Source organism: Paramisgurnus dabryanus, chromosome 6 (assembly GCF_030506205.2).
Source record: "Paramisgurnus dabryanus chromosome 6, PD_genome_1.1, whole genome shotgun sequence".
Classification (NCBI taxonomy): domain Eukaryota; kingdom Metazoa; phylum Chordata; class Actinopteri; order Cypriniformes; family Cobitidae; genus Paramisgurnus; species Paramisgurnus dabryanus.
The window spans coordinates 17605954-17678042 of record NC_133342.1 but is presented as its reverse complement, the minus strand read 5'-3'; the positions used below and the strand labels follow the sequence as shown (position 1 = coordinate 17678042).

General features: G+C 36.1%; 2 protein-coding genes across 2 annotated transcripts; both read right to left on the bottom strand.

Moving 5' to 3' along the window:
- Positions 1-287: 287 nt before the first annotated feature.
- On the bottom strand, positions 288-1777 carry rgs5b (regulator of G protein signaling 5b). The gene is made up of 4 exons (XM_065269093.1): positions 1642-1777; positions 1305-1447; positions 1031-1197; positions 288-917 (listed from the first exon to the last, which is right to left on the bottom strand). Exons 1-4 carry the CDS (start codon positions 1683-1685, stop codon positions 744-746), a joined length of 528 nt encoding a protein of 175 aa, XP_065125165.1. The 5' UTR covers positions 1686-1777; the 3' UTR covers positions 288-743.
- A 38288-nt stretch (positions 1778-40065) lies between these two features.
- On the bottom strand, positions 40066-68238 carry brinp3b (bone morphogenetic protein/retinoic acid inducible neural-specific 3b). The gene is made up of 8 exons (XM_065269086.1): positions 67858-68238; positions 67505-67781; positions 62531-62721; positions 57419-57612; positions 50191-50296; positions 49658-49894; positions 44928-45150; positions 40066-41672 (listed from the first exon to the last, which is right to left on the bottom strand). The coding sequence occupies exons 2-8, from the start codon at positions 67735-67737 to the stop codon at positions 40556-40558; spliced, it is 2301 nt and encodes a 766-aa protein (XP_065125158.1). The 5' UTR covers positions 67738-67781; positions 67858-68238; the 3' UTR covers positions 40066-40555.
- Between the last annotated feature and the right edge of the window lie 3851 nt (positions 68239-72089).

Sequence of the window (72089 nt, the reverse complement as noted above, 5' to 3'; positions counted from 1 at the left end):
TCTGCAAGTGTGTATGCATATAATGTGGTTTAAAAGGTTTCTAAGGTGGTAGGCATTGTGATTTTGAGGTGACTAAGAGCCTCCATTAACCTCGTAAGTGGGGTGTGTGTGGGCAGAGGATCCGCAGGGGGGGGGGGGGGGGGGGTCACCGCTTGCGTATTTCAAAAGGACTATGAAACAAGCGTTTACCTTTAGCCACAATAAAATAATCTTCTGCAACATCAGCCGGTACAGTAAGTGACTCACTAATATACAATATATTATATACAAAAAGATAGAGGCAAATGTTTGTATGTAAAAAATGTAATTTATTCAAACAGTTTTCGTTTCACAGGAATGTTCAATAAATAACCCAGATTCATTCATTCAATATAAATACAATTATTCGCAATGTAACTCTTCGAAATAAATACTCATCAGGCAATACAAAACACACACATAAAAGACAAAAAAAAAAAACATAAAAGTGCAAAAGTCATAACACATTCACAGTGCTACAGTACAAACTTGACCTTCTTGTGCGTTTCACTACTGTATTCATAGAAACAATATTTTCAGATTTCCAAAGCCTGAGCATGAAGCTACTTTCCAGTCTGCTTTTTGAGTTCTGGTTTTCCTCTGAACCTCATGAAACAGGTTCAGATATTTCACCAGCCCGTAACGTCACACAAACGCTGTGTTTGTCCGTGACACATTCCAATGCCGTTGTGTCAAGATCCGGCTGCGCTTCAGCCAGGAGTTGTTTAGCCCACATGTTGTGTGGTGAGTTCCTGGTAGACTGTTGACTTGAGGAAACGAGGGTAGCAATCTTTCTCCATCAGGGTGTAAATTTTACTCTGGGCTAGATTAAAGCAGGCAAAGGTGGGGTCCTCCATATTCTTCTTGGTGATTGATTTGGTTTCGTGGTCAAGATTAACCTGAGAATAAAGGGGAGAGAATATTTACTTAGCAACTATTTCACTTTTTCAATAATCTAAACATGTACTGTCTTGCATTCAACGCATGCGGCATTTTTCATCATTGATTTTACCTCTTTCGGTGCGTCACTGCAGATGAACTCCTCATAGATTTTTCTGGCCTTGGCGCACAGCTTGGACGAGGGCTTTGTGTTCTTGTAGTCCTCACAGGCCAAATAAAATGCAATATTTTCCTCGCTGTACTCAGATGAAAGGAACGCTCTGAATGCACACAGTCCATCTGTACACAAACATGAAGAAACCATTAGGTGACCCTGATGTCTTTCATCCAACAGTCTAGGCAAGAACGGGTGATTTTATGTTTATGTTCATCTGGCATTAACTCACCTTTGTGAGCCAGGAGGTCGTGGAAAGACTGACTCCATTTGTGTCTGTCCTCCTGAGATAGTTTGTCGGTTTTATGAGAATGGCCCATGTACAGTTCTTGCTTCAGGAGGAAACTTCCAAACCGAGCTTTTAGCTCCTTTGCCCTGTAAAGAAAATCAACAATCATTTTAGTTGGTGTAAAAAACTCTTTAACTTTCCAACATCAACATTTTTAATGTTACAGTATACAGTTTTTATCCTTTAAAAGAAGGCTCAATCTGCTTAAACTGCCACTTTAGTGAAACCATTCCCACTATTCTTGTATTAAGTAAATTTTTTTACAAATATAAAAACGTACCTTTCCAGACAGGTGATTGGCAGATGTTCGAGTGATCGACACATGCTAACAGGTCTAATGATGTCCCACTATTCTCCAGATGTGGTTGTCGAACAGCTAGTCTCGTCTGAGAGTTTTGAATCTGTCTTAATGTCAGCAGTGCAAGGCTATTTATGCAGTTTCCCCTCAACAACGTCACCTTCCTCAGCCAATAGGATGCGAGCTGTGGAGGGAGGGGGTTTTCTGCCTCTCAAGCTGCCTTCAGTCTCCGGTGATTCATTTCCACTAGCACTATTTTAAAGATTCACTTTTTCCTTTTGCTTTATTGTCTCTAGTTTTTACAAAAAAAAAAATTTATTTAAATATTTTAAAATGCATTTATTGCGTTTCAATAGCCAGCCTTTAGTAAACAATGTACTGTAGTGGGAGCACGCACAAAAAAAACAGTTATGGTAAATATTTACTATACCCACCATGTATAACCCAGTGGGAGGATGAACTGAAGAGTGGCCAGATATATCATATGATGATGTGATCAATTATTTTGTGTTGTTGCTTGGCGTTGACATATATTTGCGCAACTATAAAAGCACAGAGGCATACAGTACCTGTACTGTGGGAAAGTCAGTTGAGTGTTTGTACATAAAATAGACCAAGAATTTGGGTTTTTACCTTTTCGTGCCTGTGTGTAAAATGTCCCAACTGTTGCCCTGGGGTGAGTTTTATAAACGGCAATTTTTAAGTTGTAAAACAGTTAAGTTGTAATGTTTTAGTTTTTTTTGCTACACATCAAGCTTTTCATGTGCATGTGGCACTTTCTCCTAACAGTCAACAGGAGTATATTTCTCATTCAACACATTATGAGTTATTTGGAAAGCCCATAATAAGCATATAAACCAATTACATTTATTCAGTATTATTTTCGTGGGCAGTTCATTTAGGAAATTTGTAGCTTTTTCATTTAAAACATAACAAAAGTATGTGCAAACACTTTAAGAAACATAATAAACATGAACTAATAAGCAGTTTTGGGGTGGTTCACATTTCGCGTCTAAAACCACACGGAAAACTTAACCATTGGATGGTTCTTGCCACATGGCCTGCGGTGCGCTTGCGGCATTCTGAAAAGTTGAAATGTTTTTAACTCTAATATTAATAATAATGCATAATATAAGTTATATTATTATATTTATTGTTTACTGGCAGTTTCTATGAAAGGTTTTACTGGATGGATGTGTGGATACAGATCATGGGTGCACGTGAGCCACATCCACATTCAGCTCTGATGCGTAGATTATAGTCAAAACAAATTTTTTGTAGAGATTTACAGCTATTATGGCAACCCCTAACTGCACAAATTATGCCGGCCTTTCTGGATTTCATAATAAACATTAACTAGCCAGTCAAAACAGCACACCCGTGTCACTCGCAATATGACTACTAGTGGTTTACCGTGCAGCACCGGATGTTTTATACATACTGTAATAGCTCAGAGATGGTGGCACCCACATTTACATTAAAAATAAGGTGGATACAGTTATTTTATGATGCTATTTTGCATGCGTGATCAGTTAGCTACATTTGAAGAATATGTTACAATATGAATTTGCTGACTGTAATGTTTTGCCAGATAATCTAATAATGTACTCCATCTAAATAAAATTTCAAGCAGCAATAGACATTGTATTATGACTGATCAAATGGAAATACCACCCTGCACGTAAAAGCCCAGTTTAATATTTTTTTGTGAGATTTTCTGCATAAAATCATCCTATATATAATCTAAAGAACATTTTGTGAAAATACAAGCTTGATATCTTTATTACAGTCAGGGTCACATATGCTAATATAACTACAATGCAAATGTAATTATTTGATATTAATGAATATTAAGGGTAAGTACAGCATATATTGTTTTTAACTCAGATAATAACAAATTCTAGAAGATATAATTTATACTTTTTATATTACTTTACAATTGGTACATTGTACTTAAAGTCACACTTCATTATTTAATGTCAACCTTTAGCATCAGTTTTGATACACAATCCGATTTAAGAGGTGTAGGGGGTTTCTTCTAGTCTGATGTTTCACAAGTAAATGTATTCAACCGCATATCTGGGTAAACAGGGTCGTCTGTAGCATGTAGGAAGTGAGGGGCGATCTTTCTGTAGAGCGCATGAGGTCCGCCTACGCTTTTTTACCCCCTGCCGATGTCACAGCAGTCTTGCGGTTTGAACTCGTCTGACATTCAAGAGGAGGGATCTTAAAAGCATTGTCAGGAAACAGGGAAATGGACACAAAGAATTAGTTGGAAATTAATGACAATGCCATTAGAATTCAGCGGAAAATATAAAATGAAGAGATACATCTGTGCATATTATTAATGATTTGCATTTGCTGTTAGGCCAAATGCCTTTTAGGGCAAAGCAATGCAAATAATGATTTTTGATGGCCTTGATGTATGAAATGGCTCAGATAGTTGACCTGGAGAGATGAGATGCTTTCATATTCTGTTTGATAAGCGCTGAGAGGGATTTTATTGCTCAGAGTTTGGCTTATAATAAAAAATAAATTCTTAATATTTCATCTTACTATGAGCTTTGTCTGGTGATGTGTCTAGTATAAATCTATTGAGGATAAGTTGGCTAATCTGTATAAATTCGAAGATAATTGTGCAAAAATGGCATTCTCAAAGATCTCCGCATTTTTCCATGGCCCTGCCACGGACTTTCTTTTCCGTGACATTCTCACGGATTGGTTAGGCTACTCAACTGTTTTGTCCTATTTTCTTACAATTGTCGCTTCGGTTTAGGGTTAGATTTACATTAAATGACATCCCTACCCAAATCCCAACGTCAGGCGACAATTGTTTAAAGTTTAGAAAATATAAAAGAATACATCAGAAAAAATAGTATAAACCAATACATACCAACCCAAACACCAAATCTAACCCTAAACCGAAACGACAATGGTTTGAAAATAGGAAAAAGCAGTTGAGTAACCAATTCGTGAGAATGCCACAGAAAAGAAAGTCCGTGGTAGGGCCACAGAAAAATGCGGAGATCCGTGAAAATGCCACGGAAAAATGAGCAAAAAATTCTGTGACTATGCCACGGAACTTTGTGAAATCATGTTGGTAATAAAAAACGCATGAATGTGGCTGTAAGAATTAATATGACTTAGCCACTTCGTTAAATACAAATTGCCATAAATTAACGTTGAAATATCTGACTTTTAATTTCATCTTCGGTCTATTTAATTTAAAACATCAAAATTTGTGCACATTGTTTGATATTACTGAGATCTCTTCTGACACTCCAGAGAAGATACTTTACTGCTGTCCAAAACTCATTACTTCCACACTACATAGTAGGTGAAAATATGTCGGCGAGGTGAGTAGTGTCTCTGTATTCGAAAAACAGTAGGCGAAAATGACCTAAACTACTGACCTATACTACTTTTGGCAAGATTTTATAGTATGAATTCGATGGACACATTACGGTAACACTTTATTTTACGACCCGCAAAGTACCGCGTAATTAAACCGAATTTACAGCGTACCTATTTGTAACAACAGGGTAGGTAACCTGTAGGTATAAGGGAATAATATTTTAAGTTTGGGGTAATAAGGGGGTAAGAATATGAAGAATTATAAATTATTTATACTCTAAGTATTTTATAACAACAGGGTACCTATTGTAATATTACGTGGTATGTATGACTTAGTCAAGTCTATGGGGAAATTATGTTTTATTTATTTTTTATTGTGAATTTTTCATATTGACTACTGAATGTTGTATACAGTCAATGTCTACGAGCCACATCGGCAAATAAATATAACAGCATATCACTTTTATTTTAGTAGCCTATATTACTTGCTTTTAATAACAAAAGTCAAGCTGATTTAATGTGGTTATCTTTTTTTTAAGGTAAGTACAATAAAAATAGCAACTTATTCCCTATTTACCAGGAAACTCCTACATTTGCGGACATATTTGAAGTGGTGCTTTGCAATTTATTTACTGTAAAGTATTTTAGCCAAATATAATTTATGCAATGGCAAACCAGAATGAAACAACAGCAGATATCAGCTCCCGCTAAAGCAAAAGACGACTACATGCGTAGACTACTGCGCAGGTGTAGAGCGCGCGGTCGTCTGCAGGAGGTTTGCTGGAACGCGATCCTGAGGTGAAATTTCTTTAAGAGGTTTTAAAAACGTTCTACACTGTGGAGTACAGCTGCGAGTGATGTTAGCAGGTTCCGCATGCTGGATAAGGTGACTGGTTTTGTTAATACATGACTCACGCATTTCAAACAATGTTTTTCAAGAAAGTTGCTAGCTAACGGTAGCAGGTTAGCTAGCACATAAGTAAGCCTAAAATGTATAAACGTAACTGGCTTAGAAAACTCTGTTTCTGTCAAGGCACAGTGAAAAAACATTTACTGAAGGCTTTCATTTATGTTTTTTATATGTAATGCAGAACAGCATTTGTGAGACGACATCAACTCATCATCCGAGTGGACAAGAACACCAACAGAGGAAGCCAAGCCGCAAAAACAATGAAAAATTGTCATGACTTTTTATTTTAAATAAAAGTTATGTGATAATAAACATTAAGTGTTGGCTTAATTATAGTGTTATTGTTTTAAAGATGTTTTGAAATAAGTTGTTTTAAAATAAAAATAACAATATTCTGTATGTTTATGGTATTTACCCTATAACATTTATTAACAAGAGGTGAACAAAGCACCACTTTAGTTTACAGCCCGCAAATATGAGAGTTACCTGGTACATACACAGAACAAGCGGGGAATAAGCCCCACTTCAATTTACAGCCCGCAAATATAAGAGTTACCTGGTACATACACAGAACAATCGGGGAATAAGCCCCACTTCAATTTACAGCCCGCAAATATAAGAGTTACGTGGTACATACACAGAACAATCGGGGAATAAGCCCCACTTCAATTTACAGCCCGCAAATATAAGAGTTACCTGGTAACTCCTGTATACATATACAGATCAAAGAGGTACAAGTTGCTATTATCTTTATTGTGTGTTATATTTTATTTGCCGACGTGGCTTGTAGACATCAACTGTAGGCTATACAAAACACTTCATCAGGTAAGTAGCAAATATGAAAAAAAAAACATATTACACATAGACCATATTACCCATAGACGTAAGTCATACATACCACGTAATATTACAATAGGTACCCTGTAGTTATGAAATACTTAGAGAATAATTTTCCATATATTCTTACCCCCTTATTACCCCAAACTTAAAATATTATTCCCTTATAACTACAAGTACGTACTTTAGAGGTACTCTGTTGTTACAAATAGGTACGCTGTAAATTCGGTTTAATTACGCGGTACTTTGCGGGTCGTAAAATAAAGTGTTACCCACATTACTTTCCTGTGAGCCCCCGTGGGAAGAGTCACCCCATGAAGAACAAGAAGGAGAGGCGTAATTATATTCAAAAATGTCAGAAAGCTGTAACACAGCTCTATTCAAATGCAAATACATATAGAAAACAGTTGTCCCATAATTGGGGTTAAATTCTGTCTGTTTAACAACATTCAAGCTAACAACTCACTTGTTGTTATGACAACATATATGTCACGTGATGCACAGTGTCAACATGGCAGATGTAATACGTTGCATATGCGATTTCGGACGGCGCAGGGTATGTGTTTTGGAATCGGACAAATTACCTTTGCGCTGTTAACCCAATGCTCTACCAATTATGCTACAAGAACAAATTTGAGATTTTCAAAAGCGTTCAATCTGTCAATAAAGCACTGTGTTTTCCTAGCCTTGGTACTCGACCTGTAAAAAGAGAGACATTTAACGGTGAACTTTATTACATTAATTTAGAAGACCAAATTGTTGTGCTCTGTTTATGTGTTCAGAGGACACAGTGTTACAGCATGTGTCTCAGGCCAGCTGTAGTACATCATACAGGGGTCTCCTGCTATCTGTCCACTGTCAGTTCAGTCAATATGTAAACATGTTATGTTTGTGAGTGCTCATGCAGATAATAATATATGCCCTGCAAAATCACAAACTGGAAAATATTGTGAGAAAGACATTGGATTTTGAAAAACAAGACTTGTTTGTATGATACACATAGTCCCAATGTAGATGTAAAAAACAAATCACATGTGAAGGTCGGTGCCTTTCAGTAGTATATCATCTCCATCACTATGCTGAGGCATAAACATTCATTTCTCTTAGGTCCTTCATGTACCTACCATCCTCAACCTTATACATTGAGTTTGAGCAGACAGCTGTGGATGGCGACAGGGTGCTGGCGCCTGTTTGTGGGCGCCAGCCATCCACAAAGCCTTAGCTTTTGTGATTGAATTCCTCTTGCAAGAAAAAAATGCACTTCCCTGAAGTCTGACTTCCTGTTTTATTAAACAATGGGAATAGTTAACAAGGAATTGCAGAGCCACAATGCGGTTTCTATTTAAAGCATTAGTTAAATTTATTATGTTTCTCTGGAAGTGGGTTTGTTTGACTAAATAGATATTGCCGTAAAGGACATTATATTATTTCTTTTTCTAGGTTACCGTAATGCAGTTTATGATCCTACCTTTAGAATAGCTTATCAATTTTTTAATGAAACATCTGTTATGGGAGCTAGAAGGATGTGGCACGATGCCAAATCAATAAGCGTGAACAAAGGTTTACATCATATTTAAACAAATAGCCCCATTTCCAGGTCTATAATTGGGTCACAGTTAGATCACTAGAATAAGGAATGTTTGTGTCATCTTTATTTTTATAGAGCAACCTGTATTATGTCTGAACACGAGGACTGTACCGTAAATAGAGTTATTCCAAACCCTGTTCAATTTGAATCATACCTCATTATTTTCAATGAAAAGTTTGCGTGCGTAGTATAATGGAGAGTTGGGTCAGGTGTACAGTATCCTTAAAGAGAAAATCTAATTGAAATCACTTTTGGAAGAAATTGGGTCAAAGATATAAAGCGCTTATTTTTCTACCCCATATTTCATAAATTATTCAACTAGTCTGTTATGCTGTTACGTGATATTTTATTTGTGACTTAAATATGCCAGCCTTTCACTGCACATTTTCTTTTAAAATGTCCAACATTCTGAATAGAAAATATTTTCGTAAAGGCACTGGTTGTTTCTGTATAATATGCATACTATTTTAAAATTACACCAAAAACAGAGTTGATGATGAAAACACATTCAGTCATTGTGGTAAGAATCAGTTGACAAAACAAATGATAAACCTTTACCAACCCGTATCAGTTTGATGACACAAGCAACAAAAACTTCCACTGGAAAATCGTTCATCTTCGAAAATATGTTTTTAAATCTTTCCCAAATTTGCATGAAACTTTCCTTAGTTTTTAATAAAACAACCAATAAAGAAATATTATCATTAATAAACAATAGAAGCAGTATGAAAATCTATAAATGGTTAACCAAATTAAAATACAAAAAATTGAAAAGATAGCTACAGTATAGAAGAGCGACGGTGAGTGGAGATAGATTTTCCTTTCTAATGAATTTGTAATGATTTAAAAGGGTCATAGAGTGAAAATCTGACTTTTTCCATGTTAAGTGCTAAAATTAGATCCCCAGTGTTTCTATCAATCTAGAAAACGTGAAAAATAACAGCCCACTAACTTTGTTTTGATAAGCCATTCTGTGCAAGCATGTGAAAAATTAGGTTGTTCAGATTTCGCCTGTTTTGTGATGTAGGTAGCAAGGCCAGTTACAATAATACCGACCCTTAATTTGCACTATCCAACCACAGCACTGCCATTTAATGCAGAGAGAAAGACAGAGACAAAAAATAATTGACAGCACAACTAAGTTTTAATTTTAACAAACCACCATCATTGTGATCAGTGTTTGCATTTCATTTGCTCATTTGCATTTTTAAAGGAACATTATGTAAGAAATGTATATCAATTAATCATAAAATGGCCCTGAAATTTCACTAAACATTAAGAAATCATTTTCATTTCAAATACTTATATCACTCACAACAGTGGTCTGGCCAGGATATTGTCATTTAAAAAGTGCAGTTGCAGCCCTCAACTGATGTTTATGTTGTCATTTTGTGTATTGGCCATCAGTTGTATGATTGCAGTACCAGTTTTAGCCACAAGTTTTGTGATTGCAATACAAGTTTTGGCCACAATCCTACATGCTGTTCCTTTAAGAACACACCCAAAAACGGCATATTTTACTCAGGCCTAAAGGTGGCAATTTTAACATCCTATAATAAAATGATCTGTGGGGTATTTTGAGATAAAACTTCACATAGGCACTCTGGGAACACCAAAGACTTATTTTACATCTTCACAAAAATCTCATAGTATGACCCCTTTAAGATTAACTGATGCTGTATATGGTGCTTATCATATAATCTTATGTATATATTAGCATGGAAAACACTGACCTTTCAGTTATTTTTTGACCAAGTCAGCAACAAATTTAGCATCTAAATTCTTGTTCCTTAAGCGTGCCAGATAAACCCTTGTGACTTGGGGTCTTTTATCCTGCTCCACAAAAACCGTCTCTCTGGGAATACACACAAGTTTAACATCACGTTTACACTGGACATCACCCAAAAATCCCTTTATGGTTCTTGAGTGAGTAGCTCGTTTAAAAAAATCTACCAAACCCATGACAGATTATGACGAACAGGAAGTACGTGAGATATCACGCGCTATTGATGAGATTTTACTGGACCTCATGTCGTGGGGAATGCCCATTTTAATCTTTCAGCTAATGTTGGATTTGCCCAAGCTCTGGATAACTGGAAGAAAAGCCGGACTTTTGGGAACACTGCATCACGAGCTGGCAATCGTCCAATGAAACCAAGGGCCACAACAAATCACTCAAGCCAGTCCGAAGCAGTTTGAAATATGAGAGTTTGAAAGGTCATGCTGCTAAGAATAAGCAAATGAGTATCAGTCATTTGAGTAGCAGAAAATGATCAGTTTAGCAAATACAACGCACGTAAATTAAGATTATTTAATGGATAAATGGCATCTCAGCAGATTTGAATCTAATATGATATTATCTGTCATGTGAGTTTTCATGATTTTTCAACATTTTGATCATTTCTAAATTGTGGTTGACTTAGGTGTTTAATTAACTTGAAACTGTTTCTTATTATGTGCAATATATGCGGGTACTGGGTACTGTACACATGATAAAATCAAGCAATGACTTGCAACAGAGGTGTGAAATTTGACAGGAAAATGAATATGCCTTTACAGTTGCATTTTTGCACCTTTTCTTCACTGGATGTTGTCATAGAATCAAACTTTATTTCTTTTCATTTAAAAATATAACTCGTTTTAACAAACATGCCTTACTAAAAACATTACTTCTGTGCATTCTGAGGCAAAACAAAGGGTACTGATGTATTTTAAGATATGTCAGTGCAAGTTGTTTTCAGTTTGGACAGCTCTTACTTTTTTTAATCCAGGACTAGTCTAATCCCTGTCTGGGAAACCACCCCTAAATGTCTTAAAAATAGGCACAAGAGCAATGTTTGTGGTAACCGTGGTATAAGGGGAATAATTGAGAAATAGTTGATGACAGGCCATTGAATTATTTAAAAACAATGCGCATCCTGCAAAGTAACGGCACTCCGCTTCGTGTCATGCCGCATAACCACCTTGGGCGTGCATTATAATTGTCTTATAATTCAATGGCCTGTCGTCAATTATTCTTTACATAATTAAAAAGACTGAAGTCAATTTTCACACACGCTATAACACCACCCAGTCTCAAGGCAAGTCGTGTTATAATGACAATTTTTTTAATTAATTTATTTGTGTTTGATGACACAAATGTCTCTGGAGACGAATGTCTTTTTCGTCCTTCCCAGCACGAATTTCTATCAATGGCTGTTCGTGTCTGAGGCACGACCTTCTTTATCGTGTTATTTTATATTTTGTTTTCTCAAACAATCTCAAATTGTTTTCTATTTTTTTTTACCATTTTTCGCTTGGGGTTTGTGTTAGAATCACTTTTTGCGACTTCCAAACCCCAACTCTAACCCCAAATATAGGCGAGAATAAAAACGGACGGAAAAACATGTAGAAACCAATGCATAAAATTACATCCTAACGCAAACCCCAAATCTAACCCTTACCCCAAGTGACAATGATTTAAAAATTGGAAAGAACAATGAGAAAACAAAATATAAAATGACACGATAGTCTTGATTGATAGAAATTCATGCTGGTAAGGACGAAAAAGACATTCGTCTCTTCAGAGACACGAAAACCAACGGAAATTCGTGTCATCAAACACCAATAAATTTATCAAAATTTTCATTACTATAACATGACTTGCCTTGAGACTGTGTTGCCAGACATTGCTCTTGTGACAGGTCAGGTGTGCATTTAACAAAAAAATTATGGAACATTTCTCAACCTGTCAGAATAAACAGTCCTATGGTATTCAATTTCAAAACGCATATGGTAGCCACCACAGGACAAACATGTCGTTAGGGACGAAACACGCTTTGTAGAACAGTTTGTCCATTTAGGGCAGGGGTCAGCAATCCTGCTCCTGGAGGGCCGGTGTCTCTGCAGAGTTTAGCTCCAACCCCTATCAAACACACCGGCCCTCAGGAGCAGGATTGGTGACCCCTGATTTAGGGCTACTGTAGAAACATGACGGCAACTTCCATGTAAGGAGACCCTTGGTGTTGGCTCATTCTAAGGTAATAAAAACAATACAGTTCATTTTGTAAGGTTTTTACACACCACTTATAATAAAGTCATGTATATTATCTTACATTTCTGTCAAGAGATCCTTCTGAAAGTTACACAATGCACCTTTAAGTTAAAGAGTTTACAGTTGAATGATTTAAGTCTGAACAGTGTTTGTCTTATACTGTACCTGAAGCATGCCGTTCTATGACTAAAAATGTAACCTTTCTTCAAAATCATTTCATGGGATTCAGTGAATAACAGTATGGGTCCTGAACACTGTTCTGCATTGAACAGTACAATTTTCCTTTAGTTTCTGCAGAATCAAGCTCTCCCTGTGCTACCTGGAAAGATAACAAGTCACCAAATGAAAATGACCTCGCCACAGGATGTTTACAAGCACTTAATTGAGAACATTGTAAAAGCTGAGCAGCTTGAGCGCCGACATTTCATTAAATGGTGAGATTGGACTGCAATACACAGCTTAACATTGAGCCAGTTGATTTGATTATAAGAAGAACCACGTGTCACATATGTTCACATGTACCTTAGACTCTATAATAATATAGCCGACATGTGATGTGACCCTCTGGTCACTGAGGGCAAGCGGTGACATTGGTTTATATCTGATTCATTTTTGCGAGATTTTTATTATTAAGACCACATCACAACAGTATAAGTAGAATTGATCACAAATATATTAAAATGTAAGCAATAATATAAATACTAATATAATTGTTCACGGCATAAAAATCTAAAGAATACTCTGTAGATAATCATTCAAGATTCAAGGTCTTGTGCGTTTTTTCAACATAGAAGGGTAACACAATGCCTTAATAAAGAAATGTTTATTACAATGTACTCCCTAGTTCATTATAACATAAAATTCATTTCTTGTAGTAGTTTAACATTTCAAGAAATCATAGTGCATGACAAAGGTATAAGATGAAATGAGTGAACCCCTCATGTGTAGGTCAGTGGTGACAGCAGTGGGCATGAGTGTGCCTCGCCTACGCACTGCTGGACAAAATGAACTATTGGAGGTAAAACAATCCATAAATCAGACTTAATAGCACTCAGTTAGAAAGACCACACAAAGACGAATGCGAAATATATGCCCACATATCTCCTAGAGATCCCTCACTTTCTGTCAGCATACATAATTGCAGAACTGAATAGAGACATTAATTACTTTAGTCAAAATGCATAATGATTCAGAGCTCAACTTTTGTGGTTATTTAACAATTTTTTAAGCCTGTAATAATAAAGTGAGAATTTTGTATGAACTAGAAGGTAGCACTGTGCAAAGTCTTAGGCCACCATGTTACATATATATATATATATATATATATATATATCTTGTATAGGTATCTCACTATCGTTGAGCCAATCTGAGCTTGCAAAAAGAAGTTTTATACACTTCTGAAAAGATGTTATCAAAAGTAATATTAAATATCGATTAATGTACTTAAATGAACAAAATTTAAACCATTCGTTGTCCTTGCTAAAGTTTTTAAGATTTGTACATAGGTTCAAGTCAGTCCCGGCGCCATGGGCGGGCTTTAGGGGGCCGGGCCCGCCCTGTGAGTCACCAGTGCCCGCCCTGGACGAACCTGCGGTCTCCCTTCACCTGTTCACCAGCTCCATGTTTTTATCAATAGGCCACTGTTATTAATTAAAAGTTATTGTTTTGTACATATATAACTCCTGAATAAAAATAAAAACGTGTTTGGTCTGATTAAAAAAAATATATATTTTAAACGTATTTGATTGGTTTGTCAATAGCAAGCGCGGAAATGTTTGGTTAATTGCTAAGCACGCCACCGCTTACGTTAAGACACGATTGAGTGCTGCCTGCAGTGAGACTGACACGTTATGGTTCTGCTGTTATCTTTCACTATTTTCGCTGCTGAAACAACAAAAACAGTCAACATTGCGTCTAAAATGTAAGTGGCTTAATATTAATTACTTTTTTAGTGAACTGTCATTAATTCTGTCACATTTTCAACCGTGATGTGATGCTGCTTAACTGTATCATGTTATTAAAAAATCCACATTTTTACCGCAGTATGTTAAACCCACTTTGTTAACACACTTTGTGTTTGCTGTGCTTATTTGTTTAACTTTGCGTTATTACATTATGCACTTTCGGTCGCCATTGATTAAAGGATGCAGAATCATTATCCTGTTTTGGTGATTGTTATTGGTACTAGGCAACTTGTTCGGTCGAGCAAGTAAAATTCTCTTTCACTTGGCCTTTTAAAAAATCCACTTGTCTCTGATATTAAGCGGACAAGCGTTGATGTCGAGCCCTGCGACATGTTTTATTTGCATTTAGATTGCTTCAGTAAGCTAGGTCCAATCTTTACGACTTCTCCGTTGTATTGCGTTAATGGAGATGTTAGTTCTTCCTCTCTTTTTTGTCCATTTAATTCATAATTAATGATATTATGCATTGCAGTGAGGTTGCTCTCATTTGTGCCCCCCCCCCCTGAAAAATGAAATGCCCGTCCGTGAATTTGTGTCTGGCGCCGGGTCTGGTTCAAGTAATTTGCAGGAGTGACCAAAGCCCAACTGTCAGAATCCTGCCAGATCCTTGTTTGTACTTAGATCTAGTTTAGCATGGCAGGGTTCTGACAGTACATATGTTCTATGTGTGGTTTTAGTATTGGTTTATTCTGACCACGCATTTCCCGGGTCTCGTCACTTTTTCCCCGATCCCTTACATGTGATTATTTTCCAGGTGTATGTGATTTACTTTGTCCATATTTATTGTCCTTGTGTTTGCTGTTCTGTGCACGTTCGTCTTGTCACTTATCCTGTTGGTTTGCTTGTAAGTTATGCTGCGTTCCAGAGCCCATCCAAACCAGTGGGACGTGGGACTTATCCTTCCTGAAATGTCCTAGCTCCTACTTTTAAGCGTTCCAGGCATTTTAAGTGGAATGTAAACAGAAAACATGGACGACCGACCGGTCTTCTTAAGGCTCGTCCAGACTACATGACTTTTAAACATCGGTCCGAACTGTGCCGTTCACAATACAGTAAAACATCAAGTTAAACATCTTTACAAAGTGTTCTGGAGCCATTATATAAAAGAGCTGCATGTCGCTAAGTAACTTAGTATACTTTTACCATATCTTCATGCTAACAGATGATAACGACATAATTTCACGCCATAATATAAAAAAACAAGCTGTGTTAAAATTACAGTGTCTAAAACACCCCTACAAGCCGAGAAGTACAATTTATAGTATTCCTTGAAGTTTTCCACTCACGACGCGAGAATCTATGGGCGCCGCCATTGTCCTCCGACTTATTTTGTTGAAGTCGGGGTAGGTCCCGGTGGTTGCCTAGCAATTTAAAAAGCTGTGCCGCACTGCTCTTTTTTTAAAGTGACCAAAACATTTCCAAGCGTTTAAAACACGTTTGATTGGCCCCTTAATGCATTCAATGTATTTTCAATGTATATGTATATTTTTCATAGAATATAAAATAAAATCATTGCTCCCATTGATATTTATTTATCGACTAAGAGTATATTTTTGCAGCTTGAGTTCTCTGTGAATTAGTAACTAAATATGTTTTTGCGTTATCTCATAAAATTGTTTGTTCAATCGACTTAATTTAATTCAGGAAAACTTTTCCCAGTTTAGGTTTGTACAAAAAAAATCATCTTTTGTTACACCAACTTAATAAATGAAACATTTTTTTGGTCATAAAAAGATCTTGTTCAATAAACAAAACAAGTTAATTCAAACAAAAAAATGTCTTGTTAAACCAACTGCCAGTTTCTATATCATACTAATTAGCATAAGCAGAAGTTAGAAGTACCACACATCCACAACTTAACCACAAACGCCACTCATCTGCACGATGCTAAAAAATTTTTTGAAAATTATAACACAGACTCTTCTATATAAATAAGATAAAAAACATTAAACTTTAAAAAAGTTTTTCTCTTTACCAAAAAAAGCATAAAATAACACTTAATTTTACTCCAAAGGCAGTTGCATGCTAAGCATGGTGGGAAACACAGATCCACAGCCCAGTTCATCAATCATTCATGTGGTCCCAACATAATTTTTTTTAAGTTTATGTAATTTTTAAACATTTTAGTGGAATGAACATGATAAAATAAATTGACAGAAAAAAAGTTAAAATGGTATAAATAGTATAGTATAGCTAGTATTCAGACAAGTATTTTACAAGGTGGCTAATTTTAAATGTGTTAATCACAACAACAAGAAAATGTAAAAACTAGTACCAGTTGATTGTTTTTGGCACCATCTACAGTAGGTACATTTTTAACTTCAATTTTCACTTTACTTACCGTAACAAATTCATATAGGTGATTTAATAACATTGACAGTACAAACCTGATATAGGCAACATATAAACCTTATCATTTTGTGATTACAGAAGGAGTCATGTGGTGTAATAGTTATAGATCTACACTGATATTCAAAAGGTCGCAGTCTCAACCTCCACAAAATGCCAATAACAAAACTAACCTCATTTGATTCTAGAGAAAGACACTGTAACCTCAGCATACAGAAGGACTGTCCCTGTATCAAATAAACTGTGTTTCACACTAGATGAAATACAACTGATTACAGAAGCTACACTTTTTAAAAAACAACTGAATTTAAAAACTCAAATTAAGAACTCTAATCCTTTTTGTCTTTTATTCATGACAACAGTTTCTCATATAATTTTACATTTACACTTAATGCAAGATGCTTTTACAGTAAAGTGACTCTGTAGTGCATTCAAGGTATATATACTGTACAGTACTGTGCAAAAGTCTTAGGCCACCACCACCAGACTTGTTGTTTTAGAAGTTTTAATGTCCATCCATATTTATTTTTCAATCTATTTTATTAAGATACAAACAGAAAATACAGGAAATATGTAAAAAAAAAATAAAATAAAAAAATCTTCAGGACTTAATGTCGTCTTTAGGCATCGTCTGTGTTTAGTGTGACCTCTCTTGGCACTAAACACATCTTGAGCTTTTTTGAGCAAAATTAAGTAAAAAATTAGGATTTCATTTTATTTAGGTTTAAGAGATCCTGCAGTTTCCTGCTATTGCTCAAGTTTTCTTTTTCAGAAAAGAACCAAACAGGAAGTTTTGACTCTTCTTAACGACACCCTCTGCTCATATTCTGCCCCCAAAGGGAAGACAGTGACCACACCCCCTCTGTAAATTTTCCTATTGCAAAAGACAGTATGAATTTGCAGCTCTGTCTTGTGAACAAAAAAAAGCAACATTTCAAATTAACGTTACAAACCCTTGTGAAAGGAAACCACAGTGTTTTGACCCTGTCTGATGAGTAATGCATGAGAACGGGAGACAAACGTTTACAGACAGCATGCAGCCCACACTCTGTGTTATGTGTAGCTCAGATCTCAAGGGTTTTCTTTACACTCAGCTGTATTTAACCAACAACTGTTGGCAAACTAACAAGCAGCAATGGGATGATTAATTCAGTTGACACAAAACTAAATGGCTCACTGATAAGAACCTCGACTGATGCCTTTCCCCTACATAAGTGGGACATTACAAATGTCTTGTTTCTCTGTGACATCACATCCTCTGTGTGGCTGGTAAATCTCCTATATATAGATGGGGGGGCACTTGTTATTATAATTATATTTAAGAAAAAATATTATAAATAAAAATATATCCAGATGTCAATATTGTCATTAATATAACTAATCCATATGGCTTCAAGTGTCAAGGCCTATAGTATAATTATTACACAATGCAAACCCCATCATATGATGCAAACTTGTCAAAAATGTTAAACTATGTCATTTTATATATGTTAAAACCCATGTTAAAACCGATTATGAGCCCCATTCACTTCCATAACATTGACCGGAAGTCAATGGGGCCTATGATTGGTTTGGTTTCACACATTCCGCAAAATATCTTCCTTTGTGGTCATCAGAACAAAAACATTTTTGCAGGTTTATAACAACATGAGAGTCAGTAAATGACGACAGAATTTTATTTTTTGGGTGAACTATTCCTGTAACATAAGTGTCATATGGTGAATGTGAAAAATAGCTTTTTCAACCACATGAATAAAACTTACTATATTGCTATTAAATTTATTATTACTATAGTAAACTGTAATAAGACTCCTATATAGTAGTTTTAAACCTAAGTAAATATGGAAATATATTACAGCATTTACTACAGTTTACGAGCTTACTATTAATACAGTGTCTTATAGAAATTATATTACATAATAAATATAACATACTACAATATTATACCAATATTAATATAGTAATAGTATAGCAATAACTGAGGTTTTGTGTCAAAAGTCCATTACGTAAATGCTTGTATTGTCTGAAATTGGTTTTGTATATTGACGTAAAACCAAACTTAGCCTACCCCCCCAAAATGAAAGCAACAAAGCCAACTACTGATAAGAACCATTGATAAAATGTATAGGCCTACTGTATATTCTAAAAATGACTTTCAAAAACATACCTCTACTTTGAGAAATATTTACTGTCCTGGAGGAATGTCTTAACTACCCTCATCTGAGATGACTCATCTCCTTCAACAACAGGGATAAATCGGTAGGTAATATTATCTCCCGCATGGTGGCGTTTATGCTGCTACTGTGTTAACCCAAACATAGAGTTTGCTGACTGACCCTTCAAAGCTATTTTTTTAAGTCATAGCCCTGTTTCAGAGTTTGGTCACAAAAAGATACCACTAGAGAGCAGCAGAGTTCCATACTGTAGTAGAATTTACTGTTTTAAGTAGAAATATCTAAAAATTCTTAAATCAAGATGTATTTTCTTGATGAGCAAAATGACCTAAGAAAATAAGTCTAGTTGTAGACAAAAACTATACAATTTAAGTTAATTTGTGCTTAAAACATAAAAAATGGGGTGAGAACATTTTGCCTCAAATTAAGTGTTTAAGAAAAAAGAAAACTTATTTTTAGATTTTGTTTCTCACCCCATTGGCAAATATTTTTGCTTGTAATAAGCACAAATTCACTTAAATTGTATATTTTTTGTCTAAAAACTAGACTTATTCCTTAGGTCATTTTGCTCATCAAGAAAAAGCATCTTAATTTAATAATTTTTAGATATTTCTACTGAAAACAAGACAAAAATAATAAGTAAGAAAGTCATTTTTGGCAGTGTAGTTTACAGGGGCGTCAGTTTGTGTTGAAAAGTGGTGGGGACAAAAGATCAGATGAAAAAACATGACAGCAGGACTGGAAAAATATTGAATAATGACGCATAAAAAATGGGCAAAAAACACACCATAAGCACACAACGCAACTTATGTGACACTGGAACATAAAACCAGACATACACTGCACAAAATGATTTTCAAGAAAAAAATTCTTAGTATTTTTGTCTTGTTTTCAGGAAAAATATCTAAAAATTCTTAAATTAAGATGCTTTTTCTTAATGAGCAAAACGACCCAAGAAAATAAGTCTAGTTTTTAGACCAAAAATATCAAATTTCAGTGATTTTGTGCATTAAACAAGCAAAAAAAATCTGCCAATGGGGTAAGCAAAATAATCTTAAAATTTTTATTAAACACTAAATTCAGGAAAAATTTGCTTACCCCATTGGCAGATTTTTTTGCTTGTTTTATGCTCAAAATCACTTAAATTTGATATTTTTGGTCTAAAAACTAGACTTATATTTAACTATATTAAATTAATTTAGATATTTTTACTGTAAGCAAGACAAAAATACTAAGAATTTTTTTTTTCTTGAAAATAATTTTTTGCAGTGTGCACTGCAAATAAAATGACTTTCTTAGTATTTTTGTCTTGTTTTCAGTAGAAATATCTAAAAATTCTTAAATCAAGATGTATTTTCTTGATTAGCAAAATGATGTAAGAAAATAAGTCTAGTTTTTAGACCAAAAATATGAAATTTAAGTGATCTTTTGCATGAACAAAAAATCTGCCAAAGGGGTAAGCAAATTTTTGAATTTTTCTTGAATTTAGTGTTTTTCAGAAAAAGGTTCAAGATTTTTTGCTTAACCCACTGGCAGATTTTTTTTTTTGGCTTGTTTTATGCACAAAATCACTTAAATTTGATATTTTTGGTCTAAAAACTAAACTTATTTTCTTTGGTCGTTTTGCTCATCAAGAAAAAGCATCTTAATTTAAGATACTAAGAATACTAAGAATTTTTTCTAAAAAATCCTTTTTTGAAGTGTAAAACAAGCCAAATTATCTGCCAATGGGGTGAGAAAATTTTGCTTAAATTAAGTTTTTAAGAAAAAACTAATCTTATTTTAAGATTTTTTTCCTCACCCCATTGGCAGACATTTTTGCTTGTTTTAATCACAAATTCACTTAAATTGTATGTTTGGTCTAAAAACTAGACTTACTTTCTTAGGTCATTTTGCACATCAAGAGAAAGCATCTTAATTTAAGAATTTTTAGATATTTCTACTGAAAATAATACAAAAGTAGGAAAAGTAGGAAAGTCATTTTTGCAGTGTATTGCTTGATTTTTCAGAACATTTTAACCAAATGCTTTCAAAAAGTGGTGGGGACAAAATCAGCCATTTCAAAAAGTGGTGGGGACATGTCCCCAGCGTCCCCAGTGTAAATGACACCTATGGTAGTTTAATATTTAGGCTACATAAATGGTACTATAGTATACTATGTTATGGTATGCTTTGCTATTATACTATGTTACACTGTTTTTGAACCTTACCATATTAAATATTAAAGTATGGTACAGTTTTACTACAGCTATCCCCAGAAACTACACAGCTGGTCAACACTACAGAATACCATTGCATACAATAACAATGTGTACAAATTACTTTACTATACAAAATGGAGTATGCTTCAGTTTTTTTCAAGTGGGATGTTCAAATTGTGAAATATGTAATATGTTGTCATTACAGTATGCTATACAGTATGAGGAAGAATATGAAAAGACATCAAGAGAAATCCTTGTTAAAACCTAGGAAGCTATTTGTGAGATGCATTCTTTATAAGTGACATATCTTATCTTAATGAAAGAAGACTGTGACGCGCTGTAGTGATATAGCATTACCATTACAGGAAACTGTGGGTTTATGTGCGTTTAAAATCTTCTAATGATATGCCATTACATTCCACTATCCTTTTATCTCATACTCTATGTTTTTTAAAAGACTGGTCATGTCTTATTGTCCTTCATCAAGGGTATTCCTTGGATAATGTAAAATGAATCCAATGCACCACTGGGTTGGATTTCAACTCCACACACACATTGTTTTTATCACAATGTGGACTATCCACTGAACACTTTTAGATTTTAATTAAAACATTATTGGGATAATTATTAAGCCATTTTCCTCACGGGGACCATTAGCTGGCCCCACAAAGCAGTTGTACTACGCTTGTGGGCTCTTTTGGTATCCACAACGTAGGCGAAACCTAAACTACACACATAAAAGTTGGTTTGTAGACATGGGTAATTCTTTAGACCACTACAACCAGTGAGGTCACAGCATCATTTGCATTATTTTCCTGGTTGACAAGGCACATAAAACAGTCAATATAATCCTTTTGTTTTCTTACTGTTAGACAACAATCATAAAATCACTCAAGAACCTATTAACTCATAACACACACACACACAACTGCTGCAATTTCCCCTTCAGAAGTCAGCAGTGCTTATTTGACTTTATATAGAGCATAATTAAAGTAAGTGTTAATTTGGCTCTGAATGCTAATAGCAAACTCATTAAAGTTTTGTCGAAATGACAAAATTTATTTGACTTTCAAAAAGTGTTTGCTACTGAAAAAGTGGTTTATTCTCCATTAAATTGTACACATTAATGGCCATATTATGTTGCATGGTGGGTGGCGCACAAAACAATTTGCCCTGAAGCCCCAGATGCACTTGGTTTGCATCCACAATTTAAAAAAAATGTGTTAACCGCTGTTGGCTGAAATGCAGAGTGTGCAGACATCCATGCAGTGTGAAATACACTTTATGATTATGAAACAATAAGAACACAACAACTAGTTAAATAAAAAACATTGAGGTCTTAAAGAATAAAAAGAATAAAAAATAAAAAATGTAGGATTGCATCTTTACCGAAAATTTTGAGCAGACAAAGAGCAACCGTATCATGATTTCGTATGCCATACCTTCATCTTAGAATCTCTTAATGACAAAAACACTGGTATTACTTGTATTGAGTCTCTGGCTGCAGGATCGTTTTCATTCAAGGATGAATGTTTTAAAAGCTACTTGACCATTAGCATGAAGAGCAACTGCAGTGAGAGTGTCGGTAATGTGACCCTTCTGCGGCTGAGTTTAAAGAGAAAAACTATCAACAGAAATGGAAATGAGGCAGAAATTGCTACTTCATTAATTTGGCTAACATTACTGTCAGTCTAAGTGTCAAAAAAGCATTCAGTAATTGTAACAGCTAAGAGCGCCGATTGTATAAAAATGCTGTATGTGCTTAACTTGCATAGTAAGAAACTTAACCAATAAGCTGTTCATAGAATTGCTCTACAGCATGTAATTTCACCAAAGTGTTATTAAAATTCTTACATGTTAGTCTCTGTTTGACTAATGTGTGTGCAGTGTCTGGGATTGATGGCTATAAGTCAATGTTCAAATGTATCCCATTGTAATACGCATTTGGACAATGTACATTTACAGTGGTGGCTGGTGACTCCTCTTCCGAGGGGCACAAATTATGTGTTCGGAGTGTCACGTGTGTTGCTCATTTTTAAAATATGTGTTTGTTGCGTCATGTGAGCCATGTGCATCACGTATTTGTCAAAATAAGTGCCTGCTGCACACGCGTCAACACGGTTTCTGATAAAAAAAGATGGTCACGTTCACAAAAAAACACGTGTTGGGACCGTCAGCAAATACCGCAAGGCGTTCGGCGCGCATAAATAGCGTGCAAACGCTCACTGCCCAAAGAATATCATTCAAAAAAGGCACCTGCAACTGCCATAAACGCGTTTGGTGTGATTGGCCCCTAATGCAATGCCATAGTTGTATTTCTCCCAAAGCTTTATTGCCCCAGAGAAACACAGGTTGTAAATGCAACTCAAATGAGGCTCCAAAGATTTAACTTGAAGGACAAGGTGTCTGTGCATGGTGTCAGCTGCAGGTTGTTATAGGTTTCCAAATGAGATCACGCACCCTGTGCGAAGCCAACCAGACTTAGTCTTGTAAGTTGTTTTTGCACTTAATAAGTATAATCAGCTTGGTTTTATAAATCATTTCAATTGTGATGAGTTGCTGTAACTTAAAGGGATAGTTCACCCAAAAATTTAAATTGTGTCATTTACCCACTCTCATGGTGTTACAAACCCGCTTAAATTATTTTTTTCTATAAACACAAAGGAAGATATTTTGAGAAATGTTTGTAACCAAACAGTTTGTGGACCCCATTCACTTCCATAGTAGGAAAAAAGAATACTATTAAAGGAAATGGGGTCCATGAACGGTTTGGTTACAAACATTTCTCAAAATATTTTTTTTTGTGTTCATAGTTTGTAACATGAGAGTGAGTAAATGATGATAGAATTTTATTTTTTGGGTGATCTATCCAAATACATTTAAAATAATAGCCTTTGTTAATTCAACTTTATTTCACAAAGTTACAGCAACTTGTCATGTCAATAAAAAATGGAAATGACTTAAAACCAAGTTGATTATACTTAAAATTTGAATTGCAACAATTTTTATAGGTTGTTTAACTTAAAAAAAGTAAGTTACCTGTTTGCCTTACAATTTTGAGTTAAAGGGGACATTTCATAAGAATTTTTTAAGATGTAAATTAAATCTTTTGTGTCCCCAGAGTAAGTATGTGAAGTTTTAGCTCAAAATGCCATATAGATAATTTATTATAACATGCTCAAATTGCCACTTTTTTCAAAATACAAATGAGCTGATGAAATGCAAACACTAATTGCCATAAGGATGGTTTGTTGTAACTGAAACTCAATAATTTTCTCTCCCTCCCTCTTTCTCTTTCTCTCTCTTTTTGCACTAAATGGCAGTGTCGTGGTTGGATAGTGCAGATTAGGGGGCAGAATTATCCCCTTCTGACATCACAAGGGGAGCCAGATTTCAATGACCTATTTTTATCACATGCTTGCAGAGAATGGTTTACCAAAAAAAAGTTACTGGGTTGATCTTTTTCACGTTTTCTAGGTTGATAGAGGCACTGGGGACCCAATTATAGCACTTAAACAAGGAAAAAGATAGATTTTCATGATATGTCCTTTTAATTCAACTCCAACAATTTTTTACACACTTTTCGTTTTGAGTCAACTAATATTTTAAGTCAAATCAACTCAACATTTCAAGGCAACTAACTTAAATTTTTCGAATAATTTTTTATAACAACAAATACTGAGTCAATTTTCAATTCACTAAAAAATATTTAGAAGAATAAAGAAACAAAAGTTCTGCTAATAATTTAAAAATAAATCTTCTTTCTTCAACATATTGGATATCATTTTTACCAAGCTTATAGCAATGCATTATGAAATTGCATTTTTTTGGAAAGTGCAAGGCTGCCTTTAACTGTCCACAACAAAGCATCCCAGTAGGCAGAATAATTAGGCCGTATTAAGTTGTCGAGCATGTGTTTGTGATACCTTAAAATACTGCTTTGGGTGTCAGCTTACTCAATTCTTGGAACAGCATGATAGCTCAGTAAAAAAAAAAAACTTGAATCCCCTAGTGAACAAGCCAAGGGTGATACTGGCAAGGCAACACTCGCTAAAATGGGGTAGTTAGGTAACCATGATATTAAATCAAATTACTGAACTAAAACTCTTATAAGATGTCTCATCTGGCTTATTTAAACAATGCTTTTATCCCCACTAATTACGAAAACAGATCACAGCCAAAGTAAGAGATGCTTTTCAAGTGGGAGTATATGTGAGAAAACTTAAAATTTGTCTCAATTGCTTTTTCAAAGCCTCAAAGCATTTTAACGGTCCTATTAAAAGACCTACCTAACTCCCAAAGAAGAAGAGGATAAGAAAAATGTAGTACACCTGAACTGAGATAACTTTTTATCTCAAATCACCAGTGTCTGTGGCGAGACTACGGTATATCTTAATTTATGGGTATGTTTACTTCTCAAAACTAAATAACAGGAAAACGTTTCACTTAAACAAACTGTTACACCAATGATCTTTAGTATTTAGTGAGATAGATTTATCTTCTGGCAGACACCATGGTTCATTCAACCAGTTTTAAATTAAGTGAATTAACAGTGACAGCTTGGCAGCATCCATGATAGATTTGGTCATTAACCATCAGAGGAGTTTTATTCAGAGCTTCTTTATTCTGAGTTTCATCTGAAGGCGGCAGGGGGGTTTGATTTGACTCCAGAATACTTTGATTGGTTGTTTCAGAAAACAACCAAAACTAATTCATTCATTATTAATAAAAACAAACTCATTTGTCTTTTCCAACTTGGAACATTAGGCCAAAATTAAATATAAATGAAAATCCTGTTATTAATAGAGCAGTTCACTTCAAAAATAAATCCTGTCATTATTTACTCATTTATTCCAAACTCAAATGTTGTCATTTGTTTTGTGATAAACAAACAGCATTTCTGAAAAATGTTCACACTTTTGAGCTCAGAATGGACAAAACTGCATAAAATTGACTCAAAATGTAGTTTGACTTTCACTTAGACACAAATTGAATATATTTATTTAACATCTAAAGGCATTATGGTTAACTATCAATAAAATGTTGGACATGTGCGAAAAATAACAGCATGAGGGAGTACCTGTAAATAATGACAGAATTTTCCCTGAAGCGTTTCTTCAAAGTGATTTCCAGATCACGTACTTTTGAAGAAAAAAAAAAACCTTATATGGCTGGTAAGAGTTTAACTCCCTGAGGATTTGAACTAATGGTTGATTTGATGGAAAGCTCAGTGATATTTTTCATCTTCTGGAGCACAGTGTATCTCATGGCATCAGAACATGAAGCTCTTGACCTGTCTCTGACACCTCAGGCCCTTCAATCAGACACACAGCGTTCCTCAACCAGCACGAGAACAAGACGACCAGTTTCAGTTACCTGGATTTATCTTTAAGACTCTTTTCACGTACATTTTGGTGTTTAATTACTTTTTAAAGTGTTCGAGACAGTATTTTTGGTTGTTTTGGAATGTGAGATAATATGATACCCACGATTGTTGCACTCCTAACACAATTATCAGTTGAGCTATGGAAACACTGTTGTAAAAAATAAATGTATTGATCAGCTCCCAGCTCATATAATATTGAATTTATGGCAAGCCGTTTTGACCTTTACTCGTTGAGTTAAAATTTTTATTGTTGATATCACGAATTACATTTCTACTAGTAAGAATTGTATTTCAGATATCAGAAATTCTAATTTCAGATATCAGAAATATAATTCTTGATATAAAAAACTGAATTTGAATGGTGGTCTATGGTGACATTTTACTAGTAGAAATCCATTTGATGATATCAAGAATTAACATTTTTCATAGTGAAAATGAACAGAAAATCAACAATTGCCATTGTTACTAGTAGAAATGTAATTCAAGAATAAAAATTTTAACTAGTGAAAATTGAATTGTTGATATCAATTACTCAACGAATAAAAGTCAAAACAGCTTGCTATACCTACTGGATGATGATTAACATGTAGGGCCCTATATTAACGATCTAAGCAGATTGTCTAAAGTGCGCAGCGCAACGTCTAAATGGGCGTGTCCGAATAAACTTTTGCTAATTTAAGAACGGGAAAAATGGTTTGTGCGCCGAGCGCATGGTCGAAAAGGGTTGGTCCTTTTTTTAATAAGTAATGGGAGTATTTTGGGCGTAACGTGCAATAAACCAATGAGTCTCAGCTCTCATCCCCTTTAAAAGTCAGTTGCGCTGGCGCTATGTTTAATCCCTATTTAGATGATGGACTTTGTAAACTGAAAAACTAAGCGGAGGAAGAAGATCCCCAGTTTAAGATTAATGTTAAATAATTGTGTTGTTTTTCACTTGTATTGAAATTGTTATTCTTTTAGTCATGGAAGTAAAAAAGCAGGTTTTTAATTGCTTTAAATGTATGGCTATCCAATATCATCAAAAAATTATTTACAAGTATGTAAGAAAAGGTTTGTACTCTAAAAATACTTTATTTGTAACAAACAGGAGATAAAGATTTTACAAACGGCTCTCCGCAAGTTTCAGCACTTGGACAGCGTCAGTTTTTTTAAGCATTACTTAAAAAATTTTCTCATCTCAACATATCCATAGGTACAGAGTCATCATATACAATAAATCCGTGAGGTAGCATTTAAAAAAAAAAACATTTTAAAACAGATGCATTTGTTTAAAGCAAAGCATTTATTTACTTACCAGGCTGCAGATGAAACAGCTCTTTGCGCCTTCTAACGTCTCATAATTAGTCCTCATTTATGTTCAAGAGACTCAATAATAATCTTTTACATTCAATCCTTTAATCTTTCATAATTAAAAGCGTTTTTGTGCTGCTGCGCATTCATGTATGTGATAAGCAAACCTGCGTTGTCGTCCCATTTATATTAAATAAAAAAAACCATAATGCGCCATTGACTTTAGACTTTAGACCAGGCTTTTGTTGGTCAATGGCGTAGTCTATTTTAGTTAACACACCTCGTTTTCAGACCAGAACGCCCATGGGCGCAAAAGGGGGCGCAAATGCATTTGCTTTTTACACAACGTGGTGCTAAACGTGAAAATGATAATTGGGCAGGGTGGAAACTAGCAAAAGACACTTGCTTCACGCATTGCGCTGCATTGTAAGATATGCCGGGTGTAAGATAGAGCCCTTAGGCCTAGTCCACACGGACATGGTTAATTTTATAACCAGAGTTTTTCCACCTGCAGGAAATCTCCGCCTACATGAACAGTCAAAAACACGTGATCATGCGATGTCAAGAGCATGCCACACCAGCAGGCGGTGATATAACCATAATTGTAAAGCCACTTTGGCCAATTAGAAGCTTTAATCAGAAGCAAAAACCCTGGTTGTACTGTCTACACAACAACACTGCTACCGGCGTTTTTGAAAAACCTCACCCTGGCAGGGGTTTTCAAAAATGTTCGGTTTCAGTAACGTGATCCTGCGTTTCCGTGTGGACGAACGTCCGAACCGTGTAAAAAAAGTCATGGTTATAAAAATATCTGTGTCCGTATGTACAAGGCCTTAATGAAGGTTAAATCTTTTGACCATGGACCACAAAACCAGTCATAAGGGTCAATTTTTTTATCAATTATAATTATGCTTTCCATTAATGTATTGTTTGTTAGGGTAGGAAAATATTTCTGAGATTGAAAATCTAAAATCTAAAATATTGAGAAATACATCTCCAAATGAAGTCCTTAACACTGCATCCACTCACAAAAATAAACATTTTGATATATCTTAATAATCCTTATGATTTTTGCATAAAATAAAATCGGTTTTGTGGTCACATTTGTTAAAAAATATGTTGTATTTGCCGGTTTTGTAACCTGTTTGTGCATATGGTGCATAAGTTTACTTTAAACTTGTTTCTTGTCGTCGGTCATATCAGGATGAAACACCCTCGGGTAAACAAAACATAATAAAAATCATTAGATTGTTGCATTGCATGTTTTTTAAGAGTGATTGGCTCTGGTGCAATGGATTGTGTGATTATTTATCACCACGTTTTGAAAGCTACGACTTGGAAAGCAGTGTCTCGGTGGACTGAACACACTGCTGACTTGGACATTTCTTACTTGTCCCTTAATTGCAAAGCTGTCCCCTCTTGTTTCCTTTAGGTGCTGTTCTGCGGATGGCTGATTTATGTAGTGTTTCGGTGTTGTTATTTTTTTAATGAGTTTTTCATAAACTAAGAATTCCCTCAGGCATGGAGCTAGTAATGATTTGAATACCTTAAAGTTTTTCTGTATAAACCAACTAACAGATCACAAGCTATAACACTGTAAAAATGTAAAATATTAAGTTAAACTAATTCAACCTTTGTATAAGGTACGTCAACTTATCACAAGTCGAGTTGTTCTAACTTCATGCTGCATTTTTTACAGTGCTGTCTACGATAACAATAAAGTGCCATTTAAATTATCTTCAGAGAGTTCTCTTCAGATGTAATGCTTGTTTCTAATTCCATTGAACATTTTTCTTTATCGCACATTTCTTTCCAATGTTATTTTTGAATAACTGTTCTAGGCTCAAGCAGCGTAATACAATAATTCCTCATGCAGAGGTCCTAATGGTGAGCTGTTTGACGGAGGACGAGCAGCATTTGCATAATGCTCTGTTGGTGTGAGTAATGCGTAAATAACATCCTTTTGCCTTGTTTTCGTCATTACATTCAGTATTGTATCATTATAAAGAAGATAAATAGAAGCGGAGAATGATTCTGATGTTTCCTGCTGGGCTAAATTCTTGTAGGAGGGCATTTGCATGACAGTTCTGAAATTGTGTAGCGTTGTAAGAAATGCGCCGTTTATTTGTTAGTGTGCAGTGACTGAATTCACAAACTTTTAAGTTAAAGAAATAATTCACCCAAAAGATTTTTGAAGGAATAGCTCGGTTGAACATCATCTGGAAGTGCCATTTACGACAAAAGACCTAAAATGTATGGCTTAAATAAACAGAAATAGACTTAAATCGAAATCATTACTCACTAGTGAGCTGTTAACTACTGCGAACAGAAGATCATTAAGTGATTGCTTTGTAAATTAATCTTTGAAAAAAGCTTTGAGCTATAGAATCTGCAATGTAGCACAAGAATCACTTGGGTAACTTTTATGGTGCTTTTATGTGGCTCTTTTGTCGTTTTGAAGCTTGACAGCGCCAATCTATTTCACTCACGTTAAATGGGTAAGAGTGCCCAGAATGTTATTCACCAAAACTTCACCTTTTGTGTCTTACAGAGTGACTTCAGGTTGAGTAAATAACGACAACGCTTTCGTTTTTGGAAAACTATTAAAAGCCACTCTTGCAATTGATGTATTCGTTCTAAATAATTATTCGAATTGTCTCTATAAACATTACAAAATAATAACTCTCAACACTTCAAGGATACTGCACATTGTTTATGCCTCAATTTTGCAGCGTCCAAAGTGGTTTCCAAGCCAAGTGCCTCCTTCACAAACAATACCACAGGAATGTTCTTTCAAACACAACAATAACACTCCGCCACTGCCTTCAAGGACTCCCGAGTCAATTCAAGCAGTTCGGCCATAAGCTTTTAAATGTGCTGGAGCTCACTGAATGTGTGGATCGCAGCAAGGGAATCGCTAATGCACCACAAGCATGCCCAGCTGTCTGCTGCATACGGTAGGTTTGTGTTTGTGTCTGTTTATTTTAACAATTGCTCTTCCTATTTGTGTGACCATTGCAGAACATTGCTTACAGTCCAGTGCTGTTTCTCAGGTGTTATTAGCAGAATATCTCATAACCCTGCGGTGAAAAGCCAGGCAATTGTTCCTGTTTCTGCACAATGCTGTTCTTGATCGATAAGGCTTTTAACGCCCAACTGTTGATTAACACAAACCAAGGCCTCCTACCCTAAATCACGGCAACGGAGAGAAACCTCCAAGAATTGATGTATTGGAAATATAAAAGAAAGAAAAATAAAGCAATCCATTTTTTTATTTTATTTTTGTGGTCTTCTCTTATATTTTCGTAGATGTCTTCACCTTTAACTGCTCTATTTCTCTGCTAATGAGTTAGTGAAGATATAGCATCATTATGTTAAAGGTACAAATCTCCAGCTATATCAAATCTATAGAGTATTAATATATGCAAAAATAGAACAAATATTCAACTGGATGTGAATATGTAAAGCCATGGATACAGTATAAAGAATGTATACATCACAGATAAAATATAATGTCACAAATGTTGCGGCGTTCTGGTAGCATACTGTAAATTACTGTTATTCTTAACAACATTAAGAAAGGAAATAAATGCTAAACACTCTAAAATGGGTTCTTTTTGGCCCATAATGGTTAAATATTGGACAGAACACACCGCTGGGTTAAAATTGACCCAATGCTGAGTTGTTTAAACCCAACTGCTGGGTTAATTTACCCCATGGTTGCATAACATCAACCCAACATTGGGCCATTTTTAATCCAGCATGTGTTTTGAGAACAAGGGTCATAAAATATTTTACTGCAATTTCCCACTGTTTACGCTATTCCCACAGTGCAAATAACCTTGTTAAGGGTACCACAGATTACTCCATTATTTATGCTTGTTTTATATTTTCATTAAATTAATCTATATTTCTGCATGTTTTTTACATTTCCATTGTTTTATTAGTTCTTTCACAGTTAGATGTTTTATGTTTTTTATGTGGAAATGTTTACCTGTTATTTTTGTAATTTAATGTCTTGCTGTACATCACTTTGGGCTGTCCTAGTGACAAACCTAATGTAAAACCTTAACCTTCATAATGATGCCATATTATACGTCAATTATTTAATTCACATTAATATTTCCTGTACACAACTAACACAACATTACACCTCTGCACTACTGGTATTACAGCAAAAACATTACTTCAATACATCTTCACTCTTAGAAAGGATGTGTTAATTTTTTACACATCTTTGTGCGTTAAGCTTTTAATACATTTCGGGCCCTACAGTATCTTGCACCCAGCGCAATTGAATTTGTCAGTGACGCATGTATCATTCGTATTTTGCACCGTCGCACGTCGGCAAACTAGGGAATGAACTTGCACTCCCTGGGCGGTTCAGCGCAAAAAAGGAGGCGTGTTCCGGCGCAAACCATCCCTGATGCTATTTTGCAGTTTCAAAAAACAATTGCTCCACTGACCAGAAAAACTAGTCTAAAGTCAGTGCCGCGTTGCGCATTGTTTATTATGCTATTTTAAGGGCGCATGCTTGACCATAATGTATAGCGTGCACAACACGCACACACCTTGCTTATCTTATCTACACAGATGCAAGTTATTTTTGCAAATCATAAATTGTTTCAATAAAAAATATTGACACATGAGATAAGGGAAATCATTGTGGTGAGCATTGTGGTGATAGTTTTTATTTATTTTGTGTGGCTGCGTTAAAAAATTCTCATGCAAATAAAAATTAAAATATTTTCATAAGAAACCATGTATGTGAACTTGATTTGTAAGTGTACTTTGGGGTTGGACTGCTTGCGTTTCTTGGCTTTCAGCGATGTGGGTGGACGCAGCGATGTCCTCTGCTGGCGTCAGGTCCTGAGATCCACCTCCCATTACACGGCTTGCCCGATTTATGCTGGCAAGCTTGGGATTCCCCCGTCTCCTGACATCATTGTAGCGCTTGCGGCGCAACGTCCTGGGGATGCCAGCTGATGAGACAATTGTGGCTATTTCCTCCCATGCCTTTTTAACCGACGCTGATTTGGGCGGGTTTCTTCCATCCCCATACAAAACAACTTCTCTGCCTTTGACTGCTCTTACAAGAACGTCGGTCTCCTCGGCTGTGAACCGCTCCTGGCGTGCGCCTGGTAAATCCGTCATAATAATAATAACAACCCGCCATGGAACTTGCGCACTTGCGTTTAAAGGGAATGTTGGATAGCGTTCTGATTGGTTTATTTGACGTTACGCCCAAACCACACCTACTGTATGAATAATGAACCTACTTCAGACCAACCCCTTATTGATTTGCGCCTGGCGCAAGAGTTATTTCTCCTGCCGGGAAAATAGCAACAGCGCCCAAGATCCGCCCACAAGCCACTTGCGCTTTGCGCTTCGCACTTGCGTTTCAGATCGTTAAAATAGGGCCCTACGAGTCATTCTCTGTTGATTTTGTGTTCAAATAAAACACAAATTGTGTTAAAAGTAACACAAAATGTGTTGTTTCAATAATATCACAGAGATGGATGGATTCTGGGACAACGCATTTAGTGTGTTGTCCAAAATCAACACTAATTTGTCATTTTTAACACATTCCTTCTGAGAGTGTTGAGACTAAAAAATGACAGTGATATTTAAAGATATGTCAGTGCAAGCATTATAGTCTGGGACAAGATGTAAACCATCTCTGGAAAACTGCCCCATTATATATTATTTAAGGACAACAAACCCTTTTGATTATCATTGCGACATTGTTTATAGGACAATTAACTAAACTGCAATGCAAATGAACAATGCAATGGACCGCCTTTAATTTATGCTGATATTTTATGACATGGCATTTACAGTAACACAGAAAAAATACTGTATTGACTATCTAATAAAAGTGCAATAGCCCAGCAAGCAATAGCTGTCATTTTAAAAATCTAGCTTAACTACAGTATAGACCCAATATAGTCCTATGAGTAATCCACTTCTAAACAAAATAAACTTAAATGTCGTTTTAGCCCAAATAACTTCAGAGATGTATGATATTTCATCATATAAGGTATTAGTTTCATTTATTTATTTTATTTCGTTTATGATTAAACGTTCATAAAATTTTAACTGACAGCCCAAATATTGCCTTGTTTTAGACATCTGGGCTGTTTTTGGAAGACTTTTAGACGTTTTTTAAACACAGAGAGAATGCTGAGAATTTAGGGTACTGAAGATTCGAAAAAAAAAAAAATGCAGAATACACTTTTAATGTGAAATATTGTAAACAGACATTTCTTATTTCTTTTGGTTTAGAGATTAAATATGACCTGAATGTGTTATTTATGAACAACTGTTTACAGTATACACCACGTTTCAATGCATATTTTAATATGCAACTTTATGCAAATGGGATGTGATGTTTATCTTCTGACTCATGGACAAAGAGTTCAGTGCAGTTTCTCTGTTTAACATTTACTTGTGTGACTTTTAACGACTCAAAAATGAATTAAATTACATAAATTCAAACAGCGACCCATGCTGTCCCTGAATCCGATTATTGTTTTTCTGTTCACAAATTATTGTCTAAGATTTTCTCTCTGATCACTGTACATACAGTATATAATTATAATGCGATTCACTCATTAGCATAATTCTGCTTTTAAGTCTTTCATCTTCAAACCTAATTGGTACTTGCTTGTTAGTCTCTCACTGCATTTTTGTCATAGTTTCCGCAGTCTCCAGCTGCTGTGTGTTTTCTTGGCATTGTTATTTATCAGAACCAAGTCAGATTTTACTGTCAGAAGTGTCAGCTTGCTGGGTCACTTAAAGGAGTAGTCCACTTTAAAGATGGGGCCCATTTACTTAACATAGTATTTTTTTCCTACTATGAAAAGTCAATGGAGCCCATCTTCAAAGTGGACTACCCCTTAAATAGCTTAATCTCAGTGATCGGCCATCTTTTCATTCTGCGTCGTCTTTTCACTGTCAAAAGTGCAGAAAATTCTCCCATACAAAAGACTTATGAGCATTTCTGCATCCCTCATTTGAGTATTTTGTACACTCAATGCAGCATATGACGTCAATAGAGGATTAAAAAGCAGATTTCAGTTTAGGATATAAGAATAACAGAGAGAGAGAGAGGAATTTAGGGAGGTCAATGCCATTATGCAATAATGAAACTCTGTAACTCATTTTTGGTGCTAAAATACTTTCTCATATCCCAGCTTAATATGCAGAGCTTATATTGCACATTTGTTTGAGCATTCCATCAAGCCTGATGAAAAACCTGATGACATAGTGTGAAAAACAAAACAATAATGCAAATCTTTTGTTCAGGGCATATTGGTTAGAAAAACGAATGTAAAAAAATCATTATCCATTTATTCATTAACTAAAAATTAAAACATTTAAATATCTAAGGTATTACACCATGATGGTGTGATGCACTCCATAGCAGCAATGACATGGATCTCTTCCTGTCCATTGAGCCATAGACCATTGCCATTTATCTGTTTTGATGTCTTCTTCCAGCATTGTAGTGTGGCATCAGTTGAATTGTGAACGCCGCCCCATGCCACACCAATGGAAATCTCATCACCTTACGCGGCAGCACCTTGTGAGTCAAACACGTCTGACGGATAGAAACACGGTGAAATTTACTTTAGAATGCTGATGTCAATCACAGCCTGCAGTTGCGGAGCAGCAGATGGTTTCACGGGGGCCTAAAACAAACTCATCTGAACCCCGGCAACTGAGGTAAATAGCCTGCGTGCTTTGAACAGCTCCTGCATCTGTAGAAAAGGGTGGGAGATAATGGGCTCTGTCCAGGGCTCCAGCCTTTCAGGCCCCGCTTGTCTCCATCTCCTCAGCGCTCATCCATCACATCGGGAGTGGAGGATGATGGAGTAGAGGACTGAGCAAGGTCACTCTTCTCTTCCTTATTCGTATGCCGATAAGTGCCAACGCTCATCTCTGGATATGGCGCATTTAGGGCACTAAATCTGCCATAAAGAAAGTGGGAGGGAACCTTATGCTGTCCATCTTTTCTAGTTCGACTTTAACGATTCTTAAGAGCTTCTTTACAGATTGAGGCACGTACAGTATAGGGACAATGAAGGATAAATATTAATATTTTGTTTGAATCGCAAGCAGAAAATTATATTTATTATTAGATGTGTGATGTATGCCTGAGAAAGCTAATCTGTTTTCAATACGTATATTCCCAAAATCTAAATATATGTAGGGCTAGATTTACTAACAGTTTGCACCAGTGCAAACCATCTTTTGGCATTAAAAACTACTGTCAGTATTTACTAAAGACACAAAAAAGGATGTGGATATTTTATTTTTGCAACTGACCTTATTGCATATGCATTTGGGAGTTTCTTGTTCAGATGCAGAATATATGGGAGAAGCATTTTAATGAATCACAAAACAAGATTTACAAAGGTTTGGCTTGTCAGTTTATTGTATTTGTGTCAGTATTTAATGCCTAAAATGTCGTTCGCAGTCATTATGGAAATGAGAAGTCGTGCCTGTGTTTTTTAAAGGGTAACTCCACTTTTTTTGAAAATAAGCTCATTTTCCAGCTCCCCTAAAGTTAAACATTTGATTCTTACCGTTTTGGAATCCATTCAGCTGATCTCCAGGTCTGGTGTTATCATTTTTAGCATAGCTTAGCATAATCCATTGAATCTGATTAGAACATTAGCGTCGCGCTAAAAATAGCCAAAGAGTTTTGATATTTTTCCTATCGTTTAGAGGTTTACAGAACCGCTACACAGAATTAACAAATTAAATAAATGATGCAGAACTGAATCAATAAATTAATTATACAGTAAACATTACATGACAAATAATGAATGAAGAAATGCAAAAATGTATTTTGATGTTTGTTTTCCTTAAGGATCATAGCGTCCTCCAGCCAACAGTCGTCACTTCCGTTTTGCATTAGTATGTCCCAGTGTGTGCATACTCTTTTGCTCTGCACTCAAAAGAATCTACTTTCCCAACACAAAAACAGTAAACACTATTAGGGAATAGTATAAGCAGGTAAATTGGGATGCAGCTAATATCCTACCATCAGACGTGTTGTCAAGTCTGCGATTATCCTGCAAAACTGGTTGCTGCTGGCTGTTTTTCCACGTGTTAAATCAGTCAGCTGTCCTCTGTTTATTGGCTGTCAATTTTAAGCTAAGATGATTTTATTTATGAAAGCAAAGTTTTGGTATTTGGGCTAGGATAATTTACTTTTGTACCAGAAAATACCTGTAAAATAGGCTTCTGTCTTACACATCTCGTAAATGTTCTGGGAACGCTCCCAGAAAGAGGACCTAGTAACATTGCCCTAAGATACCCGGAAAGCCCTCAGATGCAGAAACATGAAGTTATGGTTCAGGTCTTTAAAACAAGGGGTTTACATGCAGATTAACATTCACGACGAGAAATGCCGGCAAACTGGGCTGAATCAGATATCAGGGAGCTTGTCTATCCACGCTGAAGCGGAGATCATTCAGCAGCATAAAAGAATAGCACGTCACGCACTCATATGAGCTAATAATAAACAAAAAAGCATGGGGGTCATCACAAAAAAATATATCATTCAGCTCTTTAAAACTGATTTTTTTAATGTACACTTACATTCACTAATAATAAGCAAAATTAAGACGCTGGGGAGAAAAAAAACTACCAAGCGCAGGACTTTAAACATGAAATATGTCTTTACGTGATCTTAACGGTATCTGAGATTTTAGCAAATCATTTTCAGTGAATGAACCAAAAATCTAACGATCAAGGACAAATCCCGGATGCATTTTCCATAATGTCTATGTGAAAAGGGCTTTAGTCTAGTCCTAAGGTTTTGTTGGGCAGATCTGATCTGGCAACCTTGCATGTTCCATTATTCCATGCAGGCCAAGTGTGAATGGAAGGCAAATTGTGATTACCTTATATCCTGCTGAACCGACAAAACATGTCATAAGAGAAAGATGGCACAAAAACAGTCTAAACTAAGAAAATGTCTTGATACAAAAATAGCTAAAAGCAGTTTGTGTGTTTTGGATGAGGCGTAGCTTTAGGGAGTGCTCTGACGGCTCTTGTGCTTTCAAAGCTAGTTTACTACTGTATGCCTCAATAGTTGCATACCCTAGCTTTAAAGATACAGCAGCACACAGTTTCATGTAGTTCAGTATTCCTTTTGAAAACATGTGTCTCCATATTTAAAGTACGTTCTGAGCCTTAAGAATTTTTGTAAATATATTTTTAAGTGCAGGATGAATTAGTTTGTCCTGGAGACTTTGAAAAATGAGTGCATATACAGGACACTTTACTTGAAGGGGTGTTCATAAGACTGACATGACACCTTCATAATCTTGACATGACACGTGTCATGAACATGAAGGAGATTTTTGTACATTTATGACAATTGTCATTAAGTGTCATTCGCTAAATGATGTCATTTTTAATGCAAAGATGAAATTGTTTGAGATGTCTTTGTTATGAAAACTTGACATAAACCAATACATCATAACTTGTCACGACAACTTGACATTACCAAGACAACATAACTTGACATACATTTTTTAGGCATCATAATTTAGGCCCTGCCACTAAAAATGCTCGGTCTCCCCTGTTTTTACGCCTAGACCGCGTAACATTAAGTTGCTTCTGATTGGAGGACCTCAATGATCTAGCCCGAGTATGGACATGTAGCATGTAGTCATTAAGTGTTAATACTAATTGTTAATAAACAGACACGTCAAAAAATATATTAAGCTTAATGTATGTGCACAATACATAAAAACTGACAACTAACAGAACTTGTTCTTCCACAGAGGGTTTTGACATTTTCAGACATTAAATTAACGTTTTTGCAGCTATATGGACCAAACGCTGCATGGCTTAACCCACCATTGTACCATTTTCATGTGCTTTTAATTGAATCTGTCTCCAAATGCAATAAAATATAATTTTATCAATTTTAATTATTATTATTATTATAATTGGTTGATTTTATTTCTCTAACACCTGGTGGAAGCTAAAATAAATTATGAACTGAAGAATATTCATGAAGCTGTTTTAAAACTATTTGACAGAGTATTAACACTAATGACATTTAAATTACAAATTTAATTGTACCACTGTAGTTGAGGTCAAGAAAAATATTTATGACGCTGTTATAAATCTATTTGACAGAGTATTAACACTTAATGGCATTTTAATGACAAATTTAATTTGTACCACTGTAGTTGAGGTTAGGAAAACTATAAAACTGTTATAAAACTATAACTATAATTTTATCCCATGAAGCTAGGTCGTTTCTAAATTAAAAATAATTTATCTGCTATATCATGTTTATGACAGATTTATGACAAGATATGTTGTCTTGGTAATGTCAAGTTGTCATAACAAAGACATCTCAAACAATGTCATTTTTTGCATTAAAAATGACATTATTGAGCGATTGACACTAAATGACAGTTATATACATAAAGTGCATAAAATCTCCACGTTCATGAAACGTGTCATGTCATGATTATGAAGATGTCATGTTAGTCTTATGAACACCCCTTCAAGTAAAGTGTTACTTAAAATACATTGATGCCCTCAGAATGCACACAATACATTTCCTTATTAAACTAAGGCCTAGTCCTGGTTTAAGATAATCCCTGTCCGGGAAACCACCCCATAATCTAATTATGAGAATAGGAGCATCAAATTATTTTGTGAATATTGCGGGCAAAAATCCATTAGCTAGTGGCTAATGGCTTTAAGTTTCCTTAAAAAAATGTGATGGAATATGCAGAATATTTATACAATTTTATGCAATGAAATTGTGGCAACTTGCAAAAATTGCGTGAACTTGCAAAAACTGTGATTGCGTAATTAAGTCACTTCATAACAATCCCATGGCAACAGGGGACATGGCTGCGCTTGTGTAAAGTAAATGAAACTTTTTTCAACTTTCTGCTAAGATATATGTGACTTTTGCTACGAAAATGCAGGGATTATAAAATCATGCAATTCCCGCATATTTTGCATGCAAAAATCTGCAATTTATGCGGCGAAAGTGTGGCATATTTGAAAAATGCGGCATATATATGGCCCTATAAAATCTGTTTTATTTTTTCCCAAATTCCGTTTTGTCCGTTTTAATTTTTGGCAATTATTTTTTTTACCCTTTACTGTTATTTTAGTGATAAAAACAGTGTGCCTTAATGTTAATGATTAAAATGTAAATAATTTTGGGAAAAACGGGATAACACTTAATTTTATTTACTTAATGACTGTAAAACATCATTAAGTAAATGCATTTAGACACTAAAGCACGCACGCAAAGCAAACGTAAATCCATTGACAGTTTTTCATTTCTGTGTTCCTCTAAAACAGCCTTTTTTCATTGTGCAAAACATATTCTTTGTTACTTTGATGTGAAATAGGACCTGGACATGCTCATGACACTTTTTGTGAGATTCTCCCATAAACAAATAAGTGTAATTTTTCTGATTGTTAAATGCTAAATATGCTTTGCTGCAATTACAGTATTGGAACCCAGCCAACCCCAATCAGAGAGTGCTACAAAGATAACAACAATTCTTGGCTATTTTATTTCATTAAAACATGTCAGAATTGATAAAATTGTGCAAAACTTTGTTTCATCTCAGCTACCATTTGAACCAGAGACATCAAATATATAACGCGTCTATGAAGAATAATGAATAATATCAAACAACGACAACAATGACCCTCCCCTGGGAAAGAAATGTTCTGTTTCCAGTCCAAGTCATTTTCTAGTCAATAAAGCCAAACATCAATGCCAAAAATAAATGAGTTTGCTTTTTAACTACAAAGTTTTGCAGCTTCGTACTCTTTGTAGAAGGGCTGTTTGGCACTAAACGTCTGCAGTGTGGAAAGTATTCTCTGTACCTCAGGGCTGGAGAGTTTTAGTCTGTGTCGAAGCAGGCAGGAAAACAAATCTAAAGGCAGTGGACCAGGAGGAGACAGCTTATTGACCCGATATCGGATCTCCATTAGCTGCAGCAGAGCGGAGTCCTGAGAACCCTGAGTGTACGGATAGTCCAACTGCAGGATCAGGTCCTGGATAGCCTCAGGGTCAAAGTGCATGCTGTAACCGAACAACTGCATACTGTTGATCTTCATGTAGCCAAAGTTTTGAGAAGGATCTGCTACTTCTAGAGGCTCGATGTAGACCGTATCATTTCCCTGAGAGCTGTCGGCCCGAACGCGACTCCTCAGGTAAAAGTGAACCGTCTCAAAAAAGCTCTTCCACCGGTTGCCTAAAGTCAAAGTCCAGTTGTAACAATCCAATGGAATCTCCAGCCTGGTTTTCTGCCAGTCCGGGTAGCCATCGTGATCCATGGGCATTATCCAACTTTCCGAATGGCTGCCGCCGAACGGATTGACGTAGACAGACAACGCAGGCTCGAATGTGGAGTTCTTGGTGATGCAGATCTGCATCGAGATACCGAGCAGCATGTGCACACGGTTGGATTTAAACTTGTTGCTTTTTAGTGTAAGCAGCATCCTTTTCCTCCAGGATGGGTCAAACCACACATTGAGGCGAACGTCATTGCTAACAAAAATGGCGTGCGTGGTGATGCGGGCATCGCGGTGTTGCAGCAAGAAACGCATCTCCAGGTCCTGCAGGTCAGTTTCAAAACCCAAATAGTGATCTGTTGGGTTGGGTACGGCGTACTTGCAAACCCCGTGGCTGAGGACGAAACCCAAATTGCAGCTGGAGCATCGTGTGCGGTTGTCCGCGGAGCATGAAGCGCAACGGGGGCCGTCGCCCACCTCGCAAGGAATGATGCCCTGACATGAGGGATATTCAGTCGGACAGGCGCAGCTCCGTAATTCCTCCGTGTAAAATCCCAGTTGGTTATTTTCACTGCAGTACAGGATGGAGAGGGTGAATTTCATCCAAAAGCTCAAGGGCCTAAAAAACAACACCAAGCAAAAAAAAAAAAAAAAACATTTAAGGGATGAGGGACCAAAACAGAAGCAATTTTCTGGATTGTAGTGTATGCAAATAATCTTAAAGATCATAAGGAAATACTGACTGCCAATAAACAGCTTTGTTTCACATCAGTGTTAATTGCTTTTCAACCTTGAGCTCTGCTTATACTGCATATGAAAGCATTGCTAGGACAAAAGTAATGCATTAGGGCAGCAATAGCCTAACAGGCTGGAGTGGGTGGTTAAACAATAGATTAGCCATTAGTCTACTACAGTACATTCATCTGGAGGTCAGTATTGGTGAAACAACTGGACGTTCAAATCAAATACAAGGGGTATAATGCTTATTTTAAGTGTTTGTTATGGCTCCAGAGGAAAATAATACTGTACTCATTGAATGCTTTGGAGACTCAACGTACATCTCATTTATGCATTCACTTTTATCAAGTAGGAGAGAGCGGGGCACAACCTAACGCTTTTTGCTTTGGCCTCATCATTCAAAAAATATTTAATTTAGATGAATCATTATTTTACACAATCAACACACATCTCTGCCACAAACGAACACTTAAAGTTAGTTTGTGGGACCTACCGTTATCATACAATTACATCGAAAGTGACAGGAGTGCAAACGTTACAACTTACCCCATAGGTGGGGTTCATTGTAACAAACAGAGGGTTTGTTGTAATTCCTGCTAGAAAAATAAAGTTTAAACACAAATAATTCAATAAAATTCTGTCTATATACTACAGGTGGATATTGTTTATATATCTGCCTATAATAGATAGACATCCACACATTCATCCATCCTTGATCCTTTATCTAACCATTCTTGTATTATGCATCAATGCATAAAAAATAGTTTTTTTAAAGAGCTGCACAATTAAGACAAAAAAGTCGGTTATTTCTCCTGATTTTGTATTACCAGTTATCATTTTTATAATAGGATTTACATTGTTTTCATTTCATTATTGTTGTATACCTGAAGCTTAACTGTAACACTGTGGCAGGTGACTTATTTTTTGAGGGTGCACGATGCGAAGCTCATCACAAAATGTATGTAGCCTGTCATGTCTGTTGCTCGTCATTTCAAAATATGTGTTCGGCGCGTCATGTAAACTTATGTGCCTCATGCGTAATGTCAAAATACGAGCCTGCTGCAGACACTTCAAAGGGGTTTATTATAACATATGTTATCAGAGTTTAGTGTTAAAGGATAGTAGTGTAGTCTATCCTTTTTCCAATATTAGACTATGTTATTACCTTAACTAAGAAGAGTTGATACATACCTCTATTATCTTAGTACGTGCACGTAAGCGCTGTGGCGTGACGACACTGATAGCATTTAGCTTAGCCCCATTCATTCAATGGTACCAAACAGAGATAAAGTTAGAAGTGACCAAACACATCAACGTTTTTCCTATTTAAGACGAGTAGTTATACGACCAAGTATGGTGGCACAAAATAAAACGTAGCACTTTTGGGAGTACTTCGACTCGACGCAGTAACACTGTCCCTCTCATTATGAGAGGGAGAAGGGGAGCGGATTTTTCAGGCGAGTCGAAGTACTCCCAAAAGTGCTATTCCGCCATACAATATAGTTACCCTTTTAAATCCGCTTAGAAACTTGCTCGTATAACTACTCGTCTTAAACAGGAAAAACGTTGATGTGTTTAGTCACTTCCAACTTTATCTCCCTTTGTACCATTGAATGAATGGGGCTAAGCTAAATGCTATCAAAGTGTCGCAGTGCGCCACAGCGCTTACGTGCACGCACTAAGATGATAGAGGGATGTATGAACTCTTCTTAGTTAAGGTAATAACATAGTTTAATATGAAAAAGGATAGACTATTCCTCTAAGTGAGTGTCTTGCAAGTATTTCATGAAAGTGACTGTCTCCTTTAATCATAAGCCCATTTGACACGTGTGCAGCATGCACGTATTTTGACAAGAGACATGATGCAACCAACACATATTTTGAAATTGCGCCCCTCGGAAGAGAAGTCATCCCCACCACTGGTTACAAATAACCCCGCTGTGTACATTTTTTTTTATCCTAGCTATCAGTTACTAGAAGATGATGACATGTTTAAAAGGATGTAATGTTTTAGATAACAAGACAGTGATTAAAATAATATAAGGTTGAATTTGGTGACCTACACACCCAACTCAGAAATAAAAAAACATAAGATGAAGAAATTGACTTCCATGCCTCTAAAACTCTGTTCAATATCTTAATGAAAACACATCAAAACTTTTCACAAATTCACAGGAGATCATCTTCTGACAGTAAGAGAAAAAGACAAAAAGCATAGATTGCTTGGCCCTGTATAATTATGTAAAGTAGCCGTATTACAATTAACCCCGCGTTAGTTTGTGCCCCGCTCACCACCATAACTTCTTGCTCTAACTTGTACAATTTTTATATATTATATTAGCTCATGCTATAACCTTAAGATTTTTTAACTATGCTTATTGAACCAACAAATTGTTTTTTTTCATTTGTATTTTTCTTTGCATAAAAGCATCTGTTAAATGAAGAAATGTAATGTGAACTACACTTCCTTTAAAAAAACGAATTATTGAGGTAATTTTTGTAAATGATTAAGGAGCAGTTTCCCAGAGAGGGTTTAGATTAAGCCAGGACTATTCCTTGTTTATATTAGAACATGTTTTACAAACAAACCTTAATAGAAACTACTATATTTGTGTGCATCTTGAGACAAAACAATTGGAGCTGTTTTCAGTTAAGAAACTCAAACAAGCATTTTAGTCTTGGACTAAACTTAAATCATGTCCGGAAAACCACCCCTAAGTGTAGAGAGATTTAACAAATAATCTTAATAGCCTGGCTCGATCAGCTAGTCTGTAAGAAATTCATGTAATTTTTTTTTAAATATATTAATCTCTTCTATTTGCTACCTTTGCAAATACTGTACAGTATGAGCAAAAATGTAAACATTATTGAGATGAAAATCCATATGTGAGAGTAATGTGGGGAAACTCAATATTTCATAGAGACAGTGAGATACTATTGAGTTCATCATTACGATGAAAAGTTATGCAAAACCCCATGCATCTCTAACGTCTACCGAGTGATGCGAAAAATACTCCGAATTCCTTACAGATTAAAACTTGGCTGTTTTCATGTAGCTTCATTTGCATAACCTGCATAATTATACAAGCGAGAAGTTGGGATCCACTGGTTTATCGGCTATTTAAATACCTCTTACCTCTCCCTTAGAGAGACTATTTTGGGCTGAGTATGGCATCTTTTGCTGAGTCTGAAGAGCTTGTTAGCAGTTCGTCGTGTCTTGGTAAGCAGGAGGCTAAGCTGGGATTCCAGCTGCCTGTAGCGCTGTTGTAAGGCGCTGTCTGTCCTCCACAGCTGCTGAATGTGAGATGAGTTTAAAGCACTCTGCCTGGGTAATTTAGCCATGAAGCTCTGGAACTCATCTAATGAAAAAGGAGACTTGAATTAACACCGTCGAAGAGTTTCAAAATGTACCTGTCACCCATTTACATTTAGGCATTTAGCAGACGCTTTTATGCCAAGCGACTTACAAGTTTTAGGAAACAATAAAGCGATTTGTCACATGGAGGCAATAATACAAGAAGTGCTTATACTAAGTTATTCCGAAATGTCAAATATTCTTGGAAAATATGAGTTTTTAATTGTTTTTGAATGTTGCAAGAGATGTGGCTGACCGGACTGCATAAGGAAGATCATTCCAACAGCAGGAAGTAGTGAAGGAGAATGAGCGGGAAAGTGATTTAGTGCCCTTTTGTGAAGGTATCACAAGGAGCAGCTCATTATAAATCAGCCGTAGTGCTGTACAGTAGTAGGTAGCCAATTATAATAGTACCAACTAACATACCAACTCTGTGGGACATATTGAAGGAAAATTACCTTACAGGAAAAGTCATAAATTGTGCATTAAATCATAGCACAAACTACAAGCAGCTCATTGCCCTTTCATTTGTAGCTAATCTGGGACAAAAGTCCTAAATTGTAACAAATTCAGGTGAAGGTGATGTCCTAGATCAACACCAGGTACGTGGTTTTATTGTATTGAAAAGCCTTCATGTAAACACCTTAATCAATATGATTGAGGACGATCGGAAGCAAATTTACTCCGATCTGTGATCCGATCATCAGGAAAAAGTATGCATGTAAACAAGTTAATCGTAGTATTTTCTCAATCAGATGCAAAAATACATTGTGGAGATGTGCAGAACATTTGTGCTCAAGTTCACGTCTTATATTTACATCTCACATACAATAGCAAGGCAATAGTAACGCATTATTAACCCTCGTGTGGTGTTCATATTTCTGTTACTTAGACAATGTTTGTGGGTCTAGTGGACCCACTGCATTATTTGTATCTTAAAACAATGCAGTCATACAAATTTATGTATAATTGTTTACAGATGTTTACTTTAGCCTTATTGCAGTAAAATAAACAGAATATATGGTTAATATTTGTCATTTACCACTAGTAGAGGACTATTTATAAATTCAAGTGCTATTCGTTTTTGTGATAATATGAAATAAGAGAAGAAAATTCTATTCTCCCCCAGATATTGGGGAAAAACATGTTTATCTTAAATAAGTATTTATCACTTTTTCATCTCAAATACGTTTTTCATCACTTTGATGTTTAATTCTTTGAACTAAGTTTGAAATTGTACAAATTTGTGTCAGTTTACACAGCACAATCCCCATCTGGAAAGATGCCGTATCAGAACATATCATCCACATTGAACACATAAACTGTTCATGTCAGCCTACACAACACATAAGAAGCAAATGTGTACCATGTAGCTGTGTTGCATATGCATTTCTTGTTTTTTAGAGACATATACTGTGTGTTCCTCTCCATCTTATGTCCACACACAGTGCAGTACAATGTGTTGCTATTGGCTACAACCTAAAATGATAAAAATGCTTGGATATAAAAATTTCTTTCTCTATTTCTACTTCTCTATTTACTTTCTCTCTCTCCGCACTCATACGCACACACACACGTGCGTGCACACAACATAGGTTTTGTGGTAAACCCATGGTTTTACAAATGGTAATCAATACACCAATTTACCATGATTACTACACTTTTACTATTATACAGCCATGGTTATTTTTTGTAAGGGAGATAATGGTAAAATGTAGAATGGTTCCTGTTAGACAGAAGGTAAAGTGTTTGGGACAGTGGGGGCAGACAAGTGTTCATGCTTGATATATAACATGTTGTATCCTTGTGCTGTTACAGCAAGTGCAGAAGGACAAAACTCTGACATGCATCCATCACATAATGTACAGACATATATAAAAACACACTCATGCACTCACATCAGTCCCAGATAGAAGAAAAACAGAGTGAAGTTACATAGCACATTCATTTTTTACACTCTTATTAACCCCGGGTCCAGTGGACCCGAACACCACATATGTAATATAAATGTGTAGGGGGGGTGTACAGTGTACAGTCATTATAAAGCTGTTTATTCATATGTTCTTTATAGAAAATGAGCCAAGGCCAATGAATCTGAGGTTGAAACAATAATTAATTGCATAATTTTTCTTTTAGTAAACATTAAAAACGGGTCCCACAGACCCGAACACCACACAAGGGTTAAGGTAGTGGGGTCACGCACTCACAGTGTTCATGTCTTTCATAACATTAAATAAAGCAATAAAATAGTGTTTTCATTGCCTATATCTGAAAACTTCTTAAGAACAACTGTCTCCAACTCAGCTTTGTACATTGATTTATCCAGAGATAAAGCATGAACTCGACAAAAGAGATGCTGTGTGCTGGGTGGCGTTGCCAAGTCCTCTGCTTTTTCGAGTTCAGATTTTGGCTACTGTTTAAACTGTCACCGTGGGTTGTTGTTTTCCTGCGGGTTAAAGACGAAAGGATTTCGTTCATTAGTTACTGGTATTTGGACTTTGAGTAGTCATTGGGATGCTTTTGGGCTTGTTTTAAATGTCCACAGGGAAGGTTTTGATATGCGAAGCTAGCAACCCTGGGTGTGTGCTTGCGTAGACGTTCGGTTCGGATTATATAGAATGTACATGTAAACCAACATTTTAATCAGATTGCAATGTTTAGGGTGTATGTAAACGGTATTGTCATAATCTTGAATCGAATAAAATTCAGTCCGATTGACAAAATTTTGTGCATGTAAACATAGCCACTATCTGTCATTTCTACCCTTTTTTTAAACATAATTTCTACAAGCCATTGTAATAACTTGCAGTGTATTTGAGTTGAGATATACAGGAATCAAACAATGGCAATGGCATGGGATTGATTTCCTGGAAACGTATGTAGCCTACTGATAAAAATGAAGCCTTAAATGCACCTTAAGTCACTTTGGATAACAAATGCATTAAAGGTGCTCTAAGCGAATTGATGCGTTTAAGACCATAAAACATTTTTTGTTACATACAGCAAACATCTCCTCACTATCTGCTTGCTGCCTGTCCGCTGATCAAACTGTAAAAAAACGCGATCTCTGTAGACAGCCCAGGCTTCACAAACGGCAATAACAACACAGCGGCCAAACCTAGCACCACAAAAGAAATCAATGTATTCCAGCCTATAAACGACAAAAAGGATTTGGGGGTGGGGGTTGGGCGCGTTCATGAAAGCACGGAAGGGAGGGGGAGGAGTTAGCTACGCTCCGTCTGTTTGAAAACAATTCAAACGTCAACAGAAAACAAATGTCTCGCAGATTCGCTTAAAACGACTTTAATGTAAATGCATTTATAGTTAGTGTTATCGATAGGGTTAAGTTTAGGACATGTTTCTTTGACAGGAATGTGATTCCATGACTAACAATATCAGTCCTTCCAGATAAACGCAGAGTTTTTTTGGGATTGTTGCAGGCAAAAATCCTTGATCTTGCGGCACGTTTTCTTAAAAAATGTATGCAATGAAATTGCGGGAACTTGCAAAACTGCGTGAACTAGCAAAAACTGTTTGCAGCTTTTCATTTATGTTCATGTCGCGTAATAATGTCACTTCCTGACATTCCCATGACAACAGGGGAATTTGCAAACATTTCTGCTAAGATACTTTTGCTACGAAAATGCGTTGATTATGAAATCATGCAATCCCCGCATATTTTGCGAGCAGAAATCTGCAATTTATGCGGCAAAAGTGCTGCGTATTTAAAAATGCGCCCCCCGCATAAATATGCGGATTTTGGCTGATTATGCATTGAATCATGCGATCGCATAATCACGTTTTTCTTGATGGACTGATAGATGTTGATCCAGGAACACGGTATAACCAACAAACTTACTTTACAGTATGTTTAATATGTTAGTATCCTTCTCACACTTCACATTCATGCACTTGGCAGATGCTTTTATCCAAAGAGCATTTAAGTATACATTTTATCATTACATGTTACTGAACCCATGACCTTTTGTGCTGTTAACACAATGATCTATCATTTGAGCTACAGAAGTCCTTCTACTGCTATTAGTAAGGCTATGTGCACCATAACATCAGTAACACAAAGGGCTTTGGATAAAAGCATCTGCTAAATGAATAAACAAGACTTACTGTAACACAACAGATCACAGGTTATGACTTCAAATGTGCACATGAAGGGAAAAAAAACTGTGTGTGCTTGGCTTAATGGTACATTTTATTATATTACTTCATAAATGACTAATGAAAAAGAATTATGAGTCAATGTTGAAGGTCCCACGCTGCTTAGCGATCCTGTCATAAAAGACTAGCTTTAATCAGCATACATCTCCATGATGGTTTAATTTAGTCTGTGCTGACTGAACAGCACAGTCTGGGGAAGATGGTGAACCAGTGTGGTTTCTAAGTTGAAGCTGGCTAATCAAGTTAGCCATGTGGGTTAAGCTAGTTCGTCAAGCTACCAGATAGGGACATCTGGAAATGTTCAAATAAAGAGGAAAACAAATATATGTTGGCACCTGAGTCTTGAAAATCCCGGTTCTCCTGCCTCCAGGCCTCCCTCATGCGCTCCAGGTAGCTCTCCTGAGAGCGGATATCAGCCTCAGGGCAGTTACAGCGAGGAAACGGGGCACTGCATTGGCACCAGCAGTCGTTGTCTTTGCACACAAATTGGCCTTCGGCATTGCAGCCTATGTATCCTAAGGCCGCCTGAACAAAGCCGTTCCTTAAATAACCAGGCAGGATGGCCTGAAGCCCTGGAGGAAGAAAGACAGGACAGAAATGTGCGAGAAAGCCACACATGCCTGTGGTTCTCCACAGCCGAGTCCACAGGACCTCATTCATGTCAGTTGCTAAATCCTTTAATCTAATTAGCAAGCACAGTCAACTATCAACATTGAAGATTTGTGTATAATTAGCCGGCTAATGAGACGACGCTGGCATCAAGGCTTTGATCACACAAGCACGACCTCTGAAAAACACTCTTGAATTAACGTTGTGATGCGAGTGAGTGTTGTACAGTGAAACCGCTTGGGGTCGTGTATTTCTGTACCTTGTAACTGAACTTTGTTTTCCTGACTGTGAACCAGAACTGAGCTGACAGAGTCCAGGTTGTCATAGTTACTGCAGCCCAGAGGGCCGGTCCTGGTCTCAGTTACCTAGAGAGAAAAAACAATTGAAGAGCTAAGATGCAAAACCCTTTAAGTGCGTCTGACATGTTTTCTTGTAAATTAGCAATTTTTTATCTTATGTTTAGGTTCAGTCATTTTACTTTAATGGCAAAGAAAAGGTTATTTAGTCAGTAATTGAAATGTCTTATTTTCACAAATGTCACTTTAGTCATTTCATTGGTATTTAACAAATTCTTTCACTGCAAAGTCTTTCACTGCAAAACTTTCATAGTGCTTTCCACTCCCCAACCGAAAATTATATAGCAATTTTACAATTTATGTGTGTAATGAATATATAACTGGTTTCACTCAGAGATGTATACATATTTAGGGGTGGTTTCCCAGATAGGGATTAGCTTAAGTCAGGACTAGACCTTAGTTTACAGTAAATAGTAAATATAACTAGTTTTAACAAACATGCCTTACTAAAAACATTACTTGTGTGCATTTTGAGGGCACTGCTGTATTTTAGTGAAAGTTGTTTTCAGTTTGGACAGATATTACATTTATTTTAGTCTAGACTAGTCTAATCCCTGTCCGGGAAACCGTACCATTGAGATTAATTTTCAAATAAAATATATTTGTACTGCAGCAACTTTGACAACAAATCTTGTTTCATGGCAGCTTTACAAGGAATCCTTCCTTATAAATCCCAATGAGTGAGACAAAAGGGACTGTAATAAGAAAAACGCACTAGTAAGATACAAAGCAAATATAAGTTATTCTGAAATGTATAGCAAGAAATGAAAAATAAACACCTAGGTGCGCAAAATATACACCTGGTGTAATGCAGCGCAATGCGACACAAGTGCCTCCAATTTTGCGCCCATGCTAGGCGTTCTGATCTTTAATGAGGTGTGTTCAGGTGCATTGTTGGCGCGTTGCTATTTTGAGGCAAAAAAAAAAATAGACAACGCCATTGACCAACAAAAACCTGGTCTAAAGTCTAAAATCAATGACCCCCAAATATTTTTTTGTTTTTTTGTTATTTAAATAGTGAATTAGTAATGTGCGCCTATAAATGGGACGACAATGCGGGTCTCCTTATCTCATACATGCATGCGCAGCAGCACAAAAATGCTTTTAAATATGAAAAATTAAAGCATTCAAATGTAAAAGATTATTATTGAGTCTCTTGGACATAAAATCCCATTGCGCTGTCCAAGTGCTGAAACGGCTCACCGCACGTTCGTAAATTATTTATCTCTTGTTTGTTACAAATAAAGTATTTTTAGAGTACTACAAACCTTTTCTTGCACATGTGCAAATTATTTTATGAGCTTACATTAATTATGTAGGATATCAATACATTTACAGCAATAAAAGCCTGCTATTTTTATTTCTATGACTGAAAGAAAACGGCTTTTAAAAGGTTTTAATCCAAAAAATTAACATTTCAATAAAATAAAAACAACACAATTTTTTAACATTATTCTTAAACTGGAGGTCTTCTTTCTCCACTTAGTTTTTCAGTTTACAAAGTCCATCATTTAAATAGGGATTGGACATAGCGTCCGCGCAACTGGCTTTTAAAGGGGATGAGAGATAAGACTCTCATTGGTTTATTGCACGTTATGCCCAAAACACACCCATTACTCATTAGAGGAACAGGAACAACCCTTTCGACCGTGCGCTCGGTGCACAAACCATTTTTCCCGTCGTTTCCCAATTTCAAAAAATGTGTTTGTTGCGTCATGTGAACCATGTGCATCATGAGTCTTTTCAAAATACATGCCTGCTGCACACGCATCGAAAGGGTTTATGATAAAAGAGACACTCACAGTCACAAAATACTTGCAAGACACTCACTTAACAGTAAACTCTGAATACACATGATCTAAAACGAGTATCTGGCAAACACGAGCGTCTCTTTTATCATAAACTCTTTAGACTTGTGTGCAGTAGACACTGAAAAAACGCATGATGCACATGATTCACATGATGCACCGAACACATATTTTGACGTGATAAGCCACACACGACGGGCGAAATACATGTTGTGACAAGCTTCGCATCGTGCACCCTCAAAAAAGAAATCACCGGCCGCCAATGTTAATAAAATAGACAATGCTTAACAACCAATACACTTGACCTGTGAGAATTGTTAACTTAACCATCTTAAATATTCATCCCAGATTTCCAATACAGTTAGACCAATGAAGTTCCAGGGTTTCTCTTTTAGGATTTAAAATATTCATTTTTAGATATTAAACTTAGAAAGATAAATCTCAAGCATATGAGAGGTGAACATAGCTATGAAAAAATGATATGCATAATCACATTCATACCCACTATTTAAGATTTAATGACATTTTCAGGCCTGGAAATTAAAAATAGATACAATTAGAAAAATATCTGCGTTTTCAATGACTAAGAAAACTCTGCTACACATTTTTCAAGCACTAACAAAATTATTACATTTAAGAAAGTGCAGTAATATGAATAAAGGCAAACTTCTTTCCCTGCAAAAGCAGTGACAGCTGTATAGGCCCACCTCTGTTTGTCTAATGATGCAAGAGCTGGATTGCATCTGCTCCCAATTTATCATTAAACTAATTAGGTTAACATCAGTGTATTTAATTAAAAAACATTTTTTATTATCTTTTTGCAGCCCCGGCAGGATCATTCATTGCTTTACTCAGCCATAGCATAACACTATGTATTTTGAGCACACGGACATTTCAAATCCAGTTAAATAATGTATAAGATGAAATAATTTATCATTAGATTTATTCAAACACCATGGGAAAAATTATTATCTGTGTACGTACTGTGTGTGCGTGACAGAGAAGAAGAAGAAGAGAGAGAGAGAGAAAATTGCAACTTTATTATACCCACAGCATGCTCTTGTGCTTCTGTTAATGCTGCTGGAAGGAGATTCATTAAGTCTTAAAATTTTCCTCTGAGGTCCGGGCCAACTTATAGTCCCCAGAAAGACCATAAAAACAAGAAGCCTTTTGTTTTACGTAGCATCTAATTGTACATCAAAGAAACAAATTCGATGGTAATATTGCATTCTGGACACAGTAAATTACAAAACAAAAAAAGTATTGTTATGAATTCATAAAATGCTTTGTATTTCTTTTTACAGATGGCTGATTTTGTGAAATAAAAATAAAATAGTGTCATAATGTGCAAGATAAACTTGTAGATGTAGATTAACTTTAGATTAACCATTGTTTTGTCTCAAGATTCTCAATGTTTTTTCTTAGTCACATTTGTAATAAGTATTAAATGTCCTAATTTAGAAAGAAGCCCCATTTAGTTTCATAGTATTCTTTATTCCTACTATGGAAGACAACGGGGCTTCTGATTGGCTTGGTTACAAACATTCCTCAAAATATCATCCATTGGGTTCATCATAAATTTATACAGGTTTGTAACATTTTGTAACAAAGTTTTACAGGTTTGTAATATTTTGAGGAATGTTTGTACCAAACCAATCAGAAGCCCTATTTACTTCCATAGTATTCTTTTTCCTACTATGGAATACAATGGGGCTTCTGATTGGCTTGGTTACAAGCATTCCTCAAAATATCATCAATTGGGTTCATCATTAATTTTTACAGGTTTGTAACTTTTGTAACAAATTTATAGGTTTGAAATATTTAGAGGAATGTTTGTACCAAACCAATCAGAAGCCAAATTTACTTCCATGCCACCATAAGCTGGTATCTGGTTTTAGCTGGTTTAAGGTGGCAGTAGCTGGTCTAAGCTTAAAAAGTGACCAAAACACATATAGACCAGCTTAAAAAGTGACCAAAACACAGCTAGACTAACTTACTTCACCAGCAATACCAGCTAAAACCAAGCTGGGAGAACAGCTAAAACCAGCTCACCGGCTTATGCTGGTCTTTGTTGGATTTTTCAGTAGGGTAGTATTCTTTTTTCCTACTACGGAAGACACTGGTTTCTGATTAGCATGGTTACAAACATTCCTCAAAATATCATGGGTTCATCATAAATGTATAGACGGTTTCATCGGACGCACGTGCGCTGACGCGATACACATCTGGAACCAAACTTTACTTCCGGTTTCGTTTTTTTAATGGTCTGACTAGTTGCTAAACTGATCTCTTGAACAAATGCCTCGAAAATAACAAATGTTTTGGTTTCCTAGGTTATCTATGTGTGTTTTTTTATTGTTATATAAATAAACTACGTTTAAAGAACTTTGTTGTTATTTATTCTTAGCGGAGTTTACCTGAAGTTACATGCGGACCACGACAGCTGCTTGTTTATGTTGTCACTGCAGAAACCGTCTATACAAATTTGTAACAACATGAGAGTGAATTTTTTTTTGTAAACTATCCCTTTAAGCAAACAAGCAATAGGGGATCCGATGCTTTACACTGTGTTTAACAATGCCCTTCAGCTTTGACTATATACTCACAAATGTACCACGGCCACACTTCAGCCTCTCATATCAAATCAAGTAAAACACATAAAAAGCTAAAGAAAGAAACAGTATGTTTTCTTCTACCACTCCAGTTTGATTAATACAAAAACTATAGTGAGCATTTCACCTTTATAGTAACTTTAGTCTAGGCCCTGTATGGCTGTTTAAAACATATACATTCACCTAAAGGATTATTAGGAACACCTGTTCAATTTTTCATTAATGCAATTATCTAATCAACCAATCACATGGCAGTTGCTTCAATGCATTTAGGGGTGTGGTCCTGGTCAAGACAATCTCCTGAACTCCAAACTAAATGGCAGAATGGGAAAGAAAGGTGATTTAAGCAATTTTTAACGTGGCATGGTTGTTGGTGCCAGACGGGCCGGTCTGAGTATTTCACAATCTGCTCAGTTACTGAGATTTTCACGCACAACCATTTTTAGGGTTTACAAAGAATCAACTGCAAGATGCTATCCTATCAATATGGGCCAACATTTCTAAAGAATGCTCTCAGCACCTTGTTGAATCAATGCCATGTAGAATTAAGGCAGTTCTGAAGGCGAAAGGGGGTCTAACACGGTATTAGTATGGTGTTCCTAATAATCCTTTAGGTGAGTGTAGATGATAGGACTATCAATGCACGTAATGATTCAAATACATTATATCACAAACTATTATTTATCTTTTAGATACACTTTAGCACAATAAATGAGTGACAGATAATTATTCAACCGAGCGATGAGGTCAATTTCTAATGCCATCTGCCTCTTTGCTAAAAACCCAACTAAACTAATGAAGCCAATCAATTCAGCACCAGTGCATCATAATCAACACATCTAATTTATGCCCCCACAAACACCCTCCAAAAACCTCCCTCACCTGCTCATCCATAAGAGTAACCCTGAAGAATCGCCCAACTAGCTCTATTTAACACCTCCGCTAACCCTCTCATGTATCTTTCATACATCTGTTTTCCTGCCTCAATGCTAGATGCAGCTAATGACTTGAATTAGTCAATGCAGAAAGGAATTTGAATGGAGAGCCGGGCTGATTCATCATTGTGATGCATGCTGTGACTAACACAGACAGGCGCTTTGTCCTCATTAATAGCAACTTAGCCCAGGATCCTCTTTGCAAGCAGGCATGGACCCCAAAACCGTTTGCTTGACTGAGACTGTAAATGACTCAATGTGGCGTCATTGACTGATGGTTACAAATGGCTTCTGGATGAAAAACCGCTGTATGGGATTAAGACGCTGCTTGGGAGTTTTTCAAAAGAAAACCTTGGGTCTGAAACGCTTCAGTGGTCTAAGTATGGATTAATATTTAAATACTGGGAAGTAGCAAAGTAAACCCGAACAAGTGAGAGCGAGAGTCGAGTGTATCAAGCTGTAGGCCAAAAGGTTATTTGGCCGATAACTGCATACTGAATAATAAACTCACCTACGAGGTGCTAATGACTATGCAGGAATAGTAACTGCTTGCAGTTTGAATATAGTTTAGCATTGAATCTCAAACCTTGGGCCGGAAGTCAGTACCATGGTGTCAGTACTCAGTACCTCAATATTTTTGAGGGTCACCCATGGCATTCCTTGAAAATTATCAGAATTAAATAAGAGTTTTATTGTAATAGTGCCGTGCATAGTGGTATAGTTTTCTTTTGGCACAAGTGAACCCTGGTTGAAATTTTGACCCCAAATTATTTATTTTATAAATAAGCCAAGCCAAATTTGAACTGAGACTGATTACCAGTCTTCACACCATGCACAGTGAAAAAATTAAGAGTGGAGGTTAGGACTAATTTGCATATTCATATCTGTTGTCCGAGCTGTGCATTTGAGTAAAGGTGGGGGCTAATTAGCATATTCATAGATCCCTGTATACTAATTGAGACAAGGGTGTAGACTTACATTAAAGTTGTTTTAAAGCATGAATAATCTACTGTCACAGGAAAAACATTTACTGTACATTGGTGATTCTCACTAAATTAGACTTATGAAACAATTTGATAAAAAATTTAAAAATGCAAAGTAAGAGTATCAAAATAAGAAGCATACAGTTATAAACATCTCTTCATGGACTATTTTGCACATGATTTCAAATGACATCATACCAACCAATTTTGTTGTTTTTTCCACATTTAAAGGGGAAAATGTCATTACCGCAACGTGTCCATGACTGGATTTGGGTTCTTTGACATGGAAATATTTATAATAAAAAAATCTAAAAAATAAAAAGCTTCAGTGCATGTTATACTATAAACATTTACAGTAAAGAAACATGTGATATTTGGTGATCATTGGTAAATGTAGAGACAATAATAAGGAATATAAATGTGTCCAAGGCCAATTTTCTCATCCTCCGCAACTATTTTCAATCATTGTTTTAAGCCCATTTTCAGTAATGATAATTTTTGATAATGATAATCAAAAAAAATTTAAATAATTCTATAGGAAATATATTTTTAAATCCTTTAAAAATAATGGTTATAGTAAGTTCAGACCGTAATCTTATTTCGTGAGAATCACCCACATATGCTTTTACAGTATGTTGCTCAAAAATGATTTTTAAGTGATTACGTTTTCCAGTCCTCCCAGTGGGACTTTAGCAAAATAATTCAAAACACACATTTTGATAGACTCATATTTTCTCAATTCACCTTTCGTAGAGAGGTTTGGCAAAAATAATGATGTCTGGAAGGGACATACCTTAATGGCAGTAGAGGCGATCTGAAGGTGATGGAGCGTTCGAAGCGTGCTGTCCCTGTCAATGAAATAGGAGGCAGCCAGTTGGTGGAGGGCTTCAAGGGTCAAAGGACCAGCCGTACTGTTGGAGGCACCTCCATTCTGCTGACCTCTGCTGAGCTTGCTTTTGTCCACGAAAATGGTCAAGGACTCCTCGCCTGATGAAAAGCCAGACAGAAAATGATCATCTCAGTTGGAGAAGCTAATCAACCCTAATCATCTCCAGCATGAGCTCGCTGCATCTCGACCCGTCAGGGGCCGGCAAAGCCTCAGCAGTCTTTCCCATCTGACACGTCAGCTCTCATTACACGCATGCTGCAGAAAATAATATCCTTCATAAATGAGCAAGAAAGACTCAATGGAAATCAATTGACTCAGTTGGTGGCTTGTTTTAAACCCTAAAGAAAAATGCTGAAAAGGTGTCCAGTGGTGCATTATCAAGAGCTTTAAATGATCTTCACTCTGAGCCTTAGTCATGGTATAAAAGAGGTATATTTATGGAGGTAGATATTGACTTGGAATATGTCTTTTGAAGAGAGTAGTGCTGTAAACATCTCTCAGCGGGAAGGGTATAAAAGATTACAGAGTACTGAAAGAGTTCACAGCGCAGTGGATCTACATATGAAATCATTTTCAGAGCTGAAATCACAGAAGACCAACAAGACAAACATGGCAAGTGATGCATCTCCACACATTTGATCCTGCTGACACTTTAGTCTATATGAAATGACAGCTGCAACCAGTTACTTCTGTAAAGAGTGTAACTAAATATTTGATGAGAATTTAATATTGGAGAGGATTTGAAATTATCCAGTTGAAATGAGTGGATCATAAAAATGGGGGAACAGTTATAAAAGTCACAATTGCTTTAAAATTACTCTAAATTGCTTTTTGAGAATGTTTTCTTTCTTTACCATGCAGATAAAGTCAGATCAAAAATAAACATAAACATGGGAAAATAATTACATTCTGATGAAAGATTATAAAGACAAAAATTTTTTTTTTTTGCAATAACATGTTCTGGTCAATGGCTAAAAATTAGGGGTGTGACGAGACACTTAATCCACGAGACGAGACGAGACACGAGATTGGGTTCACGAGAACGAGACGAGACGATATTTTTACACTTTTTAAGAAACCCTCGATGATAAAATAAATGAATAAGAAACTGAAATCATGTTATTTTTAAATGTTTTAACTAATCAAGGACTGCCCCTAACAATTATTTTACTAACTGATAATGAAGTAATTTGTTATTTTTGGGTAATAAAAATAGACCCAAGTGAGCAGTAGCCTTTAAAATTACATAATAACGAAGATGCAATAATAATTGGTTCAAATAAAGTATTAAAACCAAGTTACATTAAACAACATTACATTAACAAACACATTACATTTGTGGTCTATAAATAAATAGCATTATGTATATATTATAACAAATGCCTGCAGGGGGCGATAGTAGACTCGTCTCGGATGCTATCTTCACTTTCACTTTCACTTTAGACGGGAAAAAAACGCTTATTTTTTAGCCAAACAATGTTTAAATCCATTTGAATATTTAATATACGTCCATTTCTTTACAATAGAAATGAACATGCAGACATTAAATCATGTAAACTCTGTGATGGTTTAATCTGCTAAGACTTCACATCTGACACTGATCTACAGAAAAACACAACACAGAATATAATGCATGCACGGTAAGAGGCTAATTATACCAACCACGCTTTAAACGCTTGGAAACGCAAGGCGCGACGCACTGCCTTTAAAAAAAAAAAAAAAAAGCAGTGCGTGTCGACGCGGCTTTTAATATTGCTAGGCAACCACCTAGTCAGCTGTCTTGTCAATCAAATATTGAAGCGTGCGCTCTTTTGCTGTTGACTGTCATATTAGCAGAAACTTTAAAAAGAGGATGCTTGATCTGACCTTGTTTGAGGGTGAGAGGTGCACAAACACGCAGGAGAGAGTGAGCGAGTGGAGTCCGGTTCTTCAAAGCAACTTTAAACTTCCCTCACCACAACGTAAGGCCCGCATCTCCCCTCATTCGAGTGGACAATGGAAAGACGCGAATGACGTCGGGCGCTTCTCCGCTCTCAGCGTTCCTTCAAAGGCGCGTGCTGCGGCCGCCGGCAAAAACCGCAAGGCGCTCAGCGCGCATAAACAGCGCGCAAACGCTCCATGCCCATAGAATATCATTTAAAAAAGGCGCCTGCAACTGCCTCCTCCGGAGGTCGCATATGCAGGCTGCATACGTCATTAAGGTTTATTTCAGATCATTAACTGAGCATTACATTCGCAAGTCGTGAGCATATTACAACAATTTGCGATTAACTAAATTATTAGTAAACTTTATAATTGTTAGTCTCTAAAAAGACAGTCTTTATGAAGTAAATGCAGTTTAAAAATGCGACCTCCGAAGGATGCAGCCTTTTTTTTGAGAAACGGCCAGAATTTCACCTACACAAGAAATCTCGCGAGACACACTTAATCTCGCGATACACATTTAATCTCGCGAGATCTCGTCGCACGAGATCTCGTCACATCCCTACTAAAAATAATTTTGCAAAATGGGGGATGAAGTTTAAGATTCTCTCTTATATTCACTAAATACATTTTGTTGGTGACTCATATAGCCAAGCTGTAAAAAATGTACAATAGGGGTGCGCGGGGCAAAAACTAATGCGGGGTTTGTTGTAACACAGACCGTTTACATTGTTGCACAAGGTTGAGCATTTTGTTTCTCCGGTATTTTTTACGCTGCCAAAAGAAGATCTCCTGCAAATTATTGGAAATAATATTATTTTTCCAGAGAGTTATTGATGAACGAGTGTTTTGGTGGCATGCAAGTAATTTTTTTCATCATATGTTGTTTTCGGTTTCTAAGTTGGGTGTGTAAGATACCAAATCCAATGCTATGTCATATTAATAAGTGTCTTGTTGACAAAAACATAAGATTGTTTTGAAATATGTCTGTAGATCTTAGCAACTTTTTGGTGGGCTTGAAAATATTTTCACCCAGCGGGGTTAATTGTAAAGCTGTGTTACAACTAACCCTTCAGCACTTACGATATGAAAAATGCTAACGTTAGCGTATTTCTTGCCGTTTTTTTAAAATAGGCTACACACAAATGATTGCTGGCTGCCAACAAAATAAATGTGCCTGTCTGATCAAAAATCTTGTGTCAAATGTATTTTTGTTCATATCTTTAATATTGATTAACGTCAAAGATTGAAATCATAATGAAATAAATGGCTATAACCAGACTTTGATGCTCATTATCTCAGAATTTGATTTTGAAGCTTTAGTATGGTTACAGACTTGGTCACATATAAAAAAAAATTTGTCATAATTGTGCTGCTTTTTCTTACATATTTAGACATTTGTATCCATTATAATTGAACTACTGTTAGAAAAGGGGTGGATGAATGAATACAGTGTGGAAACCTGTCTATTATAGACAGCTATATAAACAATATCCACTTCAAGTATATAGACAAAATAGTATTGAAATATTTGCCTGCAAACTTAATTTTTAGCAAGTGTTACAACCTATGGGGAAAGTTGTAACGTTTGCACTTCTGTCACGTTTGGTGTAATTGTCCAAGAATGGTAAGTACTAGAAACGAACTTGAAATGTTCATTTGTAGCAAATATGTGTGTGTTGCTACTTGCTTGTGTAATATTAATCAAACTCAAATTTTTTTGAATGATTGAGCCAAAACCAAAAAGCATTAGGTTGTGCCCCGCTCTCCCCTACTCTATTTTTGGACACTTAATTTAATGTAATTTGTATTTTGTTTTATTATACAGCCCTCATGTAACCAGCATTACAAAGATATGTTTGCTGGCCCTGTCACTGGGCTTTGGACGTTTTCCCTCTTGATGACAGCCCTGTCATCCATTAAACAAACCTTTTTACTGCTGGTGCAATGCAATTATGTGCTGATTTATTTGCATAATGTTATTTTCGACAGGCGCTTACAGAAATTACAGCAACTACTTAACATGTAGTTAGGTCAATGCTCACATTTTGTGTTAAAAATAAACAATTAAAAGCCAAGAAAATGCACTTAAGGTACTTAAGGGATTGTTTACCCAAACTAAAAATGATGTAATTATTTTCTCACCCTCATGTTGTTCTAAACCTGTATGCGTTTCTTTATTCAACACAAAAGAATATATTTTGATAATGATTGTTTGTTTTCCTACTATTGATGACAATAGGTACTGTCAACTTTGTGGTTATCTTCATTTATCAAAATATCTTCTTTTGTGTGCAACAGAAAAAACAAACTCATACAGGTTTAGAACAACATGAAAGTGAGTAAATAATAAATAAAAAAGAATGTTCATTTTTGGGTGAACTAACCATTTAATTATTGAGCAAATGTCTAAAACAGTTTTTAAAATAGTTACTATATGAAATATGTTCATGACAAAGTATAAATGTACAAATATAATCGAAGCTGCATCCTTTACAAACCTCACTGCATGGTGAATTCATCAATAAATAAAGAGGCAGGACATGGTTCATAATTGCATGTGGATAAATTTATCATTTCTAGCTGTCACTGGAGTGGTACCCTTCCAAAAAGTACACCTTTGCACCTAAAGAGTTCATATTAGAACCTCAGAGATACATCCTGGTACCCATGATTGCATATTAGTAAAATAATGATACCAAATGTATACATACATACATGTTTCAAGTGTGTGTGTGTGTGGGGAGGGGTTAATAAAAATGTGTACAAGGCTCTTATACAAGATGAGTCAAATCTTATAGTCTAATTATCTTGTTACTTTTAAGAACTTTGTGTCTTCTTTTACTGTATTTTACAAGTGCATTATGCTGACACGCTGAGTTAATCCATAAAGTCAAATGATGAGTGACACGTCCATTAGACGACACTAACTCCATCAGTGTTCAATAATGCATAATGTCCCATTGGCGTTACCTCCATAGGGACTATATAAAGATGCCCTTGCAAATTCAAGCACAAGATGACAATGAAAATCAATTTTTCAGCAATAACAATTGGCTCACACATGCTGTAGTACTATTAATGTTCTCTTACCTCCGAGAGTGGCAGAGAGCAGGAAATGAGTCCCGTATTTCTTAATGATGTTGTCAGTTATTTTCTGCAAGCTTGGCCTTCTCCCCAGAAGCCTGATGTTATGGATGAAGTCAGGGTCAAAGGGCACGGCCGCCCCGTTGTCTTCTTGCCTCTCCGCAGCAAGGCTGTTGACCTTCCATCGGCCGAACTCCCTGCGAGTTTATAATCATTTACGTGAGATGTTATATTGCATGACAGCAGTAAAGCACAACTCATCAGCAAATCCCAACTGGCCATCACATTATTCATTAAAGTGAGATTCATGCTGTCCTTTCAAACGTTGGCTTAATCTGGCTCGTCTCCAGGCCTCTCCCTCTACACGCTTGTTTGCTGTATTTTTATCCCAGAAATCTCTTTTGGACTCCAACAGCGGAGCTGGAACCATAGGTGGTATTTCATTGTGTACTGCTTCAAGGGCTTCTATGGGGAGCCAGGTGCGCAATCTAAGCACATTTCTACCAAGCACTGAGCATGTAATCCGTTCAGATCCTCCTATTAAACTGCGTTTGGTGCCTTTGAATTTCAAACTGGGATTTACTAACAACTAATAAGCAAAGCTGTGGTTTTGAACCTCTGTTTAACTGCTCTAACCAGTCGCTGAGGGTGCACTGTCTGCTATAATGGTTATTTCGGTGTTCATTACACTTCTTTCCAAAATCTGATTACATCCTCACACAGGAACAACAGTCCCCCCAAACCATTTTGAGGGAAGCTACTAAAAGAAGCAATTAAACCTAAATGCATCCACCCACTATAAAATGAGTGTTGTGAATTGAGAACTGAATCTACTTTACTTTAAATACATTTGCAGCATTACAGGCTGAAGGAGTTTTGCCACCTGATATTTTGCCATAATCACGTCTGACAGAATGTCTTTCGGTTCCTGAAGCAAATTCTCAGATGGTTTAACTTCAAACAAAGCATCCTACTCATGTGGTCCAGACACACAAAACCTGTAAAAGATCTGTGTGACACTTATTCTCATACAATGTATTTTGTGTGGAAGGGCCTCTGCTATTTTAAGAATCTTCTAGTTCATATTCATGAGGATCAACATTTATATACTATATATGAAGATGCAAAACCCTATAAGTGCACATTTTTTATCAGGCTCTGTTTAGGTTTAGTAATTTCACTTTAATGTCAATGAAAAGGTTATTAGTCAGTAATTTAAATGCCTTATTATTACAAATGTTACTTTAGGCATTTCATTAACAAATCTGACTGTCGTACGCTGCTTCACTGCAAAACCCTCTAAGTGCATGCAAGCTTTTTGGCAAAAAAATTCTCAAAAACTTCCAAAAATTCCACTGGAAAAGACATAGTAAACAGTTGCAATATCACTAAACAATAGTAAAGATGCAAATAAAGAAACTGAAATACACATTAGGGGGCCCTGTTATGCATGTGGCTGCCACATTCAGGTTGTTTTCAGGTTATAGTACTCACAAGGGACCCAAGTTTGAATGTAATCCACGATCGTTTCACATTCATCCAGAGGCTGACAGAGTACACAGCTTCATTACTTGAGTAAAAGTACAGAAACCCCTTACTAAATTTTACTCAAGTACAAGTAAAAGTACTGCAGTCAGATGTCTACTTAAGTAAAGGTCCTGAAGTACTTGTTTTTAAAAGGACTTGAGTATCAAGAGTACAAGAGTACATTTTCTAAATATTGCATTACTACTGCCACAGTGACAGTACATGTTGAACCACGTGAGATGATTGACTGCTATACAGCAAACGATAGAGCTCTGAGGTTAAATCTGACACAAATCAGAAAGAGGAGACACACTTCTTGCTCTGTTCGCTCTTCAGATCGCAAAATGAATAGAAATGTTATCCGGTATGACTAAATATTTTACTAACATGTGATAATTAACATTATTTCTCCAAACATGCGCACCATTGTACCAATAGTCCTGGCGGATTCTGTATATTTTATGTATTTGAACACAAATAAACCGGAGAAGAGGAGAATGAATGTTTATGAGCGATGATTTCTATTCAAATTAAAGAAATTAATGTCACTGCAAACCAATTTAATCATAAACAGTGGTCAAATATCGAAGCTGGAGTCTTAAACCTGTCTTGTGATGCTGAGTTTGTCCAGATCAAGTAAGAGTGTGATGTTTTAACGAGTAAATCGTTTTGAACAACAATAATCCGGGATCACCAGTGATCCGTGCCGCTCAAGGGGTTGAATTATTGTAGGCGGTGATTAAGTTCTTTTTCGGTAAACACAGCAAAAACTTGAAGTGAAAACTATCATTAACTTGTTCAGAAAATTTTTATGGTCTGGCGAGTTGGGGCCACGGGTTGGTACATTCCCAGGATAGACCTGCTGCATCTTCATCCATTGTTTCATCCATGATTTCGTTTCTTATCTAAAAATCTGAACATGGTGACTTTGGCGGAAAGCTAAAGGTGATTGCTGATAGGCTGTCCCAAACAGTGGCGCCTGCACAATCCGTTTGAGAGGGAAACAACAAATTGAGGGTTTCCAAGATTTTTATTTTTTCCTTTTTTTTAGAAGAAGTAACGGGTACTTATGGTTATGGATAGAAATGTAGTGGAGTAAAGAGTACAATATTTCCCTCTTAAATGTACTTGAGTAAAGTCATCATGAGTACTCCCCCCAAATGATACTTGAGTAAAATACAGATCCCTCAAAATTGTACTTAAGTAAATGTCAAGTAAATGTACTCCGTTACCGGCTCTGCATTCGTCTTCTGTGGGGTTTGAGGACTGAAAAAAATCAGTGCAGCGTTTAGTGGATTCTGCCAACAAACTGGTATTTCTGAATGGCCTGAGGCAAGGATAAAGTGAATTTAAAGGGAAAGTATTATGAACATATAATACGTACTGAGAGCATTCGCTCAATATCATAATATCATTATGGTATTGAGTTCCACTGTAGGTCTTTTCTGGGAACTTGTCCTGTTGTTTTCCTTTTTTCTTTAATGGTTACACTTCAATATAAAAATGCTTTTCCAAATTATAGTTTTGTAAAAACATTCACACAATTTATAGGAATAGGTATTAGATCAAAATGCTTCTAAAATCATAAGAAACAACAATTCAAATTCCATCATCTTCGAGAAAAGATCATTTAATGCCACTATGTCAAAAACACCAAATTAAATTTCTATCAATTACATCTTTTGCCCTATAGGAAAAATATTTGCTTTATGGAACCAAATAATCATTTATATCGCTGTTTTCCACGCTGTGAACAAATTGGCTGGCAAGCAAAAACATATTCCTCTTTTCAAGGCTTCATCATCAGATCAATATTTATAATTTTTATCCTTATTTCTCACATTCTCCATCTCCATCACAAGGTTATTAGTTTCAGTGCTGTGCAAAACCCAGCAGGTACTCTCCCTTCGGAGATCAGCAATTAAAGCACAATTCTCACAACTAAAGGCAGAGTTTAATACTCACGGGAACCAATCCAATCACTTACATGAAGAGGCCTATCTAAAGAACAATCACAATGGGAATAGAGGATGTCATTATCACCAATCAACTCAACAAGGATGGTGTAAGTATCAGATGAGATTCCTGATGATCACATAAAGCACCTACTGTAAGCCACTGATCATCACAGACCAGAGGCCAATGAGCTGCCTAGCTCAAGAGCTTTCTGAGAGCCTTTAGTGAAGACCTGAGGGGACCTCGTAATCAAAAGCCACAAGCTATTTTGTTACAGAAACCCTGCAGAAACTAGAGGCGAAAGCAAATAATACTTCAGATAAATATATATATATAAACATCTTCATAAAAACTATGTAGGCGTATTTATGCTTTTTGGTATCTAGTGAGTCAGAAATTAGGCCTTTGTTGGGTTTATAGCCTATGCCTTATTATATTATATTATATAGAATTGCATAATGATTTAGTTATGTCTCAGTTCAGTTTAGGCTAATAATTATGAGACAACAATGACATTACAAACACATTTCACAAGATTAAATGAATGTTTCTATTATATGAAAAGAAAAGTTATATCAGAAGGAGAGTCTAAGAAAAATAAAGAACTGGTTTTTTTTTTGAAGGAAATACTGCACATATTGGAATGACAAGTTTTGTTAGATGAAGGACATTGTAATGAATGAACATTCTAAAGCCGGATTCACATTATCCACAACAACAATAAAGTAAAAAAAATCAATTTTAAGAGTATAACAGAGTCCTTCAGCACAACGATAAAGACACAGATGAACAATATTGCTATGATCACTTTCAGAGCTATTTTTCACCTGATGAACAATAAAAATCCATTTAAATTTAAAGGGTTTATGCATTTCAAAATGTGATGTTGAGCTTAGAATAAATACAACGTTATTGTCTATTGGTGTGGACGCTAATATCGCTAGTGTTATAGCTTATTTATGCATTACAACATTGCATTTAAGGTATATGTTTAATCGATATCTGTGTTCCCTGGGCATCAAACCCTTGACCTTTACACAGCTAATGCAATGATCCAGCTCCATCAATAAATCTACAGGAACAGCTGTAATTGTCTTGGTTTGAATGGGCCTCAAAGGCTATGTTAAACATAAAATAGTCGTATCAGTATGATTCATATATAAAAACCAAATCATATGTGAGCTTTAGGCTATTCTAAAACCAACTAAAAAGCGCTTTAGTAGACCGGATGTGACGCAATCAATTAGTGCTTTGATATCGCCTGAACGTTTTGTTATGCAGTATTTTTTTACTTTCTCAAACTAATTTATATTTTTATCTACATTTTTTTTTACTATGAAGTTCATTGTATATGCTCATTCATTATTTGAAAATAAAAAAACGACTTGCTGGGCACTTGTAAACAACTTTAATTTGCTATTAGTATTTATCGATTTACAATCCTAGCTAATCTGTGTACTCATCGATTCCTCTAAATATTAAAATGATATGTCGTACCTGTATATTTTGTATCTGGTTGTAAAGCCGTGCTGGTATCGTTCGGTGAACTCGATGAATTCCTGAGATCGGTGAAACGGACCTTTATCGGACAGCAGCCAGTCGAGCGGTTCAGCGGAGCCCACGTACACGAGCAGTGATACGAGCAAACAACACCATCGGACACGGATCATCATCCCCTCCCATAAGAGCATCGGGTCAGGCGGTCTGAGACCAACACACCGAACCCACATCCTTCAGCCATACATGTTTCCTCCTCTCAAGTCCCCGTTGTGTCCTGCAATTCAAATCAACATGTTAAGCTGATCTCAAGTTAACATCACCAGCATAGATTTCTGACAGAGGTTCCGTACCTGACATGAGCTCCACACTTCAGGTATCAGAGATACAAAAATGTACTTTAAAATCCTGTGTTTAACTGTGCGCAAAAAGTAAAATACGTTTCCTTGAATATAAAGTTGGTCTAAATCGCCTTAATTGTTTTCACATCAGGTGTGTGTGACAGCAGGTGCACACGCGCTTCCAAATCCATGCTCGCGCCCCGCGAAAGAAGTTGAAGCAGATATCACCGAGGTGAGAGAAAATAGCAGAAATTTGTCTAATGTGGGTTGGAAATGTCTTTAGATCCCGCTGTACTGTCAGGACTTGCAGGGTAAATGTCCTCTTTCTGTCCTTTTTCTTATCGGCAGCTGTAAAATACGATGGAGCATTAATGACTGTTTCCCAACAGAGCATCCTTCTACCTAAACACTCGTACAATGAGCAATACATATAAAGGGAAACTCTTGTGTGCGCTCTCTCTCTCTCTCTCTCTCTCTCTCTCTCTCTCTCTCTCTCTCTCTCATAGACATTCACTTTCTCTGCATGCCCCTCCTTTTGTGCATTCACTTCATTTTGCTGGATAATGTACCCTGAAATCATTACCATGATATTGCCATATTTCCTCAAAGTTGTCCACTGGATAAAGGTCTGTTATACCAGGTATGGCTATGTTAACTTTTATTTTGTTTCGAGGCTGAAAGATTTTAATTTGATAACAACTGAACGTATATCTATTTATATATAAATGTTTTATATATATAGAAATATATAGAAATCAGCTACATTCTTAAAGTATGTGATACAGCAGATAAGATGAATGCTTATGTACAACATTTGGGTCCCTGGGATTAGTGACTGAATAGCCCTTAATCAACAACCATTGATTACTGTACATATGAGGAGACAAAATCCTGAATATGAGATTTGGGAAGAATAGAAAAAATAAAAGAGCTGTTTAATATTCACAAAGTGACTAAATGAATTATGCACATGATAAGGGAAAGTGGAGGAATATCTCCATTCTATTTTGTGCCACTGTTGGATTTTTAATTGAAAATGTTATAACTTTTCCAAACATGTGATATTTTGGTTAAAGTTATTATAAAACTGTCTATTATTTATTACTTTATTAATTAGTTTTTTTCTTATTTCATATAAAGTGTGTTCAAATTGCAGATCAGTTATGAATAATAATGTTGAGCTCTGCTCTGATTGGCTGGTTCTCAGAGCGGCTCACTGTGTGTGTGTGTGTGTGTGTGTGTGTGTGTGTGTGTGTGTGTGTGTGTGTGTGTGTGTGCGTGCGTGCGTGCGTGTGTGTTTGTGTGTGTGTGAACAGATGTTATATTTGAGCCTGTATCGGATGAAGATATGAAGTTTGAGTAATAATCAATTATTTAGAGATTGTTATTGGACATTTCTGAGTGGTTTTTTTTTCTGAGTGTTAAGTTTGTGTTTTTTCAGTATGGAATTGCAAAACGTACAGTAACTGTAACGTCAATAGTGGAACTTCAGCCTAAACGCTAGTATATCATTAACTAGCATACTTACTCAGGAGTCTCAACTTTATTTGTACCATGGTAACAACATTGTACTTAATTTAATATGTAATTTTAGCCTGGCTAACACCAGACCAGTCTCATAGAGAAAGAGACGTGGTCTGGGAACCATATGCTCATTTTCTTGTATTTGATGCGTGGTTTACGATTACGAATGCTCATAGCCATTTATTGGGCGCTACAAATTAGTGTTAATTTCGTCAGACGAGACGAGACGAAATATGTTCGTCAACGACCTTTTTTTCCATGACTAAGACGAAACGATGACGAGACTACACACATATTCAAAAACGCTGACTAAGACTAAATTAACATGCATTTTTGTTGACGAAAAAATACGAGACTAAAATGTTTTGGATAAAATAAAAACTAAAATAAAATCTCTCTTAATTTTCGTCTTCAATCGTATCTACTACATTTTATGCAATGAGGTCATATTTAAATGTGAATTCATTCATAAAAAGACTGCGTGCTCTTATTATGAAACTGCGCGCGTCTGTCATAACTCCAGACAAGCTCGCGCTGCTGAAATCTCCATGCTAAGTGTTCACAATGTAACATCCATTAGCAGTTAGTCTACAAACGTATTACATATGAGAAATATTGATATGTTTCCATCGGATTTTTGTAATTTTCATATGGTTTTTCAACAATTGCACGCACACGCAGCGCGATTCTACTATGGAAAAGGCATACGCGATCAGGTCAGTAAGAGTCTCGTGTGTAAAATGAGCCCACACACATTATGATTAATATTTCACAAACAGCTAAAAAGTATAGCATTTTTTGAGCATTGTGTTGATGTTTTTGTGTCGTATTCTCGTGTACCTGTTGTCTTCAGTAACTTAGACGGCTTGTCTTTCTGATCCACATTCGCTATTTACCAACATTGTTGATAATCTATACCTTATATTATTCAAGTATTCTGAATGTACAGTATATTGTGAGGACAAAAGCTTATTATTAGTAACTGATCGCTGTCTGGGTGCTTTCCTATCGCCCATCACTGAATGAATGGTGACGCAATTTACACGCAATAGAGATACGTCACCGCCATTAACAAAGTTGCATTCAACAAAAATCATTCAACAAGTGTAACCAATATTTGAGATGTGTGTAACCCTATTTGACTAAAATGGTTATCAGAAATAATCTCAGAAATAATTTCTTTTTAAAAAGACAAAAATGTTTTAACTAAAACTTGACTAAGATATATTAAGTCTTCTTTTGACTAAAATTACCGTAAAACTTCAAATAGCCCGGGCTTTTATTTTCCCAAACCTATCGTCACACCAGGCATCTAAAAGAGACAGGCGTCTATAAGAGACAGGCATTTAATTTAATTGTTCCAGCATGACAGCAGGAGGTTACCACATATTACGTTTTATTTATAATTTGAATGTGTTTAACAAATTAGTTTGTGTAAGTATAACAGTCTTAAATTATTGGCAGCATAAATAAAGCAAATGAGGATATGCTTTTTTATTGGTTGTTGCATGAAATCTTACCCAGATACAACAGTGCTATTTTCTGATTGGCTATTGTGTAGCCTCTTTCTTTTTTTTTGGATGGGCTCGCTCGACTAGAACTCCAGGGGAGACGGCTTGATAGAGAGAGCAGTGCGGTCAGATACATTTTGGGCGCTGCAGCATATTAAATATGATAAATAGTGTTTCCGCGTGAGAAATACAAAGTGTGGCGGAAAAGTCCCGACTCTTCCGATTGCCACTTCGCTACTGTCATCATCACTTCAAACCTGACGACGGACCTTGTTGTGTTTTCATAGTGATGAGTAACGGAATAACTGCGTCTGTCACGTGACATCTACCGGTAAGCAAAACTTTAGCGTGTGCAATCTGCACCATAGAACTGGCTTAAACAGACGATCTGACGGGTTTTAGAAGATTAAATACAGCCCGAAACTAAAAAACAGACCAGGCCTTTATTTGAGACAGGCGTTTATTTACCCAAACCTGTCGTCACACCAGGCGTCTAAAAGAGACAGGCGTCTATTTGGGACTCGGCTATTATTTGAAGTTTTACGGTAGACTAAAATAACAAGACTTTTAGTTGACTAAAACTAGACTAAAATGACGAGACTTTTAGTCGACTAAAACTTGACTAAGATACCTTGAGTTGTCTTTTGACTAAAACTAGACTAAAATTATGAGACTTTTAGTCGACTAAAACTTGACTAACAAAAAATGATATGCACAAGACTAAGACTAAGACTAAATTAAAAATAGGTGACAAAATTAACACTACAGAATGTCTATCAAATGTGTCTGTACGTAGCTCATAGCCAATCGTTTCAATTACAGTTGACGTATGTAGAGCGACATAATTCAAGCGTCAACAACTTTTATCGGGTATGTGTGCACACAGCATATATGCAACTAAACCGGTAGCTGTATATTGATATTGAAAAGCAACACAACTTAGTGCCACTTTGAAAACCACAATAGGTAGACTACAGGCATAATGACAATATGATATTAAAAAATAACACTTACCATTTATAAGTTAAATGGACTTCGTTGATGCCTAGCAGGTTGGTCCTATAAAACTCTGTGGCTATCATGTCTTGCCATATACAAACATCCTTCTTGAATATTAAATTGTTTAACGGCAAAAGTTGCTCTTTTTTTTATAAACTTGCGTTCAAAACTACTTAGAACCCTATCTAAGGCTTCAGTCACACCAAAAGC

Excerpts from the sequence above, each read along its gene's own strand:
- rgs5b (XM_065269093.1), bottom strand. The coding sequence starts at position 1,685 with ATGTGTCGATCACTCGAACATCTGCCAATCACCTGTCTGGAAAG. Across the intron at positions 1,448-1,641 it reads CCAATCACCTGTCTGGAAAG|GGCAAAGGAGCTAAAAGCTC; the intron begins GTACGTTTTTAT and ends TTTTCTTTACAG. Across the intron at positions 1,198-1,304 it reads CGACCTCCTGGCTCACAAAG|ATGGACTGTGTGCATTCAGA; the intron begins GTGAGTTAATGC and ends GTTTGTGTACAG.
- brinp3b (XM_065269086.1), bottom strand. The coding sequence starts at position 67,737 with ATGTGGGTTCGGTGTGTTGGTCTCAGACCGCCTGACCCGATGCTCTTA. Across the intron at positions 62,722-67,504 it reads ACCAGATACAAAATATACAG|GGAGTTCGGCCGATGGAAGG; the intron begins GTACGACATATC and ends ATAAACTCGCAG. Across the intron at positions 57,613-62,530 it reads GCTCTCTGCCACTCTCGGAG|GCGAGGAGTCCTTGACCATT; the intron begins GTAAGAGAACAT and ends GCTTTTCATCAG.